Source organism: Uloborus diversus, chromosome 1 (genome assembly GCF_026930045.1).
Source record: "Uloborus diversus isolate 005 chromosome 1, Udiv.v.3.1, whole genome shotgun sequence".
In the NCBI taxonomy this organism is placed as follows: domain Eukaryota; kingdom Metazoa; phylum Arthropoda; class Arachnida; order Araneae; family Uloboridae; genus Uloborus; species Uloborus diversus.
Genome location: NC_072731.1, coordinates 8,384,866 through 8,446,756, shown reverse-complemented (window position 1 = coordinate 8,446,756; position 61,891 = coordinate 8,384,866). Strand labels below are relative to the sequence as shown.

The 61,891-nt window shown below is 33.9% G+C and overlaps 2 protein-coding genes across 5 annotated transcripts in view; one reads left to right on the top strand and one right to left on the bottom strand.

Moving 5' to 3' along the window:
* The first annotated feature begins 30,997 nt into the window (after positions 1–30,997).
* On the top strand, positions 30,998–45,464 carry LOC129234418 (dnaJ homolog subfamily C member 9-like). Its single transcript, XM_054868415.1, has 5 exons — positions 30,998–31,145; positions 31,233–31,385; positions 35,526–35,642; positions 40,586–40,797; positions 44,789–45,464. Exons 1-5 carry the CDS (start codon positions 31,055–31,057, stop codon positions 44,978–44,980), a joined length of 765 nt encoding a protein of 254 aa, XP_054724390.1. The 5' UTR covers positions 30,998–31,054; the 3' UTR covers positions 44,981–45,464.
* Positions 45,465–52,895: 7,431 nt separating this feature from the next.
* The window catches only part of LOC129227909 (mitoferrin-2-like), a 16,890-nt gene continuing 7,894 nt past the window's right edge, over positions 52,896–61,891 (bottom strand). The window contains exons 3-6 of one of the 4 annotated variants that reach the window (XR_008580881.1): positions 60,347–60,403; positions 58,766–59,385; positions 55,981–56,021; positions 52,896–53,198 (exon numbers count right to left, since the gene is read on the bottom strand). Coding sequence is in view for 2 of the 4 variants with exons in the window: in XM_054862532.1 (XP_054718507.1) it covers positions 58,784–59,385; positions 60,347–60,403 (659 nt within the window). In the remaining 2 variants the exon portion in view is untranslated. The remainder of the gene's footprint in view (positions 53,199–55,980; positions 56,022–58,765; positions 59,386–60,346; positions 60,404–61,891) is intronic. The other 3 variants (XR_008580882.1, XM_054862532.1, XM_054862542.1) reach the window with 3 other exon arrangements.

Here is a 61,891-nt window from a genome sequence, read left to right as displayed (position 1 = left end):
AATTCAAAAAGTTATCAGCGTTCTAATAAGCTGAATTTGAATAGCTCTTGGGGCAAACTACGAATCGGCAGAACTCGTTAGGGATCGTTCGCAAATGTTCTGTTTTTATCGTGACTCACGCTGAGCGATTGCATGCAAATGTTGCTAACTTGCGAACGACCCCTTAACAAGTCGTCGCCTATCAATCTATTCAAATTAGGCTCATTATATCGCTGATAACTTTCTGAATTTTGAAGATATTGAACTGGAATTTCATTATGAGTTGGGGTTTGGATTATGAAAGTTATTAATTGCTATCTTTCGCGCATGCGCAGTGAAAAATTAATTGCTTTAAATGTCCGTATTTTATCAAATTTTCAACATTTTACTTTCAAGTTTTAATATTATACTTCTCTTGTGCGCTGTCAAATTTTCTTAAAGTTCCGTAAGCTTTGATGGACACTTTGAAACTTTACATGTTATGAGCCAAAAAATTTCAAATAAAATTCTTAGTTCTAAGAGAAATGCTTATATTTTCATGAATATGTGATATTTTCTCGAAAGTACTTAAAATAATTGTACATAGTAAGGTTACTACTGTCTGACCACGGATTGTATGGAAAAACAAACATCCGTTTTACAGAAGAAATGGACGAATCTATTACTTTTTAGCGATGCCAGCTTAGTCTCATTCAAATGAGCGGAATACCGGCATCAAATTTTTATTTTTCCCCCCTCATTCAGATAGATTCGTCTTATCTGGGCGTTTGAAAAATTTCATACAATCCGTGGTTGGACAGTTATTTCTGAAATTTATAGCTTATTCTCAGCTATTTAAGATGAACGATGATCAAAAAACATTTTTGTTTTCCTCAATCTGTTGCTGATGGTTCCCTAAATAATTGGCGTAAACTAGGAGGGCAAGTGCCCCCTTACTTTTTTTGAACCATGGGCAGAGTTATTATTTTGCCCCCCCCCCCCTAGTTTTTAAGCAAAGGATTTTTTTTAATTGTTTGTCAAATGATTTATACCTTATTTTTAAACGATAATAAAATGTAATTCGCTTATTACCAATGCAATTGTTATGAATTATATGCGAAAGATGTATCCTTGTCTTCAACCACCAATTAGTAATTTCAACCAAAAGTTTATCTTTTTTTTAAACTGCACCACAGCAGCGCATTCTGAAGACCAGAATAGGCCCGTGTACTTTATCCCAGAGTGATGATGAACCTTCCCTCCCCCCCCCCCTTCCACAATACAGTCGACTCCCGCTACAACGCGATTCGAACTTACGCGAAATGGTTATAACGCGAGTTTTTCACGAGTTACGAATTTTAGAGTTAACGCGAATTTTTGAATTTTTTTCCCCCACCACAGCACGATTTTTTTTTTTTTTGTTAGGAAGCATCAGCTTCGCTATTGGCTACCAAATATTGATTTCGTGAATGTTATTACAGTCGACTCCCGCTACAACGCGATCCGACTTACGCGAAATGGCTTTAACGCGATTTTTTCAACAGTAAAGAATTTTTGAGCTAGAGCGAATTCCTCGCCCGCAACATGAAAATTTTCGGAAGAGACCCGCGGTGTGTAAGTTTTTTTCGTGAATGGACCTTCATCCCGTTAGCATCACTGAGAGCAGAAGAACCCACACCGTACTAGTTTTTTTTTTTTATCGCGTATACAAATAACTACTTCTCATTTTCCATTAATTTCTTTTCATTTTAAATGCGAAAGTTAACGAAATATAACGACACCTAAGAGCGCTGTTTCATCTACAGTTGGTGAAGATAGAAAGAAAAAGAGTACGTTTCTGACAATTAAAGAAAAGGTAAAGCTTCTCGAAAAGCTGAAGCTGAACCAAAAAATACTTCGAAGGGTAGCACAGCAATTAGGTATGACGGTATAAGTGACTCTTCCATACGTACAATTAAAAGTCAAGAAGAGGAAATCCATAAAAGTTTACCGAGCAATAGTATCCAAGCAAAATGCAAAAATTATGAAAATGAAAGTTGCTCTTTATTGTAAATTAAAGAAACCAGGAAGAGGGGTAATGCCATAGATGGAAACTTTATAAAAAAAACCAATGAAGCAACTGTATTTAAAAATATATTAGAATAACGGTTTGATCATGCATCATAAATCATCATCATTTTCACTTTTTTTAAGTTAAATATCATTACTGAATCACCTGTACAGTACAATTATAGGACATTTGTTTTCCTTACTACATGCTATACGTACGGTACTGGTTTATTTTATGTCTTTCTTTCCCATTGATCGTTGTTTTTGTGCACCATAGCAATATTCTATGTTAAATAAAACGGTAAAAAAAAATACAAATAAAAATTCAGTTCTTTATGTAAGAAAGAGTAATGTATAGTTAAGAAAAGGTTTTTAACTGTTTAAGGTGGTATTTACAAGTGTCTATAAAATGATTGGTTATGTTTATAAAAGTTTATACACATACCCTTTTCCACAACGCGAAATTTCGACTTACGCGAGGGGTCTTGGAACGCATCCCTCGCGTAAGTCGGGAGTAAATGTGGATTACATGCCCAAAAAAAAAAAATTACTGTTATATCGAAAAAGAGCGGACATTTTGCATTTCCGAAGTTTTTCTTAATGCGAAATTTACTTTCAATCCTTTAACTGGCACTGACATGAATGAACAACCAACCAATGTTATAGACGGGTCAATATAGAACAGTAGCGCAACCAGAAAGGGGGCCCACAGCCTCCCCCAGAATGGTGAGTTGAATGTTTTTTCAAAACCTTTATTATTGATGAGAGGAAAAGAGCACGTCTTAGGAAAACAAAGTTATTTTTGGAAATTAATAGTAATCAGCTATCCCCCCCGCCTCGTCCTATTTCTTCTCTTCTTTTCTAGTTCGTCTGAAAATTAGAAAGTGTTCAAAATACTGCTCCTCCGGAGCCCCCCCCCCTCCTCCCCCCTCACACACACCGGAAGCATTATGGAGCACCTTAAATTTCTTTTTCAGGTCTTCAATTTCGCGAATTTTTCAGAGTAAATACCCCAATTACCGAACCACATCAAAATCGCTTAAAATTGCGTTTTTGGAGCTTTAATTTCGAAAAATTACTGGCCCTAATATTACAAAATATGGTCTTACAATCGCGTTTTTAAGACTTGAATTTCAGAAAATATTCGAACAAAGGTCCTTATACCGCCTTCCTCCAATATCATAAGCATTCAGGTTTTTTAAACTACACTTACAAAACCTTTAATGGAATAGCCCCTGAATATAAAACATCGCTTTAGTTTTTAGCACCATAATTTTGAAAACTTTACCAGGGAAGAGCTTCAGAACCTTTTTCTCGTAAAATGTCTAAAATTGCGTTTTTGAAACTTCAATGTCGAAAGCAAGAGGAAAGGAGGAGGAATTGAATTCAACTTATTAAAAAAAATTCAATTAGGGACACCCCTTGAGCTCCATCCGTTACCCTAACGCGGATAAATATGACCTGTAATCACGTTTTTAAAGCTTCAATTTCTAGAAATTCCACTGAGACCCCTGTACCTTTTGTTCTCCTAACATCAACGAAGAAAGTCTAAAATTGCGTTTTTAAAGCTACAAGTTTCAAAATTTTTCTGGGGGAGAGCCCCGGACCCTCCTTTTCTGTCAGATCTAAATTTTTCTTTTCTTTCTCGATGTGCCCCCCCCCCCAAAAAAAAAAAGAAAAAAAAACTTTTTTCTGGTTGTGTCACTGAAACAGAATATCACTTTGGTTCAAGGCATAGGTCACTGATAACAGGGTGTGTACACTGTACGGATTCTTCCGTCCTGGGATCCTGGAAAACAACTTCGGAAGAAAGAAAAATCATTTCGAAAGTACTTAGAATTCCTTGAACTTTCTATAGTCCATGGAATTATTCGCGAATTAAAACCAACGCAACTTAGAAAAAGAAATCTGTACTTTAGGATTACAAAATGTAAGCATTACTGTTTGGCGCCATTGATCGTGTAAACTATATAAACACAACAGCGAAAGAAGGTCAGCATATTTTTTGGGAGAGAAGTTTCATTTTTTTGAAACTTCTCCAGATGTATGTGCGCATTACTCTCAGCTCGGTTCTGTTTAAACGTAATAACATACATTGCATTAAAAATTATTATGATTTCTTAAATTTATTCATTTATTTTTTGAGAAAGTAATTTTTTTCATTATTTTAGCTGGATGGCAGAATATAAATCAAACAAATTTCCCTTGAAAAAAAAAGAGTCCCCTTCCCCCCACTTTACGTGGCTAAGTTATGCCTCTGCCCTAAATGCATGGGTGATGTAACTTTTAATGGAAAATGACAGCTAAAACGTACCTTTTGTGCGACAAAAATTATAGCAATTAAGGCAGTGAGAAGCAAAGGGATGCAAATGGCAAAATTAAAACTTGGAGATAACCAGTACAAATGGTAGGTGAACCCCTCCTCTATCTTGGGGCAAGGTATAGTACTAGTAACCCTGCTAGGTTGAGGTATACAGCTTGATTTAGAAAAAAATTTCAATGAAAGCTTACAGGATCTGACCTTTAAAAGCGTTTTACTCAAAACTTCAAAAGGTCCACTTGCATCCCTTTGCTTCTCATTGCATCAATTGGTCTTTTATTTCTCGAGAAATCCTTAAAAATGAATTTTTGAAAGTATCCCAATACCTTTGGTCATATAGTGTATGGCACTTAAGCAATAAAATAGAAGTAGAATTCAATAAATAATATCAGTTAAGTAATAGCTGCTTTCATTGCATTCTGTAACTACTCAATCTCACCTCATGTGAGAGGAATGGGGGAGGGACAAATAATTTTTTTCAATACTGGGAATCACTGATTCGATGTTGAGTTAAAAAATAAGTACGGTACAACAGATGCTCTCTGATTAGAGGTCACCGTGACCTTCCAAAAATGTTCTTTTTCGGCAAATTCTGTCTGACGATTCTGAAAAATTTGGAGTTCCATTTGACAAATTGAGAGTTACTGATCTCCCAAAAATAACTTCAGAGCATCCCGACTGTACAGTTCTAACAGCATATAGTGTTGTACTAACCATCCCAAACCATACTCAATTGCTTGCTGACCTACAAAGAAGATCTTGGTACCTGACTGTTGCTTCGTTGCTTGTCTTTGACTACATAGAGCTCACGTGGAATTAATCTAGCATTGCTGATGCAGGAGAATTGCTTCAAACACAAATCAAAAACCCTACAAGTCTACATGTAGAAATCAAACTTATTTCTAGATTATTTTAAATAATGCAAATCAACTTTTTATATATTTCCATTCATCACATTTCCTGTTGACTTGAATCTCTGATTTATCTAAGCTGAGCATTCGTGAGTAGGTTTAACTGCATTTTCCCGCTCGTTTGCTTTCTGCTGAACAAAAAGTGCAAATATACTTGCAACCATCGTGTTCTCTATGTTCTTCCATCTGAAAGCTGTACCGTTGACACGCTTGTTCATCAAAATCTCCTACGGCCCTTGCTTTGATCAAAGTTGCTAAGTGTGCTATATATGAAGTGGCTAAACGAAGCGTTTCGATCTTTGACAGTTTGCGATCTTTTGGTTCTGTTGGTATGTGAGTTCGAAGAATTGAGAAAGCAGTGTTGACGCTGGTTGTTCTGTGTCGCTCTTTGACGTTCGCTAGGTGCCTTTGCACCATTTGCGAGATTGACTCATATTTCGATTCTGTTGTCGGTGTTTGATCGTTACTTTTAGGCATCATCTGGAAAAAAAAAAGAAAGTTTTCAACGTGAATACAAAAAAAAAAAAAAAAAAACGTTAGAGTAAACGAAAAAGCATACATATGAAATGAAACTTAAAAATTAATCGTTCATTTATTTTTGAGAGCCGTTACTAAACTTTTGTTTGTTAAGTGTTTTTTGTGTCTTCAAAAATCTACACTTCAACTTAAGAGTGGCAGAAATACTCTTTTGCAAACACATGCCAAGACTAAAGCCATTTATGAAATTTGAAAAGAAATTAACCACCTATTTATTTATTATATTGTTTTCATTATTGAGTAATCAAGAATTGCTAATTATAGCAGTGAGCAAAGGGATGTAAGTGGACTCTTAAGAGTTTTGAGAAAAACGCATTTGAAATTGGATCCTAGGTGGGCTTTCATTGTGATTTTTTTCTAAGTCCTGTTGTATGGCAGCACCTATCAGGGATACAAGTTCCATCTCTTGCCCGGAAACAGAGGAGAGGTTCTCCTACCACTTACTTCTGATTATCTCGAAATCTTTAATTTTTGGCACTTACATCCCTTTTAGCTTCTCATGACCTCAAGTCATAGGCGGATTTACGGAGACGCCAGGGGGCGCGCCACACCTCTAACATTTTTAGTTGAATTTTCGAAAAAAAAAATTAAATAAAATGAATTTTATCAGGAAAAATATATTTAATTGTAACGGATCCGGCGAGAAAACACAGGAGCTTTATTTACACTATGTACAGGAGAAATCGTTAACAACTGCTAAATTAATCATCAGCAATTAAACAAGTATCACTCAACAACGTAAACTCAACGGTTACACACGTATTTACTTCCAAATACGAAAACAACACAGCGAAATGCCTCGCAATAAACAGAGCTAATACACTCTCAGTACAAATTCTCAATCGAAACTAAACTTTTTATCACACTGGACGCTTTTATAAACATCGAAAAGTTTCCACAACATTCGAAATCCTTCTCGAAATTCGTAGACCGTTATCTGATTTCATCAATGAACAAAAAAGAAATAGGGGGACCGTATTACTTTAGCCGAATGTATAGGGGCTGTATATTCATTACGGGAAACTATTTACAGGTTACGTTACTACAATAATTACTATCTACAGACTTTGTAACAATATTTTTTCCATGAGGAATTTTGTGAAACAACTTATACTTTTCTACAGCTACAATGCAAGTTACTTCACTCGAAAGGAAACCCAAAAATATAATAATATGCTGTTGATTGTGCAATTCGGTCACCGCACATTGATTGCCAGTGCAAGAGAAATTGTTCTGCGTATTAAAAAGTATTTTTATCCACTTAAAAAAGAAAGATAATAAATAATTACATGCATCAAATAAACACATCTCTTAAATTATTTATTATTCAGTGTTGTTTTATAGAATAAATGTATACTCTGTAACTGGGCATTTAATCGTATATCATTACCATTTCTTTTCTTTTTTCTCTTTTTTTTTTTTTTTTGAAACAACCATGGGTAATTAAGTCAAAAAATATCACTATTGTAATATACTTCCTCAAAAAGCATATAAATTGTTTGGAGTCGTTACACATCAGTCCAGCAAACTACTATAAAATTGTTCTGAAATCAACTAAAAACCAGGATTTTTACTGTGAATTTTCAAAATGTTCCAAAGGAAAGCCCCCGAAGGCCCCATGTTTGTCTTGGGGAATACCCCTCAAGTCCAGGACCTGATTACTCAATAGGCCAACAAGGACGTGACCTTGGACCCCCACTTTTTAGGGGCCCCCAAATAGCTATTTTTTTAAACCAATGACTAAAACTCTTCGCCAATTACTAAAACTGTAAGGGTTGACTACACAGGGGCCCCAAAAAAGCATATGGCCTAGGGCCCCCTGATATCTTAATCGGGCCCTGCTCAGGGCAGCCACTAAGCTCCGCTAATAAAAATAGTTGCTTTAGTAGCCTTTAATGTAAAAAATAGTCTTTGAAATAGTTGACAGATGCAAAAAAGTTTCTATAATAGTCTCACTTTTTTTAAAAAATAGCAATTGTATCATATTAATGCAATGATATTTCAATAAATAGACATCATTCACAGCAGTGGGATAAACCCATACGTGGGGCAAATGTTCACTAAACAACCCTTGCGAGAAAAAAAAAACTTTAAAAAACATTTTATAAACTTTAGTCCAACCTTTTTGAATAAACACTAGGGAATCCAGCCCTGACAATCGGCGATAGGCACAAGAACCCCCGGATAGTGATGTTAATTAAAGACAACAATAAAACACTGACTGTATAAAAAGAGCTATATAGTTTGGAGAAATCTAACCCGGCAGCATTGTCAAGGCTACACAGATCCTAATCACAGCATTTAGACGCTGCCTTGTTAGGTTTGCCCCAGTTATAGAAGCTTTTCATTCGTGATATTTCCGATCGAGAGAAAATAAGCACTCGTTTTCAAAAAAATGAATAATTCGGATAAAAAAAATTAGAAACCAGAAAACAGTTAGAAAAGAATTAGTAGTGGAAACAAACTTTTTTCTGAAATCACGATTGAAAAAAACTAAACTTTTACAAAAGTTACTCTCACAGAAACAATTAGCTCAGTAAATTTAGGCCGAAAATAGGGTCGATGCACCACAAATTTATAATTGTCTGAATTTTTCTGGATTAGTTCCTGAATATGTGTAGAACAAATCCTGAAAAGTCAATGAACACATTGTAACGACCATGGAATATGCGATAATTTTTGACTTCAGAATATTGTTAGGAGTAGTTAGTAAGTAAACATACTAAAATTGCCCGACCCTGGGGGGTGAGATAAAGGTGGGAGGGAAGGGGGGAAGAAAATTTTGAGTTTTTCGAGAAAATGCCGGAAACGGTGGAAAAAATTGTTTAAAAAAAAAATTCAAGCTAAATAAATTTCCTATGAAATTGTTTCTACACATGTTTGTCAAATTTCCAATATATTTCCGGGTATAAGTTTTGAAAAATCGATGATTTTCGGAAAAATTCTCTCTTTTTGTCAAACATTTGCTCCTAGTGCCTCCCAGGATCAGTATTCATGGAAATTGTCAATGACAAAATTGCAGAGCTTTAAATTTCCTTAAATTTGGTGTGCTATTTTATTATATTTTAGTCAACCAATCAAAAGTTACAGTGTTTCAAACACGCACTTTCATGGCAAAAAATGGAACACTTGCCATTCACAAATTTCAAACTGGATCGCGCACTTCCATTTCCTTCAATGAATTCGACCATCTTGATGGACAATAAAAAAGTATTAGTAGATTATTACAACAAAAATGTATAATAGGGGGGGGACTTGTGACTTTGTGACAAGGGGGAAGGAAAGAGTAAGAAGTGTGACATCAAGCATTTTTTAATACGAAAATATTTATGAAAAGTATCTTGTGAAACGAACTTTGTGACAAAAGAGGGATGGAGGGGGTAAAAAAATGTTGAAAAAGAGTGTGACATTATCTATGGACAGCCCTTTACCAAGGAATCATATAAGTCGCATCACAGATCTTCAGTCACAAACATTCCTGGATTGTATATTTATTGAAGTTACGATCACACTGAAGATTACAAATGAAATTAAGTGTGCCTATAATTCTGTACCTCAGAACCAGAAGGACGTAAGTCACATTATGATGATTTTACAGAAGAGAGGGAAAACTTTTTTCTGGCTCATGTAAAGGATGGGACCCGCGCCCTTTTAACCCTGGTAAAAATTTAAAATGACTTTTTTAAAAAGTATTATGTTCACACGGCTTGATGCGAAATAGACTTCTACATGCAATGCACTAATAAGCCGAAAATCGCAATTTTAGGACTTACGTCAGTCTGGCTCTGAGGTACAGAATTTAGCATTAATATCTTCTTCATATAAATAAAACACAAAGTCCAAACGTATATGTACGGGGTAAATTCAGAAACTACCGGACTGATTTCGTTAAAATTTTCAGTTTATCTAGGTTAGTGCTGGGAAGGTTTATAGACATTTTCGAAAAAATAACTATGAATAGTTCTTTTTTTTATTTGAAATTTACGTTTTGGACCCAAAAATGGATGTTTCTACCAGGGCCGGACTAGGTTCCCTAAAAAGGCACCAATCTTGACTCTCAAAGGACGCAAAAAAAAAAAAAAAAGACCCAAAGACGCACAAGTTCAAAGGGCCAAATAAAAATATAAAAAAGTCGCACAGGTTTGAGGGAGCAAAAAGGGACATGCGCACAGGTTCGAGAGGAGGACACAAAGAAAAGAAAACGAAGCCGCACACGTTCGAGGACACAAATGAAATAAAATTAAAAAAAAAAAAGGGTTCCAGGAAGGAGGGGGGAACGAAGGCGTTCAGGGTTAAGAGAGCGAAAAAAAAAAAGATTAAAAAAACCGAAGGCACACAAGTTCAAGGTCACAAGAACAGACAGCAGGGGCTCAGGATTGAGGGAGCAAAAAAAAAAAAAAGAGAGAGAGAGAGAGAGAGAAATCCCGAAGGCGTACAGGTTTGAGGGCGCAAAAAGGAACAGGCGCACAAGTTCGAGGAGAAGGCACAAAAAAAGGAAAAAAAAAAAAAGAAGGCGCACACGCTCGATGGCACAAAAAAAAAAAAAAAAGTTTGAATTCGCAAAAAAAAAAAAAAAAAAAAAAAAAAAAAACCCGCTCAGGTTTGAGTGCGTGAAAAAAAAAAAAAAAAAAAAAGCGCTCAGGTTTGAGAGCGTAAAAAAAAAAAAAAGGGGAGCTCAGGATCAAGGGCGCAATAAAAACGAAGGCGCACACGTTCAAAGTTATAAATAAAATAAAATATGATAAAAATGGTTCGAAGGCTCAAAAAAAAATAAATAAAATAAATAAATAATAATAATAATAATAATAAACCGAGGACGCATAAGGTTTTTTTAATCCCGTCAAGGGAAACACGTGGAGGCGCATTCACGTTAGTTAAGGCAGTGACTGCTTGCTGGGGCGATACTCCCTCAAACGTCCTCTGTGAGCCTTCGTTTTTTTTTTTTTTTTTTTTTGGCTCCCTCAAACCTGTGCGACATTGTTTACTTTATTTATTTATTTTTGGCGCCCTTGAACTTGTGCGCCTTCGTTTTTTCACGCCCTCAAAACTATGCGCTTTCGTTTATTCTTACACCTTTAAAACCTTTGCGCTCTTAACCTCAGTTCCTTCGTGCGCTTTGGTAGTTAAGGTTGGCGCCCTCTTGGGGGACCCAGTCTAACCCTGCCTGCTTGTCGATCTTTGTGATTTAAATTATAATCCTCTCCAACGAGATTATCCTCTCTCCTCTCGCCAGTGCAAGTCAGTATCAGTATTTCGTGCTCGTGCCTCGACGAGAAAAATTTCCTGAAACAAGTTAGAACTGAAGATTTAAAAAAAAAAAAAAAAAAATGTTGATTTAGTGCTACATCCCTAGCAAAGCGCCGTCTTAATTAAAAAATAATTTCTTTAAAAAAAAAATACAAAGCACTTTTCATAATGCACTCAAAAGGACAAAATAACTTTTCTGGGTCAGAAAGGAAATATTTAAGTATTCCTGTAGTTTTCAATTATTCCAGGGAAATGACTCCACGAACGAGGAAAAATGCGGCTCAAGTGATGTAGAGAATTTTTTTATCACCATCTAACTTTCTGTCATAAATTTGAGTGTTAAAACATGCATATTTTTCTGGGAAATTTTGGTTTGAAATGACTTCAGCCGCACTTTTCCTCGTTCGTGGAGTCATTTTCTTCTAATAATTAAAAACTACAGGAATCTTTACTAATAATAAAGCTGAAAGTCTCTCTGCCTATCAGGATCTCTGTGACGCGCATAGCGCCTAGACCGTTCCGCCGATTTTCATGGAATTTGGCACAAAGTTAGTTTGTAGCATGAGGGTGTGCACCTCGAAGCGATTTTTCGAAAATTCGATGTGGTTCTTTTTCTATTCCAATTTTAAGAACAAAATTATCATAAGATGGACGACTAAATTACGAAATTATCATAACGTGGAATCGTAACATGGGCACAAGCCAATTGGCGAGATGCGAAATAATCATAACGTGGAACCGTAACATGGGTACAAGCCAATTGGCGAGAAAATTTACCATACATTATTTGTAAATATATAGGCGAACCAAAAGACCTTTTAATTTTTCTATTACGGGACGTGCGGGTACCACTAGTACTTAAATATTTTCCTTTCTGACCCAGAAAAGTTATTTTGTCCTTTTGAGTGCATTATGAAAAGTGCTTTGCATTTTTAAAAAAAATCTGTTATTTTATTTTTTTTAGTGTAAATGTATGTCAGAAATAGAATAATGTTACTATCAGGAAATTCCACCTCTTTTTTTTTCGTATAAATGCTTCATACTAAAAAAAAAAAAAACTTGCATTTGGCATTAAAACATAATCCCCGTTTTCGATTATTCGAGGATAAAAATCCTAAGAAAGCAATGATAGCGGATAAATTTCATGCTTGCTCCAGGGAAGCCTTGATCAAAATGTTGATTATGATTACTATTAATATTGCTGTTGTAAGGCAACAAAATTTGTAACAATGAGTTTTATATTTACACATTTAATGGGGATATTACATGAGATTTGCTGTTTTCCATCCTAACCGAAATAATAATTTAATTTTAGAATTGAATTTTTTTGCGTTAAGTTGTACTTTAACATTAAGTAAACCATTTAGTGAAGTCCCGAAATCTCTAAGTGGTCTAGTTGCTGAGATATAAGCAAAAGCATGCCTCAGATTTCTCCGTGACAATCAGGCCAAGTATAATAAAAGTGCTTAATTAAAAAAGCCTTTTCGATGTTAATGTAGTATTATAGAATTTGCCACCCCTAGCAAAGTGCCGCCCGGGGCGAGTGCCCCCTTTGCTCCTTCCCCCCTACGCTATGCCACTGCCTGGTCTCCGGCATACTCGCCCCAGCTCCAGGGCCGGATTAAGAATTTCGGGTCCTATAGGCATTAGCAGTGTTGGGGCCCCCTCACACGTGTATTTTATACATAAACTCATATATTATTTCTCTAGCCTGTATTTCTGGTCACCACGCAAATCCTTCATCAAATTTTATAACTTACCCCTCATTTTAAAACTTATAGTTTTAGGTTCTGACTACAATTTTAAGTATTAACAATTAATACAGTAACTAAAAGGAAGCTCCAGTTTTTTTACTTTTTTCTTTCTTTCCTTTTTTTTTTTTTTTTTTGTCGAAATGAACTTTTTTCTTACATATTTTCAACTTTAAGATTTCTCCGGGGCCCCTAGGCAACTGCCTACATTGCCTATTTAGTAATCCGGCCCTGCTCACAGAAACTACAAAACGGATTAAAAATGCACCACATTAACACAGAAATCAGTCTATATTTTGCTTAATTATCAAACAAAAACTAAACTTACTCTTTGATTGAGACCAAGTCCTGACATGACACAAATCGTACAACCAAATACGCTGCCTCCTCTTGTTTCAGCTTTCGTGTTGCAGTTTCGCTACTGAATAACACTGGAAACTTATTCTGCTTGTAGGGGCCTTACTTCCACCCACTCCCACTTTGACCTAAAAGGGGGAGGACTTAACCCCGATCTCAAGGAAGATGGCTGATTACATGGACGACTACTGTCCAAGGGATTGGGTGAATTGTTTTCTTTTGGGGGAAAGCGCGATTCCTTTCGACCTTGACGGCAACATTCCCAAGAAAGGGAAATTCATCCGTAATTCATTTCCGTTTTGTCTCACTTTTTTTTTAAAGGCTTTATTGCTACTTTCTAATTGTCAAAATTAAGAAGGGGGTCGTTTCCAAAATTTTAAAAATATTTTTTTTCTGAAAGAGCATGCTTAAAAACATAGGATCTCACCATTTTTTAAGTAATTTATTTAAGTTTAATATTTTTTAAAAAATACTTAAATCGGTGCGCTTTCATTGTTTACGCTTCTGTCATGTGACATCACAAATGATGAAATGCCATTCATTGTCGCCATTCAGAAGAGCACAATATTTAATTCTTATCTTTACTCACGTGTATTGGCAACGATAGCGTTGATAGCAAGCGTAGAGCGCAATATTTAATTCGCTTCTTGATTATCATTAAGTGGAAACGCAGCAGAAAGATGCGCCAAATTGCATCATTTGTGACGTCATCAAGACCACGCTTTGTTTGAAGAATCGGACATTTAAAAAAATTAATTTAAAAAAAAACTGTTGGGGAAATGAAAGTATTTTCTGGGTCCATGTTATTTTTTTTTACTCATTCGATTAATTTCAGTGACTAAAAGTAGTACTTTTGACTGAAGGAAACAACCTCATTGGTTCTATTACATCATATGTTTCAAGAGTATCCCTTTACATGTGCAAGTGTATTACTGTTTGCTACAATTTTACAAATCAAAAGTGTAAAAGAGCAAAAATGCATCTTTTTTATTCTTTTGATGCGTTTATATGCTTACGGCTAATCTCAATGTTTTTCTAAAAGATTCTGTGAACATCGAAAGGACAAAATAATTGAGTAAAAAGGATAACGAAACGTAAGGAAGAAAGAAAAATAATAATTTAATTAACAAGACAAAATTATGGAACTTCAGTGATCCCGAAAAGGGCTAGTCATTGGAAGGACCAGCCACCAGCCCCAGGAGCCCATCTGCAACCCTGGTCGAGGGGGGGGGGGTGTTAAACACTCTGTTATTCAGAGAAAAATCTTACTTTTAATCATTTTCAGGAAAAAAAAGTTCCACAGATTTTTACTCCTTACGTCTTTTTTTTTAAGGACAAATATTTCTTGGCGGGGTTGGGGGGTGCATACGCCACCGCTCAACAATTCTACACATTATTCCTAAAATCTTGAAAATCTTAACTCTCTAATGATACTGCCGTTTCTTTGTCTTTTCTCATTTCACTGTATTCAAGTATCCAAATTCGGACTTTCGTGGACTATCCATCTTTGTTTCTTCTGACAAGGTGTTCGGTTCCATTTTTGCTTCTTTACACGACAATGATCAAAAGAAACTTTAGATTGCTCCCTAATTTATTCCTCTTTTTACTTCCTTTTACGAAGTACGAAGTAAAAGAAGTATTGTATTTGCGAAAAAAATTTCACCCAAAAATAGGCCTTAATTTCTATTTTGCTAGCCTCCGAACGAATGTTGAGTTTGTTTTTCATCCCGACCACACGTGGATATATGCCTAAGAACGTAGAGACACCCGAAATATCCATTTTGACGATCCCCGAATTAATTACAACGAGTTTTCTTTTGACGTCCGTATGTACGTATGTATCTCGCATAACTCAAAAACGGTGTGTCCTAGAAAGTTGAAATTGCGTACGTAGACTCCTAGTGGGGTCTAGTTGTGCACCTCCCCTTTTGGTTGCAATCGGATGTTCCAAAAGGGGTCTGTTACACATTTGGGGGGGGGGGGAATCATCGTTAATTTAAATGCAAACTCAAGTGGTGTTATAATTTGGCAAACACTTGGCAATACATCGCCAAGCTTTTGGTCGTCGCCAAGTTTTTTTGCCAACTTGGTGACAAATTTGGCGGTTTTTTTTTTTAAATCTGATTTTATTTTAGGGCATAATTTAAGGAAATTTGACTGTGTGGGCAACTCCAAATTCTTCGGAAGGGGGGGGGGGGGGATTGTAAATGTGCAGTTTATGTTAATGGAATAATCGTCAAAAAAGAGTTGGGGTGTGAAAATTGGAATTAGGGACATTATTGCTAATGGTCGTTTTGTTCGATAGGAAAAGAGACCGATAGGAAAGATTTTTTTAATTTCATTCATTATAATACAACCATTAGAACCATTTGAATCTAGTTTCTTTTTCTTAGGTTCACCAAAAAATGCATCTTTAATAGAAATTTGCTGCTGTGATTTTCTTTTAGCACTCTAATTTGCATACTCGATCGAATGCAACTGCAACACAGAATATAAATAAGAGCGTAAGAACGAATGCTTCAAATGACCACGCACAACAAGCTTTGTACAGGACACATGGGGCCGGTTTCACCGAAAAAAATGGCTGCGGAAGATTACGTGACTCAATCCACAAAACTCTGTATACGTGTTACGTGCTGCCATCCAGGGCCTGATTAACTCACAGGCCAACTAGGCCTGGGCCTGGGGCCCCACCTTTCCAAGGGGCCCCAATTTTTTTAAAAAAACTTATGCGTAGCATTAAAAAAATCATTTATTTTTGTGAAAAAATAAAAAGTCCTATTTTAAATAAATGTTAAAGATAATTTAACATTATTTTTTTTAGGTTGGCTTAATGTGATAGAATATAGAAGGGGGCCTCCAAAGCGCTGTGGGCCTCGGACCTCACTATTAGATAGTCGTTCCCTGCTGCCATCTATGAGTTTTGGAGTGTGAGTCATCGTTGTTTAATAGTTTTATTTATTTAAAAAACTTTTGCTTGTGGGAACGGTTAGGGGTTACGCTTCCATTTTTTTACAGAAAAATAAAAAGCATATAGAAACACATAACCGATGAACAAATTTAGGAAAATGTAGGTGGGCAATTTTATTTGACTGTGGGGCCAGTTTTATTTGACTGTGTGGGCAATTGCCCAAAAAAACCCCATTAAAATATGCCCTGTTTCATTTTGGCCACTATTGGCGTTATTTAGAGAGTTTACCATTGAACCACATTTATATGTCCAATATTGAAAAAATTAATCTGTATAAAACGTTTTTTTTTTTCTTCTTCTTTTTTTTGCTTCAGTACGCAACAAACTTGGGATAAAAATATTTAAAGTGTTTCTTTGCTTACTCCAAGGCACTACTATCATTAAATTGGCGTAAAATGAAGTCATGTGATGCACACATCAGCTCGTTTTCTTCTGGCTCTTTGATTAAATTCTCCTATGCATCTCTATCTCTCCATGCTTCTCTGCATTATTGAAGCTAATATTAAAACAAGCAAAATCACGTTTTTAAAGAAATGGGTCATACATCAATGTGACCTAAAATTAATTTTAATGTTAAAGTTTGTGCAAAGCATTTTAAAAAATAATCTTTTTGAAGTTTCCCGTCAATTTGTTCATTGTCTTTCCTTTATCAATTAAAATCATATTAAGGGAGAGCAGAAATGGAGGAACGGCTGAATAAATTGTCAGTACAAAGCTCTCACTACGTTTAATATTATATTGCTTCTTATGAGGTGGTTATGATGACTCGCGCATTTCACAAAAAGAGAAGAGTGTTGACACGATGAAGATGTGTAGTAATTGTATTTAGTAATATAATTTGCATCTGCAACGAACCAATTTAGTTTGCTAAGCATTATCTTAAAGCACAAAACCTGAAAACATATGTCATAAAAGAATTGAGGGATTTTTTAGTACTTGTTGCAATATACCGCACAGTAAACAGATAGTAAGAATTGAATCTAAACAAGCAGTGAATAAATACTGAAGTTACTAGCGCAGCCAGAATTTATCTTCCTTGAAGTGAGGTTCATAACGGTTCTGACATGTTTTTAATATACAATAATAGAATTGGTAATATTACTCGAAAACAAGGTTTTTGATCATTTGAACTCTTCCTTCCCCCCTCACGCACACACACACTCAACGCTATGCCACTAACTGCGACCATTAAACACAAATTAATTATTTGACACACTGTTGATTTTTCTTAACAATACAGAAAAGAATGAAAGAAGTTTGAAACCAAAACCCTCTCTTTACATACAAATACAAATGTGACGACCAGCAACAGGCCCTTGGCCCAGCTAGGCTGGTCCTAGTCAATTTATTAGTACCCAATGAAGATCAATGGCCCTCTTAAAGCTATCCACCCCCTTGCTCATTACCACCTCTTTCGGTAAGTTGTTCCAAGTGCCCACGACCCTACTAAAGTAGTAGTTTTTCCTTATTTCCAGGTTAGCCTGAGATTTGAATAGCTGAAAACAATGACCCCTCGGACACATTTTTGGACATTTTTGGTGCAAAAATTTAATCCATTAACATCATTCATTTTGATAAATTTAAACAACTGAATCATATCCCCTCTGATCCTCCTTTGCTCCAGACTATACATATTAAGCCTATTAAGTCTGGTATCATAATCTAAATCTGAGAGTCCCCGTACTAGTTTAGTTACCCTTCTTTGAACCCTTTCCAATACACCTTTCCTCATATAAGGCGACCAAAACTGCACAGCGTACTCCAAATTGGGTCTTACTAAACTCCTATATAAAGGCAGAAGAACCTTCCTGGGCATGGTCCTGGGCAACCTTCCTGGGCATATGAAATCCTGGGCACGGTCAAGTATAATACTTACAAATGTAATTATATGTGCTATGAATAATTTATTCCTTCTACCAGTTGCAATGATACAGGGTCCATTATGAAAGTAATGAGCATAATGTTATTGTGACGCGACGATAGATGGCAGCACGGTAAAACCGGCTGGGAAATGTGGTGCGGGATATGCCCTTTCAATGCATCCAGTCGTCAGTTGCTTTCGAGCAGTGTGAGCGGAGATAAGTGCCTCCGCTTGAAGTATGTCTTCAACTTTTGTAACATAACGCAATGGAGCGTTCGCTTGAACAATGATACGCCATAAAGTTTTGCGGGAGGTTTGGAAAAAATGCAACCGAAACATTCCAGATGCTGCAAGAAGCCTTCAAGGACGATTGCATTTCAAGATCACAGTCTGGGAAGTGGCACAAGGCATTCAAAGAGAGCCAAGAGGAGGTCGCCGACGAATCCCGTTACGGATGTCCCCCCCACCCCCGGTGATCCCTCACCACCTTACAGTCCCTACTTATCTTCATGTGACTTCTTTTTGTTTCCGCGACTCAAGAGAGAGAGAGAGAGAAGAAAGGAAAACATTGGGGAACCTTGGGAAACATCCAACACCATGTTACAACGTTCCTGAGAGGCATTCCCTTGAAAGAGTTTCAGGGTGCCTTTCAGGCGTAGCAAACACGCCTCCGCAAGTGTATTGATGCAGGAGGAATGTATTTTGAAGAATATTGAACATTTGTACAAATTACGATCAATAAATATATTTTGCCAGTAAATGCTCATTACTTTCAATAACGGACCCTGTATTTCGCTTTTTTTTTTATAATGAGTGTCTCAACTGTACTCAGTTGGTAGAAAAAACTTCCCTGTGACTATTAAAAATGGTAATTTGTTGTTACAGGAACTGGTCTGCTCTCGTGTCTCCTTATTTAGCTATACACAGTCGGCTCTCGATAACTCGATGTGGCTTCGAGTTAATACTTCATTTGTAAAATAATCCTGGCTGAAGATAAGCCAAAAATGTCTGAGCGGATGCTAAATGAAGATTAATTATGAGATTTTTTGAATGTATTTGACGAGATAATATTAAAGCAGTTGAAAAGAGTTAAATTCGTCAAGGAAAAACATAGTGAGCAGGAATATATTGTCAGATGTTAGCACAAGGGTGCTCATCCCTCATAAACTCAATGGCGCGAATCAACCCCCCTTTTTTTTTTTTTTTTTTTGCTTTCAACTTGGGTTAAACATAACACATTTTAGAGTATTAAACTTCCAGGTAAATTCATTTACATCTCGCATCAAGTGAATCAATTTAAAAAAAAAAAATCAAGAATTAAATTTGAGTGAGATATAGTGAGATATATAGTATATTGCGTGAGATATAAAGTGAAATAAATGCATTGTAAGCTGAAAAAGTGAATAACTCACATTAATAACAACAACTACAAGTACAAGAGATGCTAGTTCACAATAAAAAAAAAAACCAACAAAAAACATGATGTTCTAAAAACATTTAAAAAAAAAATGTTTGCTATATCATAAACCCGCAGACCGTGCGACGCTGGAGGGGGGAGGGGAGGGCAGGCCAGTAGCCTGATCGGTAAAGCATCAAGTGACCGGAGAGCCCCGGGTCCGATTCTAGCCGGTCGAAGATCCACCGTCTTCATTAATGGTGAATGGGAGGACGTTAAATATGCTCGTGGTCAAAGTCCTCCTTGTGAAACGATACCTCTGGGGGTGCTGTGGACCGGGGATTGCTCGATTTCGGTCTGGATCAAAAACTCAGAGCTGTCTTCAGGGCCCCATCCAACTGGTTAAACCACAAACAGTGGTAGGTACGGGGATCCCTAGAGTGAAAAGTGAAAAAGTAGACAGTCAGGGGCCCTATTGACTTTTTGCAGGGGGAGCCCAAAATTTATGGATCCGGGCCTGAGGTAGTATTTGTTCAAACTAAACAAAAATCTGTTTTGGAACCCCAAATTTCCGATTGAGTTAACGAAAAAAGTTTTCATGTCGGAGTCTATGATGGGGTAGAAATTAATATTTATTGTCTCGGCGGGATGTGTAATTTACTTATAAATCCCAATCAAAATAATGATGACATTAAAATTCTCAGGGTCGTCGTCAGATCTTTAAAAAAAAAAAAAAAAACCGCGGGAGAGGGAAGTTAAAGTCTGGGATGGGATTTCCAACATATAGGGTCTGCGAATATATTTCTTTTGGCCCGTGGAAATCTTACAAACTGAAACAAAAAAAAAAAGTCTGATATTTCCTTTTGAGCATGTTAACAGATGATTAAACGCAGAACATATCAAAAACGACCACTAAGCGCATAATTTAAAAAGAAAAACAGAAATAAAAATTCATAGGCATATAGGTAGGGGGGGGGGGGGAGTGTAGCGCTAAGTGCACTATCTGAACTGAAATACTGTTGGGTTATTGGGTCGCCTCGCCTACGAAAATTTTAATGCGATTACTGAGACCTTGAATTTTATGCGACGCTTTTATTTTTTTAAAAGTGTATGAATAAATAAACCCAAAGTGCTATTATTAGATCTTAGCAATATGGCCCTTGTCGAAAGTATAATATTCAGTTCGAAAGGGAGTCCGGGGGCTTCTCTCCAAGGAAAAATTTCCAAATTGTAGTATTAAAAACGCAGTTTTAGGCGATCTTTGGTAATGTTAGGGGGGAGGAGAGGCTCGGGTGTCCCTTTCCCGGCAATGTCTCGAAATTGAAAGTCTAAAAATGCAATTTTAGAGTCTTCGATTATTTTATGTAAAGGGGGAAGGGTTAAGGGGCTCTCCTCCGAAAATTATTATAAATTGTAGTTCGAAAAGCGCAGTTTTATACCATCTTTGTAGGCGTTAGGGAGACGAAATTCTACAGATCGCTACCAGGAAAAATTTCGAAATTTAAGTCTTAAAATCACGACTGTAGCCAATCTTTGGTAACGTTAGATTAGTATTTAAGTAATTATTGATCTTATTTTTTTATTTTAATTTTTTGTCACTTCTTGCACCATGTATTCATTTTTTGAGTTATTCACCCTTATTCTTTCTGTTCAATTCACTTTCATTGTTCAACATTATTGAAAGTGAAACAATAATTAAAAATACTATTCAAATAATTTTGTTATTTTTTCTTTGTTTTTTAACTATATTAGACTGTAGTTTTAGAAATTCCATATGTACCGGCTAATTTTCTCTGGCTTTCTCCATTTTCAATTAATTTTAATATAATATTTCATACTTTTTATTAATCTCAAGTTCAACTAACTTTCTTTTTCAAGCCTTTTTTGTACAACTTATAGTACAAAGAGCAATAAGCGCGACTCTCCCAGTTCATAAAGGCAAAATTAAATTGTTTTATCTGTTAATCCCTTGCGCCAGAAACATGTAACTTTACCCATTAGCAGGCCCAGATCTGCGTACCCGCGGTGCGAGGGGCCCGCGTCCTTAAAGAGGCTAACGGCCCTAGAAATTGAAGAAGAAATCGAAAAAAACTAGCACTAAGACTTATTCACTTTACAAATAGACACAGCTGGCCACTAGGGAGGGGCCCTACACATTTTACTGCAGGAGGTCCCAAAACGTATAGATCCGGGCCTGCTTTTTTTAGCACAATTCATGTGCTGCCACAACATATTGCAACTGAAAGAAAAGACTTTGAACTTTTCTACTGACACCTATTTTCATTGAACAGAGTACAAAAAACTATCTTATTTAGAACAACAAATGAAAAACAAGTTGAGAATAAAGAGCAGCATAAGCTTTATGCTGCTGTTTAGTTAGTAAAATGCTAGTCTGTCATCAAAGCATTAAAAACCTTTTTGGAAAGTTATATAAAAAAATAATAATAATAATAAATGAATAAATAATAAAATAAAATAATTTGCTGAAGAATGTTTAAATAAAATAAACCAAGTGGTCAACTTACAAAGGGTTTTTACAATGCTCCAAACCAAATTTGGCGTACATTAGTGGCAGTGGCGGATCATGCGATTTTGGGGGCCCCAGGCGCAACCTATCCGGAGGCCCCCTTTAATTGAGACAATGAAAGTGATATGGTTTCCTATATTTACAATGCAAAAAATCATATTTTTTTTAATCAACAAGCTTTGGGGGGGGGGATTATTCCTTATTTAAAAAGGAAAAACAACGATATTTCTGACAAAAAAAGTTTTCTGCGAAAAATTTTGTCTTTGTTTTTTGGTAATTTAGGTAGTGCAGGGTGTGAGATCCGAACCCCAATTTCAGACCATCTAGCAAAATCGCAGCTTTCCCCTGTTTTTCAATGCGCATCATTCAGTGGCGCAACCAGAGAGAAAAACAATCTTAGGGGCGGGAGGTTTTTTTTCATTTGGCCCAGAAAAAAAGAGAGAGGAAAAAGAGAGGGGGGTCCGGGGGAGAATTCTCCCCCGGGAAAAATTTTAAACTCGTAGTTTTAAAAACGCAGTTTTAGACTTTCTTTGATGATGTTAGGGGGCACAAAGGTGCAGCTGCAGGCAGGTCCGGATCTGCGCACCCGCAGACCCCGTAGTGCGGGGGTAGTGCACCCCGTAGTGCACCTGGTCTTTTTACGGCCCAAGAAATTGAAGAAAAAACTGAAAAAATCTAGCACTCTAAGACTTATTAACGTTACAAATATACACTGCTGGCCTCTGAGGCCCTACAAATTTTGTTGTAGGGGGGTCCGAAATTTATAGATCCGGTCCTGGGTGCAGGGGTCTCAGCGGAAAGTTGTTGAAATTGAAGTCCTAAAAACACGATTATAGGTTATATTTATTGACGTTAGGGTAAGGGATGGAGCTCAGGGACTGCCTTTAATCGATTTTTTTTTCAAAACAATAGATAGAGATCAATTCCTCCTCCCCCCCCCCCCCCCTTCCCAATTTTCGAAACTGTATAGTTTCAAAAATACAACAGTAGACAAACTTTACGGGATATTTAAAATGTGATGAAAACCTTCGTGAGAGATTTGCTTTTGTTTCTTTCTTGAAAATTGTACAGTATAATGAAATCCATACTTAAAGGATAACTTAATAGGCAAGACCGGTTATAGTTTAGACACATTTTACATTTTGATTTTTGTTATATTTGTTATTTTATATTTTTCTTTACGAGGGTTACGTACCAAATCAAAATTTCATCGGATGCAAGCACTATTTTCTTATTAAATAATGATTTCAAAACCTTTGTAGAGATAATGTATTCGCAACAATAATATCTTAAATTTCTTCTCGAAATTTATTAAACTATACTCAACGTGAGTCAAGTAGATACACAAAAGAACAAACTGTTGCGCTGAAGTAATGAGCGAAATGAAGTTTTTAAGGGTTGTTTTGAAAGAAGATTTTCACAAAATATTTTGTTCGAGTGAGATGCTAAAAGTAAATTTGATTTAGTTAATGTAAATAAATTATGGCTATCTTCTCCGAATTACGCTCTTTTAAATATTTCTGGAGTAATTTCATTCATTTGAGGGGTTTTTTTTTTTTTTTTTTTTTTTTTTTTTGAGCAATCACGATTGCTTATTGTTCTCATTTGACTGTTTTTGGCGTTACGCTGATTTTATTTTTCCGCCAGCAATCTCTGCCAGCACCACCGTCGCGTCGACCGGCCTCACGATGCTGCTCCTCTTACGAAAACCGTCTCCAGGTTGCGTCCATGTCCTACAAACACACGCATACACACACACACGCCTACACACTCATGCCTGCGCGCAGACACAAACACACACTCCTACACACATACACACACTCATGCCTGCACACAAACACATATGTCTACATACACATATACGCACACTCATGCCTGCACACAGACACAAACACATATGTCTACATACACACACACGAACGCCTACACACACAGCACTGCAGACACAACACGCACACACATGCATACATACACACACACACGCACCCACACACATGCGCCTACACAAACATACACGCTTGTGATTGCGAAAAACATAATTTGAATTCAAGATGCCAAAAATTCAAAATTTTTTTTTTTTTTTTTGAGCAATCACGAATTGTTAATTGATTATTTACTTGACCAAAGTTGATGTTGCTCTGATTTTTCAGATTACCATGGCGATGGCTGTTTTTATTATTTATTTAGAGAGCAAAATTTTCGTAGTCATAGTTACAAATCGTCTGAGGCCAGGGGCTTCAAATAGGGAGGGGGGTGAGAGGGGCTGTTGCACTCCCAAATTTTTTCACTCAGAATAATAAAAAAAAATGGTCAATTCATTTAAGATAACTTATAAAATCATTTGCCTGCATTTTCAGAACAGAAAAAAACTGATTTAGAATAATTATTTTTCTTAACTAAAGAAGTAGCCTCTTCATATGGGTTAAATATGTCAAAAATGCGTAGTCTATGTTATGATCGGGCATCTTGTATGAGATGCCGGTACAGTGTTGAGACTGCGCAATTTTTACGCGTAAACTCCATGTCATTTTACATAAATTTTAATGCTCATGTTATATTTTAATGTTTAGCTAGTAAGTATTCATTGACTCCTTGCACTAGAAACACATTTTAGTAACTCGATGTATTATATGCTTTCTTAGAAACTCTTTGTAAAGCTATGCTCTTTTTTGAAAAACATCCTATATCAAAAAATACTTTCACGTCTACAAATATATCTTGATGCTCTTTACTTGACAATCTCTGAGTGACACACGATGGTATTCAAGAGTTAAATCTATAAAAGTCCCCTGAACGAATTACTGGAAAGCGACTTTTTCAATGATAGGAAATCTGATGTCATTTTGATAGGTATGACTTTGTTTGAATTTTCGTTTACTGTACTTATATTGTGGAGCGTTTTTTTTGAACAATGCTACACTCTATCACAAAACTTTCAATCCGTTAATCATAATTCATGGATTGACAATTGAAACTTAGTAATTTTCGAACAAAATGATCAATTCAGTTTCTCAAGAAATTGAGACAGGATTTGATTAGATACATTTATCATTGGTCTTAAGTTCAATATTACGTAGATCGGTTACAGAAAACAAAAAAGAAAATATTACACTTATAAGTTAAATTTATAGCATGAGGGAAGAAGAACTGTTTTGTGAATTGCGCGACTATACTTTTTAATGACGCAAAACAAATACTAGCCCAATTTAAAAAGTTTTCTTGGTTATTTTACAGAGAAGAATCTGAAGGAAATGTGTTTTTTTAACATAACTTTCTTGCTTCCATTGTTTTTTGACTGTTTCAATCAGGTCAGTCATTTGAAAGATGACTTTTGTGTCTCGCTCTCAACATCAAAATTGCCTTATTATTCTTAACATTAAAACCATTTTGTTATCACTTTCTGTTAACCAATATGTATTTTATACCATACTGAGGAAAATCCTGTTCAAGAAAATCGACCCCCCAAACGAAATTCTGAAAATACCGCCCCTGTCTGAGGCTTAGCTCAAGCAGACTTGGCATTTAAAAAAGGCTTTTTTTTGCGTAAAATTAAGTTTTTCAGAACAAAAAACTTATCTAGATGAAATTAAACAGCAAAAAATTCATCTAAATACAAAATTTAAAGATAACTAATTCCCATCTTTTGAAATTGATAAGAAATAAAAATACATAACGTTATACGCTGCAAATAATCTTTATTATAAGTGTACCTACTGGTCGATATGGGCTATTAATTCTTCATCTGTATTACCGCATCCGAATCACCATTTCTTTTTTGTGGATATGTCTTGTATTACCAGGAGGGTGTACAGAAATTTTGGGACCCATCACAAATAAAACTTTTACGGGCCCCCTCCATATTATTTACCCCCAACAATTTGGGCCCCCCATCAGGCTCGGGCCCGGGTCAACAAGTGTCCCTTCTCCCCCCCCCCCCCCCGTGTACTCCGCTAATGCGTATTACCAATTCTAGAAAATCCAAAGTCATAATATGACGGGTGTAACGTTCTTGACCATTTCCATTATCTTCCATTTGTAGAAACAAGAAACCCAACGTGTAGGTACTTATCGCAATTCATGATTGTAAAAAGCGTAATTTGAATTCAAGAAGTCGAAATTCAAATGCGAATCCTGGATGCTCTTTTTTTTTTGTGTGTGTGTGTGTGTGTGTGTATAGGGGGGGGGGCGGGTCATTTCTAAGCCTTTCTGGAAAAAGAAAATAACCATTAAAAATTTGTGAGCCTAAGTATAATTCGGTTTCAACTAGATCTAAACGCAATGTATCAACTTGATCGAAACAACACCATTACGTTAACTCAGAAACGTGGGAAAAAAACATCAGCGAATATCAGAAACTTCTGTTAGGAAAAATCATGTCTTCTATTCAAGGAACACAAATCTTGGTTTAATATGATATAACTACTTAAACACCCTACGCGACAGTTGAAAACAAACTATAAAAATTTACTTTTGTGCGCAAGAAAGCATTTTTTTTTACGGAAAACTTGCAAACAAAAAAAGACAGCTGTGGAATAATCATAACTCGGCGGCAGGGCTGTGGAGTCGGAATCGGGGCTCATTTTAGGGTAAAGGAGTCGGAGTCGTTCGAAAACATGTCGACTCCGACTCCGGGTTTCATTTTTTTTCTTTAATTTTTCCTGACTCTCCTTGCATTATTTGAAAAATTAACGTACTAATTAATTTGATTACATGTATAAATACCTACTAAGAAAATAACTCATTGTGGCAACCAACTGGCTTGATTGTTTATCGAATTTTCTGTAACAGCTACCTACGCCGTCTCCTAGTTTGCTTATTTTCTAACTTAATTTAACCTGATAGCAAACAATTTTGTTGCCTAACATTTTCCTAAATAATTACTTTGAAATAAAAATAATATATTTTTTTACCTCGATCTCTGTTATAAAATAGTAAAAGGAATGCATGTATCGCTTGAACAAGTCGAGAAACTTTTCAGGGTGCTTGGTAAATTCAAAAGAGTGTTGGTACGAAAGCACAAATACAAAAGATCCGATAAAATATAGGGGATTAATGTTGTACCTTGGAACACTTTTCATATTTTAATTTTTAACGTCAATTATTTGAATCAAATTTAAAATCTAAAAGTCACATTAAAATAGCCCAACATACTTCTATAGAATATATATTTTTTAATTCAGACAATTTGAAAATAAAATGCTGCCAGCCATTTAAAGTATAACTTCCAAGCTACCCCAAAGTTCAACATCCTATTGTACCTTGGGACACATCCTGTTGTTCTATGGGAAAGTCTTCATGATTCAGGAAACAGCCTTTTTATACTTGAACCAATTTTGCACCAGAAAAGAAAAAGTTGTTTAAAAGACTACATATAAGATTAGAACATTGTTCCATGTTCCTAAACATATCTTAATTATTAAGAATCATGCATATGTTGTACCTTGGAACGTGTCCTAAGGTACAAAATGTTTGGCTTTCCTAAGGTACAATCACCAATTTAATGAAAACCAACATGATGGTCAATCTAGAAGCACTATAAATAATTTGCTTATGAGAAACTAATGAAAGTACTTCTCTTTTATAACAGAATAAAATTCAGTTGACTAAATTTACAAATACATACAAAGACGGAAAATGAAATGAAAAAGAAGAAAATATTTACTTTTGAGTCATGAAATTCGCTTTCTCTCACAAAATCGTCAATTTTACTCCTTTGATGCTGATTTTTACTATGGCACCATTTAGGGTGAAAGGTTACTATTAGAGATTATAAAAACATGGCTGCTAAAAATAGATTCTTAGAAATTAGCAGTGCCCCCAAGGTACAACACTCCCCCCCCCCCCCTAAATGTTTTTTTTAATTCTAAAAATTTTATCTAAGAAAGCTTGGTTAACACTGAAAAGTACAAAATAAAATTAGTATATGATTTATTGCTTACAACACTCAATAATTATAATTAATCCTAAAATCTTCATATTAAGGTTCATTCTGAAGGTCAATTAAAATATTAAAATTAAAAATTGAGCCAAGAAATGTAGGTATCTAGTTAAAGCTATTCGTACAAAGCTGTATACCGCCGCATTTTGTGTAAAATTTGCTCCAGACGTACATGTACACGACCTCTCTCTGCAATATAGTGCAATATTTTTGTTGAAATTTTTAAGATGAAATTTAAGATTTATTATTGGGGAATTTTTTCAGAATTAAAGAATCTCAATTTTTATAAACTCTGAAATTAAGTTGAGGTGTCACCCACCAGATGAGTGCCACCCGGGAGGGAGGGCGAGGGGCGCCACCTCTCAAGAAAAGTTTTTGACTTAGCAAAAAAGTTTTTTTTTCTTTCAAAACTCTTTCTCTCACTCTTCTCAGTGCTTTCAAAAATTGAAAACACATGATTTGATCAGCATCTGTTAAACATTAAAGGGGAGCAAATTAATCTTTTTCATTTTTTTAAAAAATGGGACTTTTTAGTAATCTTACTTTAGAAATCGCACCTATCGGATAATTTGATTTTCATATTGAATTTCTAACGTTGTATGCATCTTAGGTTTACAATAAAATACAACGCGAAAATTTCATTAAAAAGGAATTAATATTTGAATCTCTATTTAGGAGTTTTCCCCCCTTCCCATAAGAGGGATTTGAAAAAATAAATTTAAAAAAATAAAAAAGCCGCAGTCGGAGTCGGATGTTTCAAAATCAGGGAGTCGGAGTCAACCATTTTCCTTCTGACTCCGCAGCCCTGCTCGGCAGCAGGAAAAATTCAGCATCGTAAAAAGAATGTTGCGTAGGAGCATTGCCTCAAAAAGAACTTTTCCCGACTCTTTTGAAACAATTTCGTTTTTAAACTTATGATCAAAAAGGAAAACGCATTGGAGAAAAAAAAGTGTGATTGCTCACCTAAATCCCAGGGCTGTTTTCACTTACAAGACAACACTCACTGACTGAACTACTGAATTGGATTGAAATGTACCGGACAGAAAAGTTCTCGCGGCGATTTTCCAAGGTCAATCCAACCCCCCTGTCTTAGTGCCATAAAAATGCCTTTCCTTTTGTTACTTCTTATCTAACACCCCACTTTCTCACGGACAAAATACGACCTTGAAGAAAAAAGCGGGAATTCTCCTATCTCAGAAAAAGTGCTGAGTTACGGTACAGTGCGAAATATGCTAGATGAAGTTTTCCGGAGGAAAGAAACAAATATATATTTTGAAACTTTAAACCTTATACACATACAAAAAAAAAAAAAAAAAATTGTCCAAAATTTTTCTTCTGGAAAAATTTAAACAAAGCCACCAGAAGCCTGGGGCCCCTTTAGATGCAGGGGGAATTATTGGGAGCAATCAGCCAGCATCTAAAATCCATGACTAATTATCAATTTCCAGTAGTTTTGAGCATTTTCCACTCAAAATTATGATTTTCCAAGGCATATCCACAAAAAAAAAAAAAAAAAAAAAAGCAGTTTTTTCTTCCAGAAAAATCCAAACGAAGACAACTGAAGTCTGGGGGCCCTTTAGACGCAGGGGGCCCTATTGGGAGCAACCAGCCCGCGACTAAAATCCATGACAAACTGTCAATTTCCAGCAGTTTTGAGCATTTTCCACTCAAAATTTTGACTTTCCATGGCGAATTCTCAAAAGAGAGTTTTTGTCCCAGAAAAATTCAAACGAAGGCAGCTGAAGTCTGGGGCCCCTTTAGACGCAGTGGGCCCTATATTGGGAGCAATCAGCCCGCGCCTAAAATCCATGACTAACTGTCAATTCCATGGGTTTTGAGCATTTTTCACTCAAAATTATGACTTTCCATGGCAAATTCTCAAAAGAGAGTTTTTTTATCCCCAAAAAAATTCAAACGAAGGCAACTGAATCCTGGGGCTCCTGCAGACGCAGGGGGGCCCTATTGAGAGCAATCAACCCGCGCCTGAAATCCATGACTAACTGTCAATTTCCATAAGTTTTGAGCATTTTCCACTCAAAATTATGACTTTCCATGGCAAATTCTCAAAAGAGAGTTTTTTTCCCGGAAAAATTCAAACGAAGACAGCTGAAGCCTGGGACCCCTTTAGACGCAGGGGGCCCTATAGGGAGCAATCAACCCGCGCCTAAAATCCATGACTAACTGTCAATTTCCAGCAGTTTTGAGCATTTTCCACTCAAAATTTTGACTTTCCATCTTTTAGGAAGTGACGCGGCTCCGAGGCCCCTTGCTTTGCTGGAGGCCCCAGCTAGCGCCTCATGCGCCTATTCGGTGATCCGCCACTGATTAGTGGTCAAGATAGACAGGTGGTCAAGATAGAGAGGTGGTCAAGTTACGGAGGTTTTCCTTCACTATATGAGATAGGACTAATTCCGTTCCTGACAAAAGCGGTCAACATAGACAGGTGGTCAACTTACAAGGATGGTCAACTTTACAGGTTTTACTGTACTACTATCCTGATGAGGAAAAAAAGACATTTAACTGTTTTGACAGTAAACGTGAATTTCCTGTGTTATATATACCATATGTGGTTCTTGAAAAGTGTATGAAAAGTGCAAAATAATCAACAAAATATGAAGTTATGCTTTCGACAATGACTCATTCAAGAAATACCTAGAGTCCTTAATTCCCTCCCCTAGGACTCTACCCCTAGGGACTCTAGCGTTGCGTTCGACGAAACTCACCGGTCGACCGGTAAGTAACTGACTGCTAACCGAAGCGTTCTGTGTTCAACCAGTTACCACAGAGGTTACCATTCTAAGCAGTTGATTGGTTGATTGGAGCACGTGATCATTAGCTGTCACGTTAAACTTACCGGTCGCTACCGGTCGTGCTCGTCGAACGAAAGCTAGAAATAACGAGCGGTCAGATTACTACCTCCGATTGCTGCTTGCAAGTCGCAAAGTGGATAGCAAGTTTGATTCTCGTTCCTGCATGGGGTATTATTTCCTTCCCTTCGTGGATGTAAATTTATTTGGCGTAGAGGATGGTAAAATGTCTGTAGTTAAAGCATAATTAAAAAAAAAAAAAAAAAGAAACACATCATAAGATAGCACTTCAGTTACTATTTAGCTCCTTGCGATGGCAGGCATTTGAAAATAACTTTAACTTTAACGGAAAAAAATTTACGCGCAACTTAAAGCGCGCGCTGTCAAATTGGTAGGTCCAAATATAAATATTCTTTGTAAAAATATGGGTTTGCTTGAAGATTGTGAGACCTACTTTCAAACAAATGATTTATATGAAGTTTTGAAAGTAGGCCGCGAGGCTTCTGACAAAGAATGTACGTTAATTTTTTTTTCCTTATTAGTTTTCACTTTTTGTGCAGTTCTGCGTTGAAGTTAATATTATTACTCTTTACTCATTTCAGTGAAAGATGCGTACCGAAAACGTTCCCTGCTATATCATCCGGACCGAGTTGATTCTACTAAGAAGGAGGAAGCTACTCGACAATTCCAAGTTTTATCTCATGTCCATTCTATTTTGTCTGACAAGGACAGAAGAGGATTCTATGATGAAACAGGTAAAAGTGTATCGGTTTGTGGGAAAAGCTACTTCTCATAGCTTTAGAAACTAAAAAGCAAATGTGTCTTCACCATCTAATGTATCATTATTTTTCACGTCTTTCTTTAGTTTTTAAATTATACTTCTGAATGCCAACATGTAATCTTTACTGTGCGAAACTCTCTTTGGATAAATAATTAAAAATAAGACTGCATTTGTTTCAGAAGGTGTCAGGCTTTTAAGTATGCATGCAAGTGCAATTTTTGGGAGCCAAAAGGTTGGAAATAAGTTCCAAAAACATAGTTTCAAGTTATATTTGGTTATTTCAGGGTGATGGTCATGGTGGTTTGGACCTCCATGAGCACTTCTATGGCTCTGCTCCTGAAGTCAGCCTAGCCGGAGACTAGCGGCCTAACTTGGAATCAGAATAGTATAAGTTTTACGGGAGCCTAGCGACCAAACTGGCAAGCGGCCCGCCTGCCTTGGCTCTAGCCATTCCTGTTAAGATATGTGTGGTTAAAATCGTAGAAACATATTTGATTGTGCTTCTCATTTTTCTATCTGCTTGATGACAATAAAATTCCTGCTGGTATTGCACATTAAAGGACTTTAAATTAGATGTATCACATAAATCTTTGAAATTTCTAACATTTTCTTATTGATGAACATCTTTGGTAGTAGTGCAAATGTTGTTCTGAACAGCATCGGATTAACCTATAAGCTGAACAAGCTATAGGCTTAGGACTCCACTTTGTTAGGGGCCCTCAACTTTCAAAAATTGCGTCATTCGTTCCTCCAAAAATAAGTCTTTTCAAAAATAAACTTCATTTTCAAATTCCTTAAAAATTATTACCTTAAAATTTGGGAAAACATAGAGCAAACTTTGATTTTTAAAATTTCTAACAAATGGGTGGAGAGGGAAGACAGAAATATACCAGATTCAGCTTCCTACTACATCCTGTATCTAATGTGTAAAAACCATGGTTTTCAAGTTTCTGTAACATCGTTTGAGATAAATTTTTGTGACTTGCATGTTTCATATCTTGCTAATCATTTAATCCCAAATTCAGTATAGAAGTTCTTTTGTTATTGCTTCTTTCTTACTTCTACTGCATGCCCTGAGGCATGTGCAGAGCTTCAGTAATGGGGGTATCACTGTTGGTGTTGACCACTGCATCCAGACCTGTTATTTAAGGTAGTCTGAAGGAGGACAATTACCACTCAATTCCTCCCCTTTGCATAATGGGGTTATTTCCTTCAGTCAAAAGTAGTACTTTTTGTCATTGAAATTGATAGAATAAGCAAAAAAAAAAAAAAAAAAACCATGGACCCAGAAAATTCTTTAATTTTTAATTATTTTTTAATTTTTTTAAATGCCCGATTTTTGAAACAAGGCGTGGTCTTGATGACGTCACAAATGCCGCATTTTTCTGCTGCGATTGTACGTTATGATAATCAAGAAGCGAATTAAAATTGCACTCTACGCTTACTACCAACCATACTGTTGCCAAACACATGATTAAAGATCTGAATTAAATATTTTGCTCTGTGAATGGCAACACAGAATAGCATTTCATCATGTCATTGTGATGTCATTGGACAGAAGCATAAACATTGAAAGTGGGCCGATTTAAGTAATTTTTTTTAATATTAAACTTAAATTATTTAAAAAATGGTCAGATTCTATGTTTTTAAGCATGCTCTTTAAAACGAAAAAAATACTTTTAAAATTTTGGAAACGACCCCATTACGCTACTCCTTCTTAAATTATTGTTTTCTATGGTTTTTGCTTATTCTTCATTTTTATTTTTTTCCCTTTTCTTTCTTTGTTCCTTTGAGCTAATGGGGGTACCATGGTATCTCTGGTGACTCCCGTGCGCACGCTTATGTGCATGCTATTCATCTTGTTTATTTAGAGCAGGGCCGGATTTGGAAGTGTGGAGGCCCCGGGGCAAACGAAGGAGTGGAGGCCCCTAATCAGGGTTCGAAAAGATCATATTTTCGAAAATATCTGATACTTTGATATACCGTAGAAGACCATTATAACGCCAACCTATATAACGCAATTCTCTATAAACCGTACAACTTTCCAGAAGTAAACAATAGGTTTTGAAGTTTAAAAAATACCTCTGTTTTGTTATGCAAACATAAAAATTGTTATTTTGAAACAGTTTTTCATCTTTCCATTTTAATATAAAGCTTTTAAATGGAAATTAACACCCCCCTTACAGTAAACAGAGAATACCAGATGGCTCTTGCAAATGCAGCTGTTATGCAAACCAAGAAGCTAGCAGAAGTGCAGGATAATGCACTTTCTTTTGATTGTGAAACATATTTATTTGTGAATAACTAATTGTAATGTTGGTGCTTTAATACTCATTGCAGATAAAACTCATTCTGAAGTGCCAATATAGAGACATATTCTGAACATTAGTTTCAAAATTTGTGAAATGATCTATATAACGCAAAAGCTCTGGTCCCAAGGTGTGCGTTATAATGGTCTTCTACTGTATATCCAAATCTTATGATATATATGTATATATCCGATATTTTCGACCCGTGAAAGCTAGGATATTTTGTAAAAATTTTATTGTGGAGGCCCCGGGACAGTAGCCCCGCCTGCCCTCCCCTAAATCCGGCCCTGGTTTAGAGCAAGAATAAAATTGTGCGCTCTACCTCTGTTCTTTATTTAATTAAAAGCAGCAAATTGGCATGAAGAAAGCATTGCTAATAAGGCATAAATTTTACTATTTAATTTCATAAGTAATGAAAAGAAGTAGTATTTCAGATATTTACTTTAAAAAATAATAATAAGTTGAAAACATTACTGAAATCATTTGCATTTTATTTGCAAAGCATTCAGACATTATGTGGATGGATAATATTGTCAACAGTTGAAGGAGTAGTCATGATCCCCATGACCCTCCCCTTGTATCTGTCCCTGGCTTTGGGCCTCCTGAAGTCTCAATTTGGCCCTGGTTTTGAAGGGCTCTATCAATAAGCTACAGATCTTTCATCACTCAGAAAGTCATGGCGCTTTTTTTCTAGCTATGACAATAAATTGTTTTTTCGTACAACTGGTGCAGAAAACATTGTGAATGATATCTAAATAAAAGATGGTGAAAATTTTTTTTTTTGTGCTTTCATCAATTTGATGGCAGGCCGGGTGCCTCACTCTAAAGGGTGCCATCTCTTAAAGCCGTTTAAAGGTGTAATTAATCGTATAACTGAGAGGATTTTCTTTTAGCAACTCGGTTTTTAGGAAATTGGTTTAACTCTATGTGTGATTTTTTTAAACAAATATGCTTTAAATTGATTGGTCCTGTATCAAACAAAGTGCAATTGACTAATTGTTAAGCAATTTCTTTTTTGAAAATTCTCTGGAAATTGGTGAGAAAAGCAGAAATAATGTTTATTTGATAATCTTAATCCATTCTGTTTTCAAATTTTCATTACTTTAACTTCGGTATTTTGAAAAGCAAGACATTGACAGACAAAATTTTATAGTACATGTAAATGTACTACAGCAAAATTCCGTTACAACAAATTCTAATACAACAAAATTTCCGCTTCAATGAAATACATTTTCAGACCCTATATAATTGCTATCATATTATTTGAATTCCATTACAACGAACAAAATTTGCGCTCCCGTGAAGTTCGTTGTAACGGGATTTCACTGTAGTACCTAGTGTAGTGGTGCCCAACATTTTTCTGCCTTAGGGCTGTGTTTCACATAAAATGATTCCCCCGGACCAAACATATATAAAATTTCAAAATATACATTTTTTTCTTCTAAATAATTGAAAAAGGAAATAAAATTAAAAACCATTAATTGTTATCATTCCTATGCTTCTTTTATTAAATCCATTTGTCTTTCAGAAACCTATTTCTGAATATTTGGTTTCTAATCTATAACATTGTCATTAATTGTGATTTTTGATTTAACAAAACACCGGGCCATGTGGATCAGCTTCACAGGCCAGATATGACCACCGGGCCATAGGTTGGACACCACAGACATAAGGTATTGTGAGATTAACTCCTCAGTTATTTTTTACCATGTAAAACAATCATGTATCATGTGTACCAGTAGATTATAAGAAGATTACCTTTGTACTTTTAGATGTAAATTAATATTTGAAATTTCTTTCCTAAGGTGGTATTGATGACGAAAGTGGCTTGTCAGAGGGAAAAGATTGGGAAAACTATTGGAGACTTTTGTTCCCTAAAATAACTAAAAAGGATATCGAGAATTACCTAAACAGTTATAAAGGTATAATATTTTTTCTTAACAGGGTGTTGTATGGCAAATTGAAATGGCGTAATATTTACTTGTTTTTAGTGTTACCTGTCTGGTAATATTTTATTAACTATGTAGTTAGACACGTAGTCGATTTCTGTCAGGAGAAAGAGTTATCTTTGAAGATCAAAGCATATGATAATGTCAGCAATTAAAAAATGGACACTCATGTTATAATGTTATAATATTTTGTTGAAAGTCAATAATTATTTTTGTTATTATGAAATCATAAAGTTCTTGCAATAAACATTGAAATATTAATTGAGACCTACCAATGTTCGATACAGCATTTATTTATTTAATATTAAGCTAATTTATACTTTAAATGTTTTTTTACAATTAGTCGAGTGCATGCAGGACAAAGGGAAAAAGTTCATTTCATTTGCTTATGTTTTCGTTTATTAAATCACTTACTTATTCATTTATTGGTTCATTCATTTACGTCTCTAAATTCAATAATTTACTTATATTTATTCATTCATTCACTTATTTTTATATTCATTTACTGTTTTATTCACTCATTTATTTTTCTCATATATCAATTTTTTATCTATTTATTTGTTTACCTATTCCTTTATTAATACAAATACAAAAGTGGCGACCAGCAACAGGCTCTGGGCCCAGCTAGACTGGTCCTAGTCAATTCATTGTTTTATTTATTCATTCATTTGATAAAAAAATTTAACTATCAAATAGAAAAAATATTTAATAAGAAAGAACTTTTATTTTTCATTTCACCTGTAAAAATTTTCCTCTTTTTTGAAAAGGTACTGATTTACTGGCAAAAATAAATGTTTCAATACAAGCAGAGCTTCTTCCCCCAGGATTAAAAAAAGGCAGGCTGCTGTTTTTCAAAACAGGGCACTTTTTCGAAACTAAAAGGCATGTTATCGCTTCAAAGCATTAGTGGATATACTCATAGGATATATACTGTTATTCCTGGGTTCAAATGTCTTACTTTTGCACCAATAAAAACTTCGAAACAATCATGGATTGCTTCCTAGGACATTTGAATAGTTTATAATCATTTTCAGAGGTGGCGTTTGGGACTGAAAAGTGGGGGCGGGGAGGGAGGGGGGCAGTGACAACTAAAAGCCATAGGATTTTTAGCGTCTGCAAGAAAAAGGAAAGAAAAAAAAAAGAGAAAAACAGTACTACAAAATTTTGCTATGGCTGGTTTTGAGAGTATATAAGTGATAATTGATGCAAATCTAACAGCTTTTAACTCACGTTTTTCTTAAGATTTTTATGAATTATGTGCATATTAACTTTCCCCAAAGACGCACTTGACATGAAGTAGACTTACCATTATTTACCCCAGAGTACTTTGAGATGTCACTAACATTTAGTAACAATTTTATTAAGCAAGTATGGCTTGCTTAAGTAAAACAATTGATTGATCTAAACAATGAATACATAAAGTAAAAGTTGTTGCTAAATAATGTTTTGTAAACAGATACATAAGTAAAACAAACAATTATGATCTAAAATTTTTGATACTTCTGCTTTTTTTATAATTTCTAGTTTTGGTTTCTGAATTAGAAAATCAAATGAATGAACCATAAAGGGGGGGGGGGGATAACTAATTCTTTCAGCTGTTATTAGCTGAATTTTAAGAAATCCAAAAGTAATAATTGCTTTAGGAGTAACCACCACCATAAGGAAATAAAAACCAATAAATAGTGCCAGTTTGAAAGTACTTGGTATTTATTTTCAATAGTTAAGTCATTTGTTTTCAATTGAAATGTCCAAATTTATCCACCTTTGACTTTTACATGCTGAATTTTTTGTATTTTTGTCGTACTTTTGCGTTTTTTTGAAAGCTCGTGTCACGCGAAATATTAGCATTTTGCTGTTAATCTGCAGCAATCTTTTAGCATCTGCTTTCGGTTTTTGATCTTTCCTGTTATTTTTTCAGTAGTACACAATATGTAGAAAACTGAGCAAAAATACAAACATAGTTCTCGGAACCAATAATATTCGGCTTGCATAAAATGCATAATGATTTGTGGCGCTCCACTGCACCTGTTTAATTCTAATTCAAAATGTTAAAGCACTATTAAAGACTTGAATTTGAATGAAAGATTATAAAATGCAGGGCTAACTTAACATTTATCTGGCTGGAAGAGAAGAGTTTGAATTTAAAATGCATGTCAACGGACAAAGAAACACTTCCTTTACCATGAAGTGATAAGGAGGAAGGATGACAGCCAGTATTCTTTGCTGGTAAACAGCTCCCCATTATTGAATAAAAAGTGATGCAAACCCTGAGGCAAGGAGTAAAGAAGTGATTCTGGGAATTCAGCAGTGGCTTATCAGTAGTGTCTCCAAATTGAAAGGTCCTTGAAAGAACATTGTTTAGTCTCTGCAATTCCCAGGAGGCCACTTTTTATCCATTATAAGAACTACAGGCTGCATCAAGGTTTTGCAACAGCAAGGGGCATTTCAAAAAAATTGATTTTTAGACCGTAAGTCTATTTTTCATTATTAGCCGGCACGATAAGCTTTAAAATGAGGGGAGGATTTCTTCAAGAAATAAGAAAGATCTCGCATACCGACAGAAAAATAATTCACAGAAATAATATATAAGATAAGATATTGAAGATAAGTGTTTCTATTTTTGAAAATTTATACTATTTGTTATTGCAGGCTGCTTGAATCGTTATGGCTTAGATGGCAGCAGGTGTTTATCATTTAACCGAACGGATAAAATACAAAATAAATTGAACTATGTTGTTTTTTAAGCTTAGCTTTTCGAATGTAGTAAAATGTGACTCTTTGTTTTTTGCCGAAAGAAGGGGGGAAAATGATATTTTTCTTATCAAGTTGTTAGTAATTTTAATGTTTTACTTCATATTCTAATAAATATTCATAGTTTAACTGAATGAAAAGCGTAATTTCAATTTGTGGTAGAATACATTTCATTATACAATTTTTTTTTTCCTGAACAAAAAACTATTCCATTGTAGTCTGAAATCTTAAACTTGATACTTATATTTTTGCTTACATTGTGCTTTAGCTTTCTGACCAGAGCCAAACCTTAAAAAAAAAAAAAAAAAAAAAATCTACAATTAAGAATCGATATAGCTACATGATGTTGCATCAAGTTTTTGTAACAGCAAAGAGTGTATCAATCTTATTTATTTTATTACATCACTTGCATTATGTATTGTTTTTATGTGTTTATGTAACATGACATTGGTCTAATTTTTTGATGCAAATGGTCCAGGTCGGGCCCGAACACTCGTTTTTCTGGTTACCATTCGAACCATCAGTCAATCAAGCTATTCAGCTCTGTCAGTCACATCACATATTAAACTTATAAATTAACCGAAAATCTCAGTCCAGTGCTTTAAAACAGGTTTCTTTGACAGAAAAAGACAATTTTTAAACCGTGGATCTATTTTCGTCATTACTTGCATGACAAGCTTTAAAATGAGATGTAAATCAAAGAGATTGATCAAGAATTGAGGAAGATCTTGCGTAGGAACAAAAAACAGGCTACAGAAATAATATATAAGGATAGCCTTCCTCAATAAATGGGCTATTCAACACAAAAGGAATTTTTCAATTCAGACAAACTCTTCAGCTTTATATTATTAGTGTAGATATTGTTTTAAGCATAAAATTTAAAGTATAATGTTATCAATTTCATATTATATTGTATTTCCATAGCAATATGCATTTTCTTGCAGGGCCCAATACAGGCTGATTTTACTACCGTTTTTCGGTAGCTTCACGAAAGTTTTATTTTAAAATCGGTACTTTCACAAAATCAAGTTATAAAACCAGCAGCTTCACAAAGCTAACTTTAAAAATCGGCACATTCTAGAAACAATATTAAAAAATCAAAAGTTTCACAAAAATCTGTATTTTAAAATAGAAAATGTTTTTTTTTTTTTTTTTTTTTTTTTTTTTTTTTTTTTTTTTTTTAACAGTTTAATATTCAAAATAAAATGCTAAGATGATTTATATGAACAATCGCTTAGATAAATTTTTGGTAGTATTTTAACTCGCTTTAGTTGCTTTTCTCCAAATTGCGTTTATGCAATCTTTTAGCATCAGTTTTAGAGGATTTTCTGAATTGTACACAGTACAAAGCCTATTGAGCTGAGATACAATGGTATTTTCCCTACCTCTTTGGCTCCCCCCCCCAAAGGAAAAAAAACAATAGAAATTATAGTAAATGACATTTGTACTTTTCAAACTAAGGTTTAAATTGCTCTAATTTTCTTTAACAAAAATTAGAATGCGCCTTTGCAAAATCACAAAATCAATGCTGATAAAAAAAAACTTTCACAAAAATAGAATATTGATACAATGCTTTCACAAATATAGGTAATGAGAACAAAATCCTGGATTTGCCCCGTCTTGTTAGAAATGAAACAACATTCCCTCTAAGTACCTGCAAAGCAAAGTTACCAGTTAAAAATAGTATTTTTCCAAAAAAATCTAATGTTAATGTCATCCATCTTTAAATTTAATGTAATTATTCTAAGAATTTGATTGCCCTAATTTAATATATTAACAGTTTCAACAACTGTTTTGTTTTCTGTTAATTTCATGTGTTTCCATTGTTATCTTACCCCCTTTTTTTTCCCTTTTCTTCTGCTCCCAGTTTTTACTCTCTCAGAAGAAACTGGTTCTAGAAGAAACCCAACTCTGGTTTCAAGATAAAAAAAAAAAAAAAAAAAAAAAAAGTAAAATTTGGAAAAAATTAAGTGCAAATAAAGTTAAGTTCAGCTTTTGCCATATATTGGTAATTTTGTGGATGCGATAAGTTAACTGGATCTTGAAGATTTAAGAATGATCTCATTTTTCAGTTTACTGCAAGACTGAAAGATCACCAAAAAGATAGTCTCCTGTTTAAAATGTTACATTAGTATAAAATGTATTAAATGTTAACTTTTTTTCAGGATCTGATGAAGAAAAGGAGGATTTAAAAAATCATTACATTAAATATGAAGGGGATTTTAACAAGATCTCTGAAAATTTAATTGGTTATGAGTTTGAAGAGGAAACCAGATATCATGATATATTAACTAACATGATCAAGAGTGAAGAGATTCCAGACTTTCCAAAGTTTAGTAAAGAAACTAAAGCAAGAAAGGCTGCAAGAGAAAGAAGGGTAATGGTTTTATAAAGTCATTTTAAATTCTCATTAACATTAGGTTCCAGACTCTTGCAATACTCTTTGGGAAACTCTTTCTTAGTTTTCTTCAAGTTTTTGGAATTTATGTAGGCATTAACAATATTTGTTGGTATAGACTTGTTAAAATGTAATTCTAAAACAATTTTTACTGTTTTTTTAAAATTTTTTTTTAAAAATTGAATTGCCTTTATTTTGAAAAATGTGATTGATCTCTTTACATCCGATCGTATGTTTATCATTTTTGATGAGCTATGCTTTATAAAGAGAAATACAATTTATTTTATTTTTTTAAATAATCATAAGTTAAAGATTTTCAAACAAAATTCCTTGCTCTTTAAAAGTTCAAAATGCAAAATCGCTGGTTTAATTTTATTTGAGTTTCAATAAGGTCTGTAATTATTTATAATGTTTGTTGTATTCCTTTTTGCTATTCAAAAAAATTTCTGTGCTGTTTTTATGCTTTTGATGATGCATGTCCTTTGAAAATTGTAATCTCTTTGCATCCGCTGTGAGAATCAGAATTATCTCACTTATGATGTTTACTTTACGTTGTTGTTATTAAGAGTCAAATGAATAAAACTTCTTTTAATTTTTATTAATATTAAAAATTTAAAAAAAAAGTTTATGCTCTCAGAGTCAAATGAGGCGGTGCAAAAGCAAACATATTTTCAAAAATACAAAGTTGAGGTAATGACTGATTTTTATTTGTCAGCCTCATTTCTTTATGGTAGTGTAGTCGGTTTCATTCTAAAGAAAATCATATTGTGTTATTTTAGAGCTTTGAAAATTAACGTTCTCTGCATAAAAGAATATATTCATACATGTGTACTAAGCAAACAAGAACAAATCCACTGCTGTCTGCTTCAGCCAATGGGAAGCTGTAGTTTGGTCATGTGATTCCCACAATGCAACAGTCAAGACCACAAGGATTCAACATTGAGTACAGTACTAAACCTGTAGCATTTTCAATAGTAACAGAAAAGTGATTCCAATGTGCAAAATCCCTTTATGCACCTTACTCAATTGAAAGCAACAATGTTAAGTAATATTGCTGAAAAATCAATTACAAGTCAAAGTCCGAAGCAGTGTGGTGGTGATCGAACTAGAAGAAAATCTGTAGGGAAAAAAATTATGTTTGAGAGTTTTTGAAAAAGCTAAAAGAGTACGAAAAAGTCACTATAATCACAAAAAGTCGAAGAGCATAGTTTGAGCAAGAGTTTATTTGCCATCTTAATTTTATGCTACAGTCGAGCACACTTATAACGAACGTGGAGGGACCACAATATTTGCTCGTTATAAAAGAGTGCTCCTAAAATAAAGGTTTGAAAAAAATCAGTTATTTTTGTATATCTGAACAGTACCAAAGAAGTTGGTTATTTGCATTGAACTGTCTTATTGTCTCTATTTTGTTGTTTTCGAAAAATGTATAGTCTGAAAAACATCGTCATATATATATTGCGCCTGTGCCTTCAAAATAATTTGAAGTCTTTCTGCACTTTAGCTGCCATTGAGTATGTCAAGAGTTGTTAAAATGTTTAAGGCCCTCAAAGGTTAAAATGTTTAAATCCATTAATGACAACATCATAACACATAAACGTCCGAATAAAATTGCAATTCCGAGTTATTAAGAGCGCCCTTTTCAATGTAAAAGATGTGAATATATGAAGGAAAATGAATCCGGCTAAGGATCTTTCCATTCATGAGCGGTTCTTTGTACTCAAAATAGGCAATAATGTGAGAGGGCACCCCTTCCCTCCCCCTGATTTTGGAAAAATAATGCAATTGCACATTTTTGAAAATTTTTTTTTTCCTTTTTTCAATATATTCTCTCTCTCCTCCCCCCTGTATTGAATTTGTACCCTTTCCCCAGGCCCGTCATTTGAGGGGTCAGTGGATGTATACCCCCTTCCCCAAGCTTTGAAAAGTTAATGCTTTTACATATAAGTGGGCATGGTTTTTGTTATAAAATGTGCATTGAGAACACACCCTCCTTAGTCCCTGCTGAAAAATTCGGAAATGACGGCCTGCCTTAATTTACTCCCTGGCAAAAAATTTGAAATGACTGACCTGCTTGGGGTAACCAGTGACATATTGATGGAGAGGAGTAAGCCTGTGTCTTGTCCTGGCCACTATTTTACAATTCGGAAATTCTAACACTTTTGATGTAGAGAAACAAACCTATTTTCCTTGATCACTGAAATTATTATTCAGTTTTCAGATTTGAAATGACCTATCATTGTGGCACAGCAAGAAGAAGCGACAGCAACTCATATTCTAGTAAGCACTTGTGAAGGTCACACGAGGTAGCTGACACAAAATTAATTTTACCTGCTGCTGATGTAACTTTACGAGGTGCCTCTACTATTCATGTTTCCTCGCCAGATACAGATTTTCTTGTCTTGGCTCTTTGAAATACCCCATATATGCTCCAGATTATCGTCTATTGTTAGAGAGCGGTAAAAGGAAAAGACAAATTGCTCTCAAACCAATCTGCAATGCTTTACCTGACTTTCATGCACTTACTATTCATAATTTGAAAATTGAAGTATCACGTTCCAGGCCACTCACAATTGATAGGTGGACTGAATACGACCCACAAGTTGAGTATCAATGGCCTATATAATTTACACCACATTTGTAATTGTATAAATTTCCATTAGGGATGCTTTAAGATAATAAAAATTGTTGTGTGAGCATAAATTATGAAAAAATTGCTGGTTAAGAGAAGCAAGTTATTGTTCAATTCGGTTTTCCCTGATCAGACAAGGGGGGTTAAAAACTGCCTACTAATAAGTCAAAATAAGAGTTTCAATTTCAGAGGGTTCCCCCTAAGCCCCAAAATAACGGTCTTGTGTAAAAGGTACTAATTCAATATTAACTCATTTTCCTCATGCCAATACCTATCGGAAAACTCCCATAATTTTATCACAAAAATCACAACAAAACCACTTGCTCCCCATTCCAGTTATACCCCCCCCCCCCTGCCCATCTGCACCATTTTCGTGGCTGGAAACATCCAAATTCTATTTCCTCTTGCCAATACTTTTCAGAAAAACTAACTCTTATAGTTGTGTCACAAAAATGGAATTAAAAACCACTTGCCCCGCTCCCCCCCTCCCCAGTGTAATTATAACCGCCCTTACCTCCCAGCACCAATTTCGGGGTTGGTAACATCAAAATTCATTTTCCTCGTGCCAGTAACTTTTAGAAAAACTAACTGCAGTAATTGCATCCCAAAAATTGAAAGAAGAAAGAACCACTTGCCCCCCAGCGAAGTTATAACCCCCCCCACACCATTTTTGAGGTTGGCAACATCCAGATTCGTTTTCCTCCTGCCAATACCTTTCAGAAAAACTAACTCCCATATCACAAAAATCGCACGCCAAAATGCAGTTTATTACTTGTTATCTGCAATCTCAAGAGTTTGGATTTTGAAAGAGGGGGAAAATTGATCTGTTTTCAATGCTGGATCTGCATAAAATAAAAGTGTCAAATCTTAAACAAAGTAAACCCCCCTCCACATAAAACGAAGGTTTACTGTACAATCTCTCCCACCCCCTCCCCATTTTCTCTTAAAACATTCAGGTATTTTTTCAGGTACTCGCAATCACCCCAATTTTAAAGGTTCTTAGTTATCAGCTCCAAAATGGTACAGTAGTCCTTCGTTATGTCACGCTTGTCGGAAGACAACAAAAAGTACGATGTAGCCGAAAACAAGATATAACCAAGGTCATAAAACCAATTTTTCTTCTTCTTCTTCTTCAAAAAAATAATAATATTTTTTATTGTTTTATGGTGGAATATAAAAATATTTTAAAAAAATTCTGTGATGTCAAATGTGCAGCAACATTTTAAAAATTTACATAATATTATTATTAGCCAGAGAAATGATGAGCATGATGTACCCAAATGAGCGATGTAACAAGGGGTTACAGTAGTACATTAAAATATTTTTTTCCACCCACAGTTAAAAAAGGACGCAGTTGAAGCTGAAAAAATTGGCAAAGAATTGGGAATCGACTCGGAAGAAAGTCTTGTCAATGCCATAGCTAAGCGAGCTCAGAGTCGAGAAAGCAATTTTGATGACATGATCAAAAATCTGGAAGCTAAGTACGCAAAACCTAAGTCTGCTGGAAGGAAAAAGACAAAAAAATGTTGATGAGAAATTTATTTTTGTTTGTAATTATTATTTTCACTGTATAGTTTGTCAAGTTTTTTTATCTGTGTTTTGAATTTCTATGATGATCAAATTCATAAGTATTTTTCTTGAATTCGCTCATCTCTGAAATACAATATTGTATGTTTTTAATGAAAATATTTAATACTGCTTGCTTTCTTGATTAATGTCTGTGTGTTCTATATGGGGATCTGAAGTGGTTACTCCCAACCTTTTTCCCCCTTGTAGAAATTTGGAAATTCGAGGATGCGGTTAACAATAGGGCAGTTCTCAAAAGGTGAGAGCAAACACAGACCTCAACTTTGAAGCTTCAACACCAAATAACTTTCATTTTAATTAACTCAAAAATTTTTGAGTTAAATTATAATACTGTATAGAGACAAGAATTGACATAAATTATGGAAAAAATCTCTTCAAATGCCCTTAAAAAATATTTTCTTTGCTAAAAGCACAATTTTGGACATACCAAAACGTTAACTGAGCAAATGTACCACTAAAAAATACTTTTTTAATTCCATACGTTTCAAAAAAAAAAAAAAAAAATAAAGGTATGAATCTTACACTGAATAATTTATTCATAATTTTTGATGATCCACTGTCTTCTAACCTCAATAAAAAAGGTTATTATAATGTTATCTTCTTTAATCCATTGGTATTTTGCATAATTAATGCGTTACACATTGAGCAATACATAAATTACAGTAGAAACACGGCTGGTAATGATTGTAACAAAAGCCATTTTGCGCTAAAACCGCCAAGCAAACCTCCATTGGCGACAACACAGTATATGATAAGCTAAAGGTTACCAGAGGGGAATTCCAGTTTAACAAATGTAGTTTATCGTCAGCTGCACCAATCTTGGTGACTTTATCACCTGCGCTAGCAATTCTCCCTTCCCCCCCCGCTTTTATTATTTTAGGATTTTTTTTTCTCTTCTTTCTTTTGGAAACATAATTTAACGATCTCCAAATAGAAATACGAATTTCTTTTTTCAATAATTTTTTAGACATTGTTTTAATTCTTATGACATTAGAAAAAATATTCATTGTTAAAACTCACTTTTTACATTTGTATTATTTTTAATTTAAATAATTGTTTTAATTCTCGAATTTTTTAGAGTTAAAATAAGTTGTCTGCAGTTGATTAGTGAACAAATATCAGTTGGTAATTTTCATTCTATCTTGAGATTTGAGAGATAGTAAGTCTTTTGAATTAGCAACATGTTTTGAAAAAGTGGTTTAAGCAATTTAATTAAGTTCTTTTATGGAATTTGTGTTGTATTTATATGCTTTTTGAAGTCATTATTGATTGTAAATACCTATTTGCAAAAGGATTTATTGCAAAGTTTAATTCTCACACGAGATTACGTCTCCTAGAAGTAGAACAAAAAGTGAGGTTCTGGTAGAGGCACATTCTAAGATTGGAAAATATCTGCAGAAAATAAAACTTAATAATCGAGAGGAATACAAATGTTATTTAATAAAAGAAGCTGCAAGAAATAAAAAAACAAGAGACAAATTACCTGAAGAAAAGAAAATCATTCAAAAAGAACAAGCCCATCTTCGTATGCAGAAATTGCGTGAAAAAAGAAAATCTGGGAAGCAAATTGCAATACACTCAACCTTTCAGAAGAAAATTAAAGATAAGTCTCCAGAAGAACGAAAAGAATATGGTCGTATAAGGAGAGGATAATCCAGGGCTAAAATGAGCCATCAAAAGAAAAGAAGGGTTCTTGAAAGGGAAAAGAAGTATAGAAGTAACCTTGCTACTATGGAACAGCTTCAAAACTCTAAAACAGAAGTACTTACTATAAAAATACAGCCTGAAAATTCTAAAACAGAAGTGGCTGTTGCAAAGAAAGAGCTTCAAAATTCAAAAGCAGAAGTGCTTTCATCTGTCAGTACTGTTCCTTCTCACTCATCAATATCTCCATCAGTACGCTCCCGAACATCAATTATACGTAAATGCCGGCCCAAATCTCCTACTAAATATGCAAGCATGATAAAAAGTTTAATCCGGTCATGTTCAATAGAAAAAAAGCATGTTTTAAGAAAAATTGGAATACCTAGCCGTAAAAAAAACAAAAGATCCAAGTCATATTGAAAGAGAAATCAAGAGACAGGCTAGCATCGTAAAACAGAAAATAAATTTAAAAGATTTAAGCAGCATGAAAATGTTAAAAACCATATCTCAAGTTTCTCTGAAGATCATTAAACAATCAAAACAAACTATAAATAGTGTACCCTACAAGCATAACTTGAAAGTTCCTCGAGAAAAAATTATTAATTTCTACAAAAGAGGAGACATAAACAGACCTTTGCCATGCCAAAAAAAAGGTAAAAAAAAAAGCTATGTACCTAATGGAAACCACTATATTAAATGCATTCAATCGTTATAAAAGGAATTTCCAAAGGACTGTATAGGTTACAGCAGTTTTGCAAGAATGCGGCCTAAGAATGTAAAAATTACAGGTTCAAAAGACTTAATTACATGCATGTGTGAATATTGTGTCAATATTTTGTATAAATTGGACTGTCTTCATCGCCTTGCATCTCATAATGGGCCTAATTTTCTGAAATTGCCAAGCACTGTATATGAATTAAATGAACTTAGTATGTGCCAGGAAAGGCCCTTGCTTTGTACTGAAAGAAACAAAATAAACATTGAATTCTTGGATAAAATTGAAAACTGTTGTGTAAATGTTCCAGTAAAGTGGCTTCGATATGAAAAAACTGGACGATTAGTTCTGAAATCATCAGTCACATAAGTCAAACCAAGAAATTAAAATTGTGAAGGACTTAGTGCAAAAATGTGCAGATGGTGAAACTTTTACGGAGTGAATTATGTGAAGAACTGCAACCTTTTTTCATGCATTTGTTTGATGCAATGTGACAGTTGCAGCAATTTAATTCTCTGATTGATAATTTAAGTGATGAATGACTAATAACAGTCGAAGACTTTTCCGAAACTTTTCGAGTCAAATACCAGTTAAACCCTCAATCCTTATACTGGGATAATAAAGGGATTACTTTACATCCTACTGTGTGTTTTTATCATGATCCCCAAACACAGAAAATTATAAGGGAAGGTGTAACTTTAGTTACATTCGACTTGGTACATGACCATTTTGCAGCCGATGTGTTCCGTACCAAGGTAGTTAACCATATTATAACCAAAAGAAATCTAAAAATCAAGCGTCATGTTGGATGGTCTGATGGATATGCCAGCCAATATAAAAGTTGTGAAGCTTTTTTTGATTATTTACTTTACCCTCAAACCTTTCAAGATGACTGCGAACATCATTTTGTTTTGGCTCTCGACATGCATAAGGGCCTTCTGATGCAGAAGGTGCAGTAATCAAAACATGGGTTGATAGGCAAATTGTCTATACAGGTTGCCTGATTCAGTCAGCAGAAGACTTTGTACAGATTTGCCAGGAAATGCCAACATCGATGCAGAAAGGAAAAAAAATTTAAAACTGAGCAGGCAGTAATTTTAGTACAAAAAGCCGAAATCGATCATGCTGGACAAGTGACCAGGCAACCAGCCATGACTGTCAAAGGCACTCAAAAAATTCATACACTTAGAGAAACAAATGACATTTGACTTGTGGAAATAAGACCGAGGTCGTGTTTCTGTATGCACTGCAAAAATTTGCAGCCATGTGTGTTATGAGAAGCCGGTGATCAAAAAATTGTTTCTGTAATCAGCTCTGCTCCAGATACTGGGTCTCCACAATTAAATGAAGAATATGAAATGGGTGACTGGTGTTTTGTCATATATGATGAAAATTTATGGCCAGGAGTTATTGAGAAAATCAAAACCATTAATAGTTGTTAAGATGTATTCCTTAATTCCTCTTCAAGGTGATATTAATTGTAATAGATTTCGGTACCCAGAGAAGACAGAGCTGTAGTATGGAGATATACTTCTGAAATCAATGTCTCTACCTCATCCTATTACTACAAGAGGAGATTTTTCTTTTGATAAAGAAACTATAGCTCATTGTATCCAAAAAATGGTTTAGTGTATATAAATTAAAAAAAGATAAAAAAAAAAGTTGAAGTTTTACAGCATTAGAAAAGGACAGGATTAGCAAAAATTTGCAGCATGTGTTTCAGGATTAAAGGGAATTGCTTTTTCAATGTAAACAAAAATGACAACAGTTTTTGTTTGATGCCTTTAAATTCACAAGCTTGGGTCATTGAAAAAAAAGGTTCCTGTAACATAGAAACACGTCTGTATTTTTTCTTGCTTTGCAAACTTAGTGCTTTTAAAACATTTCGTTTAAATTTTCCCTTTTTTGTGTAAAAATATTTATTACTTCCTTAAAGCATATTTTGTTTATTTTTCCTTTAAAAATGTATATGTCGTATTTGTCTCCATTTTTATTCCTTATTTGTCCCAATAAATCAAACTACGAATTTGTATAGTTATTTCCATGAAGCTTTTTTTTTTTACCTTTCATCAACTTCTTCAAAATCATTCCAAAACTTTATTATGTGTAAAGAGCAGTATGTATAGCCATTCAAGTACTTCATTAATATCCTCTTCATTATTAAATTGCAAAATTCAAAAAGTAGTAAATAAAATTTTCATTGGAAAAGTTAAAAATCAGATTAACAATTTCAAAAATAATGAAACTTACATTATGATGATGTCCAAAATCCGTTACCTACAGGACAACAATGTCCAAAATCTGTTACCTATAGACTGCTGATTTAATTTGCTGATTAACATTTTTTAAATACCTGCTGTCTTTTCATGTTCATATATTGTGTTCTAGGTATGCATATTATAGAATAAAAGCAAAATTGATGTCAAATTTAAATTTTTGAAATTGCTCAAAGTTAACTTTTTTGTTCCCACCTTTTCAGAACTGCCCAATAAGAAAATATTTATGAAGAATTGATAGTGCTTAAGTAGTTGATGTCATGTTACATAAAACATCAATCTGGGCTGTGGGGGATTCAGAGTCAAATGAACATCTATAGCAGACTCAGATAATATAGATGAATGTTAGTCACGAATTTTGAGGTTTCCGCAAACAATATTGAACCAGGTGTAAATGTACGGTAGTCTAACAACGGATTATATAAAAGGCAAATATCCTGTTTACAGACCGAAATGGATTCATCTATTACTGTTCAGGGATGTCAGCTTTTGCAGATGTATGTTAGCCTTTAAATTAAGCAGAGTCTCATTCAAATGAGCGGAACATGCGCATCAATTTTTTACTTTTCCCCCTTATTCAGATAGACGCTTACCCATTCCATACAATCTGTGGTTAGACTGTACAACCTCATTTATCCAGACTAACTGGGATCACAGGCTATCCGGATCATCCTGGTAGTAAGCCAAACAAATTTTTAAGTGAAGTAGACTTATCTTTTATAACAGTAAAAAACAATGATATGTAACAAAACTATGTAGTTATGTTTTTCACAAATACTTTATCATTTCTAGTTCAGCTGCAGTGGTGTCAGAGTGGTGCTCTAAATACTCTTATGATGTCTTCACTTTATGTTAGTAAACTTTAGATTACTATATAAGTTATGCAGGAGTTGCATTTAATCAAAAAAAGCGAAATGTTTGGAGTACTTATAGTGTGGTTCTTGCTATCATAATCTAAAATTTTTTCTTTTAAAAACTACTGATTCAATGGTACTACTGTAATTGAAAAAAAAAAAAAAAATGCTGGTTGCATAGTGGTACTTGACTTGCTTTCAACTTTACGTTTCTGCTCTTATCCATAGCGCAAGTCTTGGAAACAGCACAGCGTTTTTTTTTTTTTTTTTTGCAGTACATTTATTTTAAATAAAATTTTAATGACTTTTTCAGGTTTTTCTTAGTTAATTTTCTCTTTCACTTTGAAAATTATTTACTGGTTCTAGCCATTTCAAATTAAAATTTAAAAAAGGATAATCAAACTATTTTCTGTGCTATAGAACTTCTAAATTGTTTTCTACTCTATCAGAAAATAAAAATAATAATATTATAAAATTGACTAAATGAAAGCTTCATTGCCATTTATGAAAGATTTTTTCAAAACCTGTTTCTGATTTATAGTCATTTGTTTACATAGTAGACTCAATTTAGTCACATAAAAAACTAACCAGGTTTTCACCACTGGTGTGAATGTTTCTCTATCAAGTAAAACTATAGATACTTAAAAAAATAAAGATAAAAAATTCTTCTATTAAAAACAAATTGATTGAATTTTTCAATATATGACAGGTGCATAAACGTAATTGAAAGGAAAAGTGGTTTAGACACTATTTGTAAGAAAAGAAATTTTATTTTAGGAAAACCATGAAGATTTTATGAATTAATTGTTAAGGAATGTTTAATATTCATATTTGTACCTAATTTCTTTGCAGATAATTAAATAATTAAGATTAAAAATCTTGTAATTCCATTTCCTCACATGTAGAGGCTTCTATAGGAGAATATTGTTTGAAAATCTTTTAACTATTATGAAAATTACAGTATGTAAATGGGCCTTGGTAAAAAAAAAATCGAAGAAATAATTTACTGTGATTGTTCAGACGTTATTAATTACAAATAATCTGGAATAAATTCTGAGTTAATTTCCTCATAATCATAACTATTTACACTATATAAAAAAATAACTAAAATTAAAATCATGCAATCTTAAACATGGAAAGTATTTTGCAGTATCTACAAATGAATCGCAAGTCTGATGTAAATTATAGAACTTAAAAAACAGGACAAGTAGGTTTTAAGAAAATCATTGTTTTACATTGAAGACATTATTTCTCCTAGTTTACTGCATTTAGGAATATGATTTTTTATCAAAGAAAAAAAAATCATTTTAATTAAAAGCCTAATACTCTTAACATATTTTAATAATGTAGACTCATAAAAATTAATGTTTATTGATTCTTCCACCATTCATACATACTTCTTTTATTATATTGGGATCAAAAAAGTTCTTTGAAAGGTGAAAATTTTTGCCATAACATTTTTTTATATTTTTTTGGAACACTGAGTTACATGAATATTTTCTGTTTTAATAATTTTATATATTTTCTTTTCTTGCCCTGACTTCGTCCCCTATCGGGAATGCAAAAAGTGCATTTATAAGCGCAATTTATGCATATTGTGATTGTTTTTGGACTTCTTAAGTTATTTTTTTTTCTTTTGTCTTTTAAATATCCCAGTGTTAAGATTTGTATATATACTATGCTTCGCTTCAATGATACATAATCTATATTAAGTAATCAAGCAAATTTTGTAATAAATGAAGTTTTGGTTGAAATATTCTTTTAGGACTATTTTGAAATGCAAGACTGAAAAATAATAACTAAATTAATAAAAAAAAAGAGCTACTTGGATTTTTTCTTCATGTAATTTTAGAAAAACTTACTTGGTCTGCCTTGTACATTTATGTACCTAATCGGAAAGCTGTATTGATTTAAAAAATAAAAAAGTATTTAGCTAATTTGCATTGCCTTAAAAATATAAGTTACTAATTTTTTTAAATCTAATTTATCAATAAAGCTTTGCTAGTTACTTTGTGTTGATTAGATTTTACTCTTTTCAATAACATGTAAAATTTATGAAAACATTAGGGGAAAACAATGAAGTTTAAAAAAAAAAAAAAAAACACATGGTTTAAAAAAAAACACTAGGGGTTTAAATCAAACAACCCCTGACAATTACATAGGAGTGAGAAATTAAAAAAAAAAACATTCCTTTTGTTTTTTCTGCAAAGCCATGTTAAGTTCTTACTGTGCTGCTATAAGACTTGATTTCATGATTATGAAAAACTGCTTCAATTTATCAAATGAACTTGAAACACTAGCAAAGAGGTAGTGACTAGTGGGTATTTAGTGAAAGGGTTGTATAAAAGAGTTGAACAACAAAATTTACATTAATAATTTTTAATTACTTTAGGCAGTAATAACAGAAATCATGTTTTAACAGTTTCAATATAAAAATATTGACATATTTTACAAACTAATATCTACAACATTTTGAACATAAGCTTTTGCGAAATCACGTAAACATTATCAGAAAATGGCTATTCGTTCTTCTGTTTTTGCTTTCGTTTTGATTCTATGGCTTGATTAAGCATGGAAACTTAAAAACCAATTTTCTTTAAATGGTGAATTGGTGAGTTAAAACAGCTTATCTTCGAATAATCATGAATCAGTAGAACATACAGCTTCTATACCTAAAGAGAAAAAGGATTCAGATATAAATTTTATAAGTGGTTAATTGAGGAATAGTTAGATAAAAAAAAAACCTGAGAAAATGAGCCCAAACAATACATTTGTGTTATACAGGATGTCCGAAAAAGTCTTAACATATTTTGTACATTCATAGAAAAGCAACATGTATCAATATGAGGATTGTAACGTAATACTTTGCAAGTTCAAGAATTTTGTATGGCATTCGACACTGGAGTGTTATGTTCTATAGGTCGAAAACGAGCTGCAGACAAACATCATATAGAAGCTGCGTACATCTTCACATGAGTAGGTGAAAACATTTTAGTCCACCAATGAGACCAGCAAATTTGGTAAGACTTCAAGTTGAAAAAAGGTTTAGATAAACACTGGTGCATGAAGCTACAAATTATATATATTGCCTCATTGCTTGAGCTAAGGCAGAACTGCAAGTAAATATCGGACTGAGATCTGTCTCTGGATGCTAAAACTGAGCCATTACATTTTGCAGCAAGAGTAAATCAAATATTTTTAACATACCTGTGAAGGATTTATCTTTTTGTAATATTTTTACTCACCAGTGGTCAGTGCTATTCACTGCTGCTCACAAAAATATCGTGGGAAGCAGAGTCTAAGCAAAGAACCTATTGAAAAAGTTTTAACTGTTGCTAAGGGGTGAATTGACCAATGGGGTTGGGGCCCTCTTTAGCTGCCTTGAAAGAAGATTTATTACATCCTGAGCTCCGGACGCTGTGTGAGCTGGTCTGGGATGTTTTTTGTGAGTTTCCCCGTTTTCTCGGCCAAGTGGGCTGATTGGAAATGTTTTAGAACAACACATTCACGGGAAAGTATACTGTCAGGATTGTGCTACACAGCAGTCGGAAAGTTCATGGATAATTTCATCAAATAAAAAAAAACCTCTCATAGGGAGCCTCGTTGTGTTCAAGCAGTATTGTGCAGCATCCATGGGCGATGTCACTTAAAAGTCTGATCACTCATTTCTTGAATATTTAAGGGATGAGGTAAAACTAATTAAAATCTTATTTCAGCAATTAGTTGCTTGAGGAATTTTTTCTTCTAAAACATTTCCAATCAGCCCGCTTGGCCGAGAAAACTTGCACAAAACATCGCAGACCAGCACACACAGCGCACAGAGCTCAGAATGCAATAAATCTTCTCTCAAGGCAGCTGAAGATGGCAAGCTTAAACCCCATTGGTCAATTCAAACCTTAGCAACAGTGAAAACTTTTTCAATAGGTTCTTCGCTTATACTCTGCTTTCCACAATATTTTTATGAGCAGGAGTGAATAGTGCCCACTTCTGGTGAGTAAAAATATTACATACAGATGAATCCTTCACATTACCATCAAAAACTTTTCATTACTACTTTGTTGCATTCATCAACCTATGCAACCTAAATTCATGCAACCTATGGTAGTTGAATCAAAATAATCTTAATCTCAAAAAGATAACTACTATGAACTATTTTGAAAATATTTTTAAAAAATACAAAACACTTCTTCAAAAAGCATTGGAGGGGACAATTTAGTGTAAAAATTTGATTAAGGATTAACTTAACTAATATATCTTTTATTATTGAAGTAAAGTTCAAGCACTACATTATAGGTCACCACTGTATGGGAAAACTTCTAATATCCTAATTCATGATTAAGTTTTTGTTAGGGAGAATCATGCTTCATTTTGCTCAAAAAAGTTCTCCTTTATTTCATAGAGGAAATACATTGGCTGCTTTGTGCTTCAGTATAAAGCAGTTGGAGTTGAAAAATAAATTTCAGTGCTTTACATTTTTTGTTAATTTTTTTCGAAAGGAAATGTAGGCTACAAAATAGAGCCCATAAAAGAATAAATATATTTATGAAAAACTTGCTATAGCTTGAAATTTATTGTTATATCTCATAATCATTAGAAGTATGTAATTTTTGTCATTAACACTCACAACCCACTAAATATCTTTTTTACAAAGATAAAACCCAAAGCAATAATTTTTTAAAAACTAAATCATTTTGCGAAAGGACGACATTCGAGAAACAAACACAACACAAACTTAATTTTTAAATTATTTGCTACAACGCACAGTGGAGAGAAAACCCCAAAAGTTTTTTCGATTTTTGTGTGAGCTCAGGGTCCTAAGTTCGCAGGTTTATGCAGCTAATTCCTTTTCAGGGTGTTTCTACAGAATATTTATGACTAATTAATATTAATTTCTAAGAGGACATTTTTTTGTAGTGTTTTGAAAAGAGTAACCTTGAATTCCCAAGTTTTCGGTGCTGATCAAAACCGATTTTCGGTTTGAGAATTTGATTACTCATTTTTTTCGTCCTATTACTATCGTTGGACACAAGAGAAATTAAATATACCCGCCTTTAATAAGAAAAAAAATATATAGACTGCTTAAAAGCAATTTTTGTAAATACCCGCACTCATGGTTTTTCAACTTTCTTAAGGCGCTCTTCAGCTTTGTAGTGGACGAAGGACTCTAAAATTCCAGTTCTGATTGCCTAAGAGGTAGGCTTGTGCAAATTTATTAATCCTCAATTGGTTTCATATAGGAAAAAAAACATAAGTCCTTTTTGGCATTTTCGCCTCACTCCTCTGTTGATGCGACGCATCAAACAGAGAAGTTGTAACTGCGGAATTGACGGATTTTTCTGAAGCTTCAATTTACACTGAGAAACCAAACAGTAAAAATATATTATCATATTAAAATATACATTCAAAAAAGTTGTACTACTGACATTAAAGAATCGTCAAAATGGAGATACTCACTGAGATGAAAACACAGCTATGTACTTACTTCTCATCAGAAGCTTTAAAAGAATAGCAAAATGATATCATAATAAATCTTCCAAAGAAAAAAAGAAAGAAATAACACACTGCCTTATAGCTAACATTTTCATTCTATGTACTGGTAACAATTGTAATGTTTATCTAAGTTTTATTTTGCTAGAAAAGGCAAATATTTAACTTGGTAGGACAGACTTTATGTCTGCCAGATAAGTAATATCATACAATTCTGAACTTATGATAACCAATATTTTGCAAAGGATGTATACTTGAATAACGAAAATTTCGACTCAACAGACCTCTGGTCTATAATATAAAATTTAATCAATTTCCTTGATATCTTTGTAAGAATATCTTGTCTGTGGGAATTAAGAAATGATGAACCTGTCTGATTGTCCACTCAGTTTCTATTTAATTTAACAGTAAAATTTCAAATTATGTTTAACAGACATGTGACTTAAATAGGAGGAAAAATAATGAAGTTGCATGAACTAACACAACATGGTCAGTATTTTGTACTACACCTGCAAGTTCAGCCATGGGTTTTTGTCACAACACAGCCATTTATTTTAATTGGACACATGAACTTAATTAGCAAATGTAAAATTTACCCAGCAATGTCCCTTCATTTTTTCTGCATACATTATTTTGCTTTCTTAAAAAATACTAAATTCAGTAAAAATACTGAAAAATCACATGTCTGGTTTCAGATTTTTAAAAATAGAAATGCTACCCCCCCCCCCCCATTAAGCTCTAATTTATAGCATTTTTAAAGTAATAGAATTATATGAGCAAAAAAAAAGTTTTCAGCTTGGATGAACACTTCCTAAGGTTTTTAACTATTACAAGTAAATCATTCATGTTAAAGATATGCCAGTGCACTGAACGATGAAACGCTTAGGCCTAAATTCATAGCTTAAAAATAAAGTTTCATTTCAACTCTTTTTTTTTTTGGAATATATTAGCAATTACAACAGATTTTGTAATTTAAATTTACATTCATCATTGTGCAAATGAACTTCTCATTCATATTACACCTTTGTGCGCTGATCTTTCTTTTTGTAGTAAGTCAACAACATGATTTATAGGCAAGCAATTTTTACTTGAAGATGCTTTGTTTATTTATTTATTATGATTTTTATTTACAAGTCTTTCGATGAATCTGGAAAAATAATGTTAAACTTTTATATCAAATAAAAAAAAAAAACAATTTGTACTCCTAACAAAGTTTGTAATTTTTTAAAAAAATCAAAAAAGTCAGATTTTTAAAAATTTAAATCAGATTTTTTTAATCTTAAAAAATTTGTAGTTATTAATTACTTTACATTTATAAGCATAGTATAGTTCATAGAATGGATGAATCCATTCAGTTTACTTTTAAAACTAAGATAAGTTCTTTAACTATTCAATCATTTTAAAGATTTATAAATACATTACAATACTTAGATAAAAAGTGATTTTGTTTTATGCTTTGCTTCAAAATAAGGTTCTCATCATTAGTGTAAAAGAATATGTTGAACAATTACTTTTCTTAACCATATTAGTGATGGTTTATAAGAAAAACTACAAATTTTGATTTGGTTCAATAATGAATTGAACTGTAATATTGGAGCAATATATTAAGAATGAAGATCTGTTTCACACACAGAAAGAGGGATCTATGTTGTTTTGACTATTGAAGTTAAGATTGTATAATGCAGCGTAATTAGTAATACATTCTAAAAATGCAAAATTAATTTATGAAAACAAAATAAACTGATCTTAATTAATGATTTTGTTTAAAAAAAAATCATTTAATTTAAGTCAATTGATTTAAATTGTTGATTTTTTAAAAAAATTTGCTTGATTTAAATCAACAAACATTGATTTCTAAAATATTTTAAATTAGAGCAACCAAGTCATTATTGTCATAAAATTCTACACCATTTAAATAAAAATATAATTTAAAATTCAAGCAAAAATGTCATTAAAAAGTAACATACTTTCGATGGCAGGAAAAAAGAACAATCCTTAAAACAACAACACTGTTTTCTTGCTCCAATTGGAATAATGTTGACATTTCCCTAAGTTTTAGGTATCTGGATTATACATTTAAATTCATCAAACAAAAAATAATTAAAAATAATTCTGTTTTTAAAATTAACAGTCCAGACAGTTAATGTTCCACCAAAAATGTTAAAACCACTGCATAAACTCTTTTTCGTTTGTATGGTCATTATTCTCACAGATGCTTGTCACTTTTTTATGCATCAATAGTTTAATGAAAATCATGTTAAGTTCTGCCTGGCTTATGACATAATTTATGACTGAGCAAAAGAGAATTTTTTTAAAAATCTGCATTAGTATACCACTTAAACATATTAACGAACCACATAAGGGCGGGGTATGGTTTGCACCTAACACTGACTGATGCAGAAATTTAATCATTGCTGAATGAAGATGATGATGCAGACATTAACATAAATAAAATATTCACTATGAAATATCAACAACTGCTTCAAAATTTGTGCAAAACTTACAAGTTTTGTACAAATTAATAAACAAATCATAACAGTCAAAATAATTAATAACAATACTTTCAGTAAAACAATTTTTTAAAAAATAATAAATTAAAAAACAGGAATTGCGATATTGTTTGAAAAGATAATCATAAATAGCTTCAAAAATGGAACTGATATTTTGGTTAGTTTACGTTTGAACAATTACAAAAATTTGAAGATGTTTTGAAATCGTCAACAAAAGAAAGAAGAAGATAAGTCATATTTACCCTACATGATAGAAGCAATTATTTGCTGTAAACAACTGGAAATCTTGGCAGTTCTTCAGATGTGGGATGCTTGTTTTCCATGGAGCTAGCATGTGCTATGAGGGAACTGTGTTCTGGCTTGTAATTATCATACTTTCCTATTGTATACTTGAAAAATTCATACACGGACCAAGCTATCGCAGTGGAAGGCACCTGGTATATGACTCGAGCTTGCATTCCCCGAAAATATCCCCTTGGACCACTGAACCTGTAAATAACGGTTGCGGCATTTATGAGTCCACTGATCTGGGTCTGTTTTGTCAAGTTCAATGCTTGTTGTTCTTGTGTGTTAAGAAGAGTTTTGCAAACATCTAGAGGTGTGGTGACTGCTGCAGCAAAAGCACCAGATATAGCTCCCGAAAACATGTGAGCGAGTGGGTTGTAAGTCCTTTTATGATTGGTCAGTTCTTGACAAAATTCATAGGTCATGAAATGTATGCTCTGGAAGGGAACATTCATGGTCAGTTGAGTGGTGTAACTCCTGTAAAATGCACGGGCCCCTTCAGTCTTCCATATGTTCTTAAAGCACTCTAGACAAGACTTGTAAGGGCTGTTGTACATCTGCAGTCTTTGCTTGACCACTACACAAAAAAATGGGTAAAAATTAGGGTTTTAAAAAGTCAATATGTTATTCTAATACAGAGGCTTTTGTTTTTCGTGATTTACTTATATTGTTGTGCAAATTACAATGGCTCCCATATATTTGATTCAGAATATAATTTTTCATGATTAAAGAAAAAAATGTATGTCTCATTCACAAATGACTATAAAATTAGTAAGCAGGTAAATATGTTATAAAAGAACCACCTCATGACCACAGAAGCATAATGCTACTAAATTTGCAACATACGTCACAGAACAGATGCCTGATCTGAGAACAACTCTGATCAAGTGTGAGGGAAAAGCGGTGACTTTTTTCTAGATTTTTGAAGATCCTCTCTAAAAGGAATTTTAAAATATTTTTTTTTACAAAAATTGAAAATGAATCACAATTACTATGATTGCTATTGATAATTTTATAGGCATATAACTAAATCTATAATGAATGACCTACATTAATAAAGAACACATACTAATTTAACTCCTTTCGTGTTGAAATATTTGTATTCTTGATTAAACAAACAAATTTTTTCAGTTTACTTTTAAAATTTTTTGTAGCAAAATAAACCCTGAATTACAGGGCATGCTGCATAATTCAAATTTTTTGGCATGCTGTGTAATCTCGCTTATTTCCAACTGGCCGGCTGAAGTGGGGTAATAAGGTACTACTTACTTAACTCCCCTTTTCTCTGCTAGGGAGAAAAAAAGGAGTTGCAGTAGCTCATTCACATTTTTCTAGTCAGTCATTACAAAAAAAAAAGAGAGCAAAACTACACTATTTCTACAGGAATAGTAAGGTCGGACTAAGTCAAGAAAAGTTTTCAAAAGCCCAAAATTTCAGGACAGCATATCTCAAAAAATCTGGAAATTCAAATTTTCCCCGGAAAACAATCACCCCTGTAAATGTCTTTTTAAACAAAATTTTATCTAAAATAAGTATACCATCTGCAGGATTCATAATTGCGTCATGAAGTAACGTCGATACAGCACCAGCAAGCCCTGTAAAAAAGAACAAACATTATAAAAAATATTTTTTCTTTTTTGTTTTTGCAATTTTAAATGTGTAATTCTAATATCATTCAACTCAGCAAGCAAATTCAGCAGTCAGCAAATTCAAATTAGCAACACTACAGTAGAACGTCTGCAAGTTGGTCACCTAAGGGATCAAGTGGTTGACATACGGAGATGGTCAACATATAGATTTAACAAAAAACAATTACAGTCGTACATTTACAACCACATCATAATGTATCTTTATAATTATTTTAGGCACTAAATTCAGTTTAAAATCTGACAATCTCCTGGCCAGGGCTGGATTTAGACTTAACGGGGCCCTAAGCTATTTCAGGTATGGGGCCCCTTTTGCAATCCGGACAACTTTTTTCTGATGATGATAAAAAGCTCAATTTAGTCAATTTGAAGTTGGCTGGTTGGCTCTTTCCTCTGACACATAAAGCCAAGCTTTACGTGTTTGCTCGTTTTTAAATAAACTTTGCCTGCTATCCTCTCTGCTTTGCTCTTAAAGGGCAGAATGATATCAAGAGCATGATGGAGGGCTCCCCTTTAAGAAGGGTATGAAATATCCCCAATTTTGGTTGGTCTAGGGGTTCCTCACCCAGAGGAAATTTTGAAAAATATACATAAAATTCTGCATTTTAAAGCCTTATGAGGGGTAGTTCAAACTACACAAACATCGGGAAAGAAAGGCGAACAAAACTTTTTTAGAGTTATAATGCTCTTTTGTAAACTAACTTAGTAAAAAGTGTTTTTGATTTGATAAACAAATGACAGCAGTCAACAGAGAGAAAGAGTGAGGGAGGAGAAAAGATAATGGATTGTTACATTGGCTTTCGGTAAAATTAGTTTTGATCACCATCCAGCCTACCGACAAAAACAATCAATAGTAAAAAAAAAGCTTTAAAAAAATTAGAGACGTACCGAGTACTCGGTAACTACTCGGTACTCGGCCAAATTCTGATCAGATACTCGGCCAATACAGAGTAGTCGCAAAAAATTGAATATTGTCCAAGACAGATACTTATAACAGAAAACTTATTTAAAAAAAAAAGAGCAAGCATTATATTCTGCAGTCATTTACAATTAAAATTTATAAGTCAAATTTAAATTTTGAGAATAATGAAGTTTGTAATGCTTCAATGGAATAAATCTATTTTAATGTCCCCAAAGTTAATAAAACTTATTTATTAAAAATTATGCAAAAAAGGTAAGTATAGAAAATATAGAATTTTTATATTAAAAATGGATTTTTGTTACAAACAAAAATTAGTTATAACAAATATTAAAACACATTTGCTTAAAAAATAAAAGGAAATAAAACAACGTTAAAAGCACAGCGCAGGAACACTGCAGACACGTGTTTTGGCGTTACAAGGAATTCCTTTTTCAATGCACAAAATGGGAGCTCGTAGATTTAAAGGCATCCAACAGAAGTCGGATTTTTTTTGTCGAATGTCTTTACATTCTTTA

Bases quoted from the DNA above. Each gene is read 5' to 3' on its own strand.
- LOC129234418 (XM_054868415.1), top strand. From the start codon at position 31,055: ATGGGTTTGCTTGAAGATTGTGAGACCTACTTTCAAACAAATGATTTA. The intron at 31,146-31,232 runs GTACGTTAATTT...TACTCATTTCAG, and splicing joins CGAGGCTTCTGACAAAGAAT to TGAAAGATGCGTACCGAAAA. The intron at 31,386-35,525 runs GTAAAAGTGTAT...TTCTTTCCTAAG, and splicing joins AGGATTCTATGATGAAACAG to GTGGTATTGATGACGAAAGT.